The following is a 71,909-nucleotide window of genomic DNA, read 5'->3' as shown; positions in this document are numbered from 1 at the left end:
AGCTGGCAAGAGCAATGCATGGTTCGGTAGAAGATATGCTTTGTGGTCCAAACAGTCATCCACCATCCATCTAGCAAATGTGAAAATCCTTTAGGAAGCTTTCTGCGGACAGCATCGCCGTATATTTCTTTCAGTTTACAAACCATACAGCTCTCAAGATCAGCATAATTCCTGTTAACTCCTTCGGATGTTAGAGCTGTGGTTTCTTCCTCTGAGAATTGAAGAATTCCAGTGCTATTTGCCAAAATATTTTCCATAACTATTGGTGAAGTAATGCATTTGTTTCCAATATGTATGCTCAGAACTCTTTGAAGCAAGAATCTGAAAGATCTTTTTGCAGCTTCTTTCAGCATGTATGGATGTTGTCCATTGAACGTGATCAGGTTGTAATAAGATCCAGCAGTCATATCAGGATCACTGATAAGTATATCATTCTTTCTGAAATAATCTACAGCCTTTTTGCACTTCTCACCTGGTACCTCTTCTCCAGCTGACCTAAAGAGTTAAAGAAAAACTCAGCATGCTAACGGTTCAGGCACTAAATCGCAGAGCCCAGTTTCTAATCAATTGCAACTCCAAGCTGTATTGAGATGAGATAAAACCAGAACACTAACAAACACATTTTTCAAAATTTGTTCAAACTGAGTTGCACAAACATGGAAATTCAGTTCCATTTCTGCTCTGCATTCAGTTAAATAAATCCAACAGAATACCACAGGGCACTGGAAAGTTGCATGCAGGTTCAGAAATTGAAGCAGTACATGTTAATTTCACCACTATCCTACCATGAATATTGCAATCAGAAACTATACTCTGAATATTGCAATCAGAAGTTATCTTACTTCGAATATTGCAATAGAATCTACCTCAGCATATCAATTTACATAACTTTTGACTAAGTTCAGGATATGCATATAGCATGAGATGCAAATTTTCCAGCACATGACTATAGGAGCGGATAGTAAACAATTCAGTAGTTGTAGAATCTGCATTCATATATGGATCTGCAGCTACCGTCAGTATTCATGATGCAACTATGGCATGCGCCTTATCAATCTTCGGTAGCTCTTCAAACAGAAGCATATAAATCTTCAGAACTGCGATTGCACGAGTAGAACCTGGTAAGAGCGATGTATGGTTCGGTAGAAGATATGCTTTGTCGTCCAAAGAGTCATCCACCATCGCATCTAGCAAATGTGAAAGCCCTTTAGGAAGCTTTCTGCGGACATCATCGCCGTATATTTCTTTCAGTATACAAACCATACAGCTCTCAAGATCAGCATAATTCCTGTTAACTCCTTCGGATGTTAGAGCTGTGGATTCTTCCTCTGAGAATTGAAGAATTCCAGTGCTATTTGCCAAAATATTTTCCATAACTATCGGTGAAGTAATGCATTTGTTTCCAATATATATGCTCAGAACTCTTTGAAGCAAGGATCTGAAAGATCTTTTTGCAGCTTCTTTCAGCATGTATGGATGTTGTTCATTGAACGTGATCAGGTTGTAATAAGATCCAGCAGTCATATCAGGAACACTGATAAGTATATCATTCTTTCTGAAATAATCTACAGCCTTTTTGCACTTCTCGCCTGGTACCTCTTCTCTAGCTGACCTAAAGAGTTAAAGAAAAACTCAGCATGCTAACGGTTCAGGAACTAAATCGTAGAGCCCAGTTTCTAATCAATTGCAACTCTAAGCTATATTGAGATGAGATAAAACCAGAACACTGACAAACACATTTTTCAAAATTCATTCAAACTGAGTTGCACGAACATGGAAATTCAGTTCCATTTCTGCTTTGCATTCAGTTAAATAAATCCAACAGAATACCACAAGGCACTGGAAAGTTGCATGCAGGTTCAGAAATTGAAGCAGTACATGTTAATTTCACCACTATCCTACCCTGAATATTGCAATCAGAAACTATACTCTGAATATTGCAATCAGAAGTTACCTTACTTCGAATATTGCAATAGAATCTACCTCAGCATATCAATTTACATAACTTTTAACTAAGTTCAGGATATGCATATAACATGAGATGCAAATTTTTCAGCACATGACTATAGGAGCGGATAGTAAACAATTCAGTAGTTGTAGAATCTGCATTCATATATGGATCTGCAGCTGCCGTCAGTATTGATGATGCAACTATGGCATGCGCCTTATCAATCTTCGGTAGCTCTTCAAGCAGAAACATATAAATCTTAAGAACTGTGGTTGCACGAGTAGAAGCTGGTAAGAGCGATGTATGGTTCGGTAGAAGATATGCTTTTCGTCCAAAGAGTCATCCACCATCCCATCTACCAAATATGAAAGCCCTTTAGGAAGCTTTCTGTGGACAGCATCGCCATATATTTCTTTCATTATACAAACCATACACCTCTCAAGATCAGCATAATTCCTTTTAACTCCTTCGGATGTTAGAGTTGTGGTTTCTTCCTCTGAGAATTGAAGAATTCCAGTGCTACTTGCCAAAATATTTTCCATAACTATTGGTGAAGCAATGCATTTGTTTCCAATATGTATGCTCAGAACTCTTTGAAGCAAGGATCTGTAAGATCTTTGTGCAGCTTCTTTCAGCATGTATGGATGTTGTCCATTGAACGTGATCAGGTTGTAATAAAATCCAGTAGTCATATCACGAACACTGATAAGTATATCATTCTTTCTGAAATAATCTACAACATTTTTGCACTTCTCGCCTGGTACCTCTTCTCCAGCAGACCTAAAGAGTTAAAGGAAAACTCGGCATGCTAACGGTTCAGGCACTAAATCACAGAGCCCAGTTTCTAATCAATTGCAACTCCAAGCTGTATTGAGATGAGATAAAACCAGAACACTAACAAACACATTTTTCAAAATTCGTTCAAACTGAGTTGCACAAACATGGAAATTCAGTTCCATTTCTGCTCTGCATTCAGTTAAATAAATCCAACAGAATACCACAGGGCACTGGAAAGTTGCATGCAGGTTCAGAAATTGAAGCAGTACATGTTAATTTCACCACTATCCTACCCTGAATATTGCAATCAGAAACTATACTCTGAATATTGCAATCAGAAGTTACCTTACTTCGAATGTTGCAATAGAATCTACCTCAGCATATCAATTTACATAACTTTTGACTAAGTTCAGGATATGCATATAGCATGAGATGCAAATTTTCAGCACATGACTATAGCAGCGGATAGTAAACAATTCAGTAGTTGTAGGATCTGCATTCATATATGGATCTGCAGCTACCGTCAGTATTGATGATGCAACTATGGCATGCGCCTTATCAATCTTCGGTAGCTCTTCAAACAGAAGCATATAAATCTTCAGAACTGCGATTGCACGAGTAGAACCTGGTAAGAGCGATGTATGGTTCGGTAGAAGATATGCTTTGTCGTCCAAAGAGTCATCCACCATCCCATCTAGCAAATGTGAAAGCCCTTTAGGAAGCTTTCTGCGGACAACAACGCCGTATATTTCTTTCAGTATACAAACCATACAGCTCTCAAGATCATCATAATTCCTGTTAACTCCTTCGGATGTTAGAGCTGTGGTTTCTTCCTCTGAGAATTGAAGAATTCCAGTGCTATTTGCCAAAATATTTTCCATAACTATTGGTGAAGTAATGCATTTGTTTCCAATACGTATGCTCAGAACTCTTTGAAGCAAGGATCTGAAAGATCTTTTTGCAGCTTCTTTCAGCATGTATGTATGTTGTTCATTGAACGTGATCAGGTTGTAATAAGATCCAGCAGTCATATCAGGAACACTGATAAGTATATCATTCTTTCTAAAATAATCTACAGCCTTTTTGCACTTCTCGCCTGGTACCTCTTCTCCAGCTGACCTAAAGAGTTAAAGAAAAACTCAGCATGCTAACGGTTCAGGAACTAAATCGCAGAGCCCAGTTTCTAATCAATTGCAACTCTAAGCTGTATTGAGATGAGATAAAACCAGAACACTGACAAACACATTTTTCAAAATTCATTCAAACTGAGTTGCACGAACATGGAAATTCAGTTCCATTTCTGCTTTGCATTCAGTTAAATAAATCCAACAGAATACCACAAGGCACTGGAAAGTTGCATGCAGGTTCATAAATTGAAGCAGTACATGTTAATTTCACCACTATCCTACCCTGAATATTGCAATCAGAAACTATACTCTGAATATTGCAATCAGAAGTTACCTCACTTCGAATATTGCAATAGAATCTACCTCAGTATATCAATTTACATAACTTTTGACTAAGTTCAGGATATGCATATAACATGAGATGCAAATTTTTCAGCACATGACTATAGGAGCGGATAGTAAACAATTCAGTAGTTGTAGAATCTGCATTCATATATGGATCTGCAGCTGCCGTCAGTATTGATGATGCAACTATGGCATGCGCCTTATCAATCTTCGGTAGCTCTTCAAGCAGAAACATATAAATCTTAAGAACTGTGGTTGCACGAGTAGAAGCTGGTAAGAGCGATGTATGGTTCGGTAGAAGATATGCTTTTCGTCCAAAGAGTCATCCACCATCCCATCTACCAAATATGAAAGCCCTTTAGGAAGCTTTCTGTGGACAGCATCGCCATATATTTCTTTCATTATACAAACCATACACCTCTCAAGATCAGCATAATTCCTTTTAACTCCTTCGGATGTTAGAGTTGTGGTTTCTTCCTCTGAGAATTGAAGAATTCCAGTGCTACTTGCCAAAATATTTTCCATAACTATTGGTGAAGCAATGCATTTGTTTCCAATATGTATGCTCAGAACTCTTTGAAGCAAGGATCTGTAAGATCTTTTTGCAGCTTCTTTCAGCATGTATGGATGTTGTCCATTGAACGTGATCAGGTTGTAATAAAATCCAGTAGTCATATCACGAACACTGATAAGTATATCATTCTTTCTGAAATAATCTACAGCATTTTTGCACTTCTCGCCTGGTACCTCTTCTCCAGCAGACCTAAAGAGTTAAAGGAAAACTCGGCATGCTAACGGTTCAGGCACTAAATCACAGAGCCCAGTTTCTAATCAATTGCAACTCCAAGCTGTATTGAGATGAGATAAAACCAGAACACTAACAAACACATTTTTCAAAATTCGTTCAAACTGAGTTGCACAAATATGGAAATTCAGTTCCATTTCTGCTCTGCATTCAGTTAAATAAATCCAACAGAATACCACAGGGCACTGGAAAGTTGCATGCAGGTTCAGAAATTGAAGCAGTACATGTTAATTTCACCACTATCCTACCCTGAATATTGCAATCAGAAACTATACTCTGAATATTGCAATCAGAAGTTACCTTACTTCGAATGTTGCAATAGAATCTACCTCAGCATATCAATTTACATAACTTTTGACTAAGTTCAGGATATGCATATAGCATGAGATGCAAATTTTCAGCACATGACTATAGGAGCGGATAGTAAACAATTCAGTAGTTGTAGGATCTGCATTCATATATGGATCTGCAGCTACCGTCAGTATTGATGATGCAACTATGGCATGCGCCTTATCAATCTTCGGTAGCTCTTCAAACAGAAGCATATAAATCTTCAGAACTGCGATTGCACGAGTAGAACCTGGTAAGAGCGATGTATGGTTCGGTAGAAGATATGCTTTGTCGTCCAAAGAGTCATCCACCATCCCATCTAGCAAATGTGAAAGCCCTTTAGGAAGCTTTCTGCGGACAGCAACGCCGTATATTTCTTTCAGTATACAAACCATACAGCTCTCAAGATCATCATAATTCCTGTTAACTCCTTCGGATGTTAGAGCTGTGGTTTCTTCCTCTGAGAATTGAAGAATTCCAGTGCTATTTGCCAAAATATTTTCCATAACTATTGGTGAAGTAATGCATTTGTTTCCAATACGTATGCTCAGAACTATTTGAAGCAAGGATCTGAAAGATCTTTTTGCAGCTTCTTTCAGCATGTATGTATGTTGTTCATTGAACGTGATCAGGTTGTAATAAGATCCAGCAGTCATATCAGGAACACTGATAAGTATATCATTCTTTCTGAAATAATCTACAGCCTTTTTGCACTTCTCGCCTGGTACCTCTTCTCCAGCTGACCTAAAGAGTTAAAGAAAAACTCAGCATGCTAACGGTTCAGGAACTAAATCGCAGAGCCCAGTTTCTAATCAATTGCAACTCTAAGCTGTATTGAGATGAGATAAAACCAGAACACTGACAAACACATTTTTCAAAATTCATTCAAACTGAGTTGCACGAACATGGAAATTCAGTTCCATTTCTGCTTTGCATTCAGTTAAATAAATCCAACAGAATACCACAAGGCACTGGAAAGTTGCATGCAGGTTCATAAATTGAAGCAGTACATGTTAATTTCACCACTATCCTACCCTGAATATTGCAATCAGAAACTATACTCTGAATATTGCAATCAGAAGTTACCTTACTTCGAATATTGCAATAGAATCTACCTCAGCATATCAATTTACATAACTTTTGACTAAGTTCAGGATATGCATATAACATGAGATGCAAATTTTTCAGCACATGAGTATAGGAGCGGATAGTAAACAATTCAGTAGTTGTAGAATCTGCATTCATATATGGATCTGCAGCTGCCGTCAGTATTGATGATGCAACTATGGCATGCGCCTTATCAATCTTCGGTAGCTCTTCAAGCAGAAACATATAAATCTTAAGAACTGTGGTTGCACGAGTAGAAGCTGGTAAGAGCGATGTATGGTTCGGTAGAAGATATGCTTTTCGTCCAAAGAGTCATCCACCATCCCATCTACCAAATATGAAAGCCCTTTAGGAAGCTTTCTGTGGACACAATCGCCGTATATTTCTGTCAGTATACAAACCATACAGCTCTCAAGATCAGCATAATTCCTGTTAACTCCTTCAGATGTTAGAGCTGTGGTTTCTTCCTCTGAGAATTGAAGAATTCCAGTGCTATTTGCTAAAATATTTTCCATAACTATTGGTGAAGTAATGCATTTGTTTCCAATGTGTATGCTCAGAACTCTTTGAAGCAAGGATCTGAAAGATCTTTTTGCAGCTTCTTTCAGCATGTATGGATGTTGTCCATTGAACGTGATCAGATTGTAATAAGATCCAGCAGTCATATCAGGAACACTGATAAGTATATCATTCTTTCTGAAATAATCTACAGCCTTTTTGCACTTCTCGCCTGGTACCTCTTCTCCAGCTGACCTAAAGAGTTAAAGAAAAACTCAGCATGCTAACAGTTTAGGCACTAAATCACAGAGCCGAGTTTCTAATCAATTGCAAATCCAAGCTGTATTGTGATGAGATAAAACCAGAACACTAACCAACACATTTTTCAAAATTCGTTCAAACTGAGTTGCACAAACATGGAAATTCAGTTCCATTTCTGCTCTGCATTCAGTTAAATAAATCCAACAGAATACCACATGGCACTGGAAAGTTGCATGCAGGTTCAGAAATTAAAGCAGTACATGTTAATTTCACCACTATCCTACCCTGAATATTGCAATCAGAAACTATACTCTGAATATTGCAATCAGAAGTTACCTTACTTCGAATATTGCAATAGAATCTACCTCAGCATATCAATTTACATAACTTTTGACTAAGTTCAGGACATGCATATAGCATGAGATGCAAATTTTTCAGCACATGACTATAGGAGCGGACAGTAAACAATTCAGTAGTCGTAGAATCTGCATTCAGGGTAAGAACGTCAACACTCACATCAACTTTAGAACAGAACAGAGAGCCTGTAATTAACTGATTTTTGGTGCTGCTAAAGCTTCAGAGGACAATGAGTTTGCACGGCATCTTAGGAGTCAAGAGGCCTTACCTTATATTTTCATCAGCCGCTGGGGCACCAGTCTCATGATCAGCCGCTGCGTCACCAGTCTCTTGATTAGCCGCTGCGCCTGCCGTGGAGATGGAGCAGGACGGTGAGTATCGCCACGGCGTGGTGCGCGGCATCTCGAAGATGAGTCCCGGCAAGCGCGACAAAGATATTGCCCCGGTGAGGCTCGCGCAGGTCTGGGCCCATGCATGGCAGCCGGCGGTGAGTTTGTCCTGGCGCAGTCGCGCAGACGAAGTTGCTTGCGTGAGAGACCGGGTACTTGGCGCGCCGATCGATTCCAGCACCGGTGGCGCGGTAGAGCTTCGAAGGAGGCGTGGGGGGCGCTGAAGCCAACGTCGGAGGCAGCGGCGCGGCGCGGATTCGGTGGTAGATTGCAGGAGGCGCCGATGCCGGCGTTGGAGGTGGTGGTGCGGTGGGGTTTCTGAAGTAGCGTGGAGGAGGGGCTGAGGCCGACGTCGGCTGCGGCACGGCAGGGTTTCTGGGGTCGTTTGGCGCAGGTGCCGACGCCGGCGTTGGAGGCGGTGGCGCGATGCGGTTTCGGAAGTAGCGCGGAGAAGTCGCTGAAGCCGACGTTGGTTGCAGCGTGACGGGGCCATACAGGAGGGGTTGGTGGCGAGGAGATCGAGAAGGTGGTGGCGGAGTCGAAGCGGCTGGTGGGGTGACGAGGTGCTGAGGAGGAGGTGGTGTAGGCGGCGCAGGAAGCGCGGCGAGCGCACGCCACGACAGGAAGTGCAGCAACTTTGGCGCCGCCTTCATTTTTCCGCGGCGGCAGCTCCCGCAGGTTCCTTCCACCCGCGCCACGCCCCCACCCCCGCTCGCTCTCTCGATCATCAATACCGTGCCATTTAGACTTTCACGTGGAGGAGGAAGCAAAGCACAGGTATCCTAGCTCTCTGTACAATTTGGTCCGACGGAAGTCCAAATTAGACAGGCCTAGTGGCCCACGATAGTGAGAGTTTATAGCCCACTAATTATCAGCGCGCAGGCCGTTTTTCATAGACTTCATCACGTGGACTCCGGAAATATTAGGAGCTGCGCGCGGGTGCAAGCGGAATTGTAGCAGAAGCCGTGCCGCCAGTCACTGTAGGTAGACCTAGAGCTAATGTTTTCTTCTTTCTCGGGATATCCACTGGGTTTGAAAAGAGGGCTGCCGGATAGAAAATCGGTCACTGCCGGACGTAGAAGGTGGTCAGTAGGAGGGGGGAGGCACGGCGACGGTGGGTTGAGCGGGCGGCGCGCGAGGTGCAGCTTCATGCAACCAAATGCAATTACGGCGCAATCAAACATACCTATCATCCTGTTAGAATCCGGTTTTTTCAAATTTTATTTAAATTCACATTTCTTCCTAATATTTATTTTCCTTTTTATGGTATGGTGCTATAAAATAGTAGTACTTGATGTTTCTTTTTTCTATTCTCTTCTTTTCTTGACATTCTATTTCATTTGGTTTTCTCATTATTTTCTATCTAATATTTTTTCCTTTTTTTATTTCTCATTGCGTTCTTACTTTCATCAATTCATTCTTTATCTATCCTTTTATTTCATTTCTACTCTATATTTCATTCTTCTATTACTTCATATACTTAAATTTATCAATTTATTTTTTCGGTGAGTTCCTATATTTTCTTACTCTTTTCATTTAGTTCTTTCTTTCTATTTTCTTACTCTTTTTTCCTATTTTCTTTTCTTTCTTTCTTTCTTTCTTTGTTTATTTCCTTCTTTCTTTTTCATTCCTTTCATTTTCTATAGATTCCTTAACATAAAGTCATATTAATTTTTTACCATTGCCCCTCGCAGACTTATACACATACTACATGAAAATGAATGCTACATATGAAATCATGAAATATGAATACTATGGCTAGAATTTTCTTTTGAATCTTTACCTATTTCTAAAAAGAAAATACAGAAGAAATTCTTCATGTGTTATGCCTTCTTCAGATTTGTGGAGCAGCATATGTAGGAACAACTTGCATGAACACGTGAATCGATCATGATGTGCCAGGTTTAGTGGGTCAAAATATGATTAGAGTGCAATTCAAATTTCTTACAAATCGTAAATCCATTTATACGACGATATTACTCAGAATTATTGCAACAAAACAAGACTATATATGAATATATATTGAATTTTCGTTTTCTATTTATTTTCTTCTTATGTTTATTTTATCTTGATCATTTTTCTCTTTCCTATTTCTTTCTTTCCATTTTTATTCTTTCTTATTTTTTCCAATCCTTTTTATCTATGTGTCGGAGGAAATCTCCAGCCGGGTGGCGGAATGCACCCGTCTAATCCTAGTTTAGGAAGAGTTTGGGGGGAGTCTTAGGAACGCTTGATCAAAGGATGGATGTACACGGAAAGAACACGGGGATTTAGAGTGGTTCGGGCCACCGGAGCGTAAAACTCTACGTCCACTTGTGTGCTGTATTGCTTGCCCAGGACTTGGGAGTTCCTGAGTGAACTTAAGCTTTTTGGGAGTCTAAAAAAGTCCTTGTGTTCTACGGGTGCACTCTCCCTTTTATAGGCTAAGGGGAGTGCGTACACTGAACGGAGTGCCGACGGGTGGACCCAGCAACACATTAAATAATATGCATACTGGAGCCTTCTCTGCCATAGATACGGTGATCTTCCGCTCCAGCTCCTTCCTGTAGTCCTTGATCGAGAAGTTGATGTGCGTATCTACAGCCAGGATATAGTCATGTGCCGTCTTACCGGCACAGTGCCTGCTGTCAGTGTTACGCACAATGGAAGACGTGCTGGCACTGTTGTGTCAGTACCTTCTAACAGGCGAAGGGGCTATGTTGACCCGTCGCGCCGTCGCCTCGGTGCACACTGTGGCAGCGCACGCCTCAACTCTCCTACAGCAGACCATCATTACCACTTGCTCACGCGCGCGGCGTTGTGATGTGACTACACGCCGCGCGCTTGCGCGCAGAGCACAGTGATGCGACGCACTGCCTTGGAAACAAGCGGGCTTATCGTGGTGTCAGCATACCTGCCTAGTGTGTCAGTGGGCAGGCCATGCCTTGTCTTGGGCGCGCGCAACCCACCTACCCGCATTTAATGCGGTAGTTGGGCTGGCGTCCCTCGGAAGGCCTTCTGCCACGGGCACGTGGCAGGGTTGGCCTAGCTGTCGCCACCTTGGCGGCACCGGACCCCTTCCCGGGGGGAAAGGAGGTCCGGGCCCCCGAGGCCAGTCCGGGCGGGCAGGCCCATAGGGGTCTGGCTCCCACACGTGGCGGCCATTCCTGAGCACCCATCCTTGTAGGTACGCAGAGGCACCGGACCTATAAGAACACGGTTGGGGGGGGGGAGGTCCGGAGACCATGATCCCAGCTGTCAGGCCCGGGCCGTACGCCGCGTCACCCAAAGACCAAGGGTGATGTCAGGGATAACCTTGCGTCCATCAGGTTGGTCACGCTGTCAGACGACTCTCTGGCTGGCAAGGCTCGCGATGATCGTGGATAGGCGGCCGAGCATGTGGTGGAGTGCGTCCACCACGATGCGCTTGGTGCACACGCCAGAGGTGGACACCCTATCAGGAGGTATCCCTGTCCGTATATACCGACACTATCTATCTATCTACTCTCTCGCTCCCTTTCTTTTCCGATTATAAATCTCATGTGCACAATCTTTATTTGAATTAATAATTTATATCAACCATGTTTATGTCTTATATAATTAGATGTTAACAGACCTATACTTTACTATAGTATCAAACTATTTGTTCGCATTTAAGAGAGTCATACTTAATGTATACTAACTTATTTGTATCGTGGACTCACAAGTTAGGGTGTGAAATTATTTATTTTCTTTATATACTAACTTATTTAGTACGTGTATATATACTTATAAAAATAATTTTTTATGATGTAGATGCATTTATTTTTCATGTAAAATTATTTATCTGCGTGTAAATAATTTGTTCACAATGCCAATTGATTTATTCATTTTGTAAACAAAATTATCCGGTGATTTTGACTCATTTGTTCGTGATATTCATTTTCTATTATTTATCTTATACAATCAAATATTCGCTGTATTTAATATTTTATTCATAGTATATTATTATTTGTGCATGATATTTAACTTCTTGTTCGTAGAAAATAATCATTTATTCGTGTTGTTAAAATATTTATTCCCAGTAGCCGAAACTAATTATTCAGTATTAAAAAATACTCTTTTAATGTATCATGCAAAAATAGGTAAGTGTCATATTGTTTTGAAGATCTTATCATAAGAAAGATAATGATGCAACCTAAATTTAATTTGGATGCTCGATTTAATACTTATTGCTGGTTTTAGTTTCAAATTTGCATGCATGTGGGTGATGTTATCAGTGTTGTTCTCTTTTAATCTTTCTCCTGTTTAGTTGAAATTATCAGACCGCGCTTGAAAGTGCATTTGGATTCCTAAGTGGATTTTGGTGTTGATGACATACAAAATTAAGGAGCTAATAAGTTTATCGAGTTTTGGACAGGTTAAAATTCAATGAAATGAAAAAGAGCAAGAAAAGACACCAAATTTGTTTAAAGGATGGTGTTGGACTTAAAAGAAGATCCTTACTTATTTTATAGTTTGAATTTGAGTTTAGGAAACATCGTACTATTAAGAGGCATGTGAATGGATGGCATTAAGGTGTCTGAGTGCTCATTTGAGATGTTAATCATCAAGAAGAGATATAAAATCACACACTTGTGCACCTAGTTTTCTGTCTGTTTCAGTGTATGTCGGAAGTTCCGACCCTAGATCGGAAGTTCCGACACTTGTCGGAAGAAGCTGGAAGTTCCGGCCCTGTGTCGGAAGTTCCGACAATCACTTATCCAGTGCACAAAAAGCTAGTGTTTGGAGTTTGGGTATTTATACGCCCTCAGACGCCCCTTCACTTGCTGCTGACTCCACACGCAAGAACACCACGAAGAACACTCATTCCACTCCCCAAATTCTTTTTAAGCTAATCCTTTAGTTAATTTCAGGTAGGGCTTGGGTGAGAGCAAGATTGAGGTGTAAGACTTAACCATTTGAGTGTGAGGGCACCCAAGTTTATCTCAAAAGCACTTGAAGCATCTTCATCTATCAATTCACATTTGTTACTTTTGAAGCTTGCTTCTAGACAGTTTGGTGTCGCCCGTGGAGTGTCCTCTCGTGTATGTGCGCCGAAAGTTTGTATTACCCTATCCTTTATGGATTTTATAGTAAGTGACTCAATTCTCCTTTGTGGTTAATTGAGTGAGATAAAGGGTTAGTGGAAGATCCGGTTCTTTGTGAGCTTCTCAACGGAGACGTAGCTTCCTTAGTGGAAGTGAACTTCGGGAACAAATCTTTTGTGTCATGTGGTTATTGCATTTATTTAGTTCTTATTGACCTAGAGTTTATTTTATGCTGATCTACGTACTCGAGTTGTTGTGCTTGTAAAAACCACCTGTATAAGTCTCCTAGTATCATTGTACAACTTTTGATTCAGCCAGGTTCTGCAGCTTCAAGTTTTATTTTTAATTTCGTATTAGAACTTTAGTTTTGTCGGAAATTCCGGTCTAGTGGCAGAAGTTCCAACACATTTAATTCATACGAAGAATTTTTTAGATTTTTCAGGTACGTCTATTCATCCCCCTCTAGGCATCACCAAGATCCTTTCAATTGGTATCAGAGCCTAATCTCTTGATTTAGGCTTAACTGCTAAGGGATATCAAGATATCTACAGTTAAGGATGATGCCGACATCGCCGCAACTGTCACTACTCAAGTCGATGCCGGTACTGGATTAGATGGTGCTAGATATCCTTTCGGGCAAACAAGCCGTCCACCCTCCATGATGCTGACTCTAGTTCGAGTGATGAAAGCGAGGGTGAGACATCAGAAGTAAGAAGAAGAAGAAAAGAAAAGATGAAGGCCAAAATTGAGAAGAAGGCCAAGAAGTTGATGATGAAGCGAATCAAGGAAGAAAGCGAGAAGCGTCCCTTCTTCGGGTTAAATCAAGTTTCTCATAACGATGCTTGATCTCAATATCCTACTTCTCAATTTCAATCGGTTCACTTGGAAAAAACCTCATTTTTTTATGGGACACATTATCCCAAGTGGTCTTATGATATTAAAATGCATCTCTACGGGCTTCACCCCTCTATTTGGGAAGTTGTGGTTGTAGGTGTGACTCCTCCTACGAACGGTGGACCCACGGCCGAATAAGCTCAAGACTATTTCCGCAATGCGCAAGCTGTGAGGGCCATCATAAGTTCTCTTTGTACTCAAGAGTTCAACAAAATCCACAATGTTGAAATAGCCAAGAAAATTTGGGACGCACTAAAAGAAGTTCATGAGGGAACCGATGAAGTTAGAGAAGGCAAGATGGATTTGTTGCAAGGAGAGTTAGAGCACTTTGTTATGCATGATGATGAAACCGTGAGGCAAATGTATGATAGACTAATGGTCCTTGTATTGGATATTAGATCTCTTGGAAGCATGAAATGGGAAGATCACAAGGTGACAAAGAAGTTGCTTAGAGCCTTCACGCCAAGGAACCCCACTCTTGCAACAATGATTAGAAGAGATTCCAAATTTAAGGACAAGACACCTAATCAACTTCTTGGTGAAATCCTCCACCAAGAGTTGGTTGAGAGGGATGTGGCCAAGTCACTTAGTCACAAAGTGAACTAGAATGTAGCACTCAATGCTAGCTCAAGTGACAAGGTTGAATCAAGTTCTAAGGCTCTAAAGTTAAGAAAGGAAGATTCAAGTGATGTAAGATCCACCGATGAAGAGATGGCTTTGGTATTGAGAAACTTCAAGAAGTTCATGAAGAAGTACTATAAGAAAGGTAATGATGACAAGAAAAAGCCATCATGAAGAAAATGTTATTAGTGCAAACAAGTGGGTCACTACATTGCCGATTGTCCACAATTGAAGAACAAAGAAAAGGAAGAGAAGAGGTACAAGGAGAAGAGCAAGGACTATAAGAAAAAATATCAAGGGCATGCTCATGTTGGTCAAGAGTGAGAGTCTAGTCATGAAGACTCCGATCATGAAGGCATGGCAACTCTAGCCATACCAAAGAATTCAACAAAACTCTTCAACAACATCTCCGACGATGAAGATGACGCACCCTTTTGTATCATGGCAAGGGACTATGGTACAAGAATCATCCATCTCCTCCTCTCATCCTTCCACTATATCTAGTAGTTTGCAAAATAATTTTGATGATGAGGAACAGCAACACAAAGCATTCATGATAAAATAATTTGGAAAGAAAAGTTTCAAAGAAATTAAAAAACTTATGGAGAAATTGGAGAAAAAGGAGTGTCTCGATAGGCAAGAGGACTTGCTCATCCTTGAGAAGGAGAGAAACCTTGCTTTAGAGAAGGCTCTTGCCGAAGAAAAGGTGAAATTTGAAAAATTAGCTATCGATTTATCTCTAACTAATGATTCAAAAGAGAGGATGTCAAAAGAGACCACTTTGATAAATGAATCTCTAGCTTCCCTTAAAGCCACTCATAGTGAAATTCAAGAAAGCTTCTCATGCTTAACAACCAAGTACAAAAGTCTTGAAGTTAGCTACAATGCCCTTTGGGAAAGCACTAAAACCAATTCTAAAGCAACTCTTGACTCCAATATCTCCACAAGTGAAGGGTGCTCAATGCAAGGTGTTATAAAATTGATGTGCAAGCTTGCATTACTAACTTGACAAAGTTAGAAAAGTTGATCAAAGCCAAAGATGCTCAACTTGAGAGATTAAACAAGTTAGTAAGAAACGGATATGAAGGTGATACCAAGCCCGAGCCTAAGGTTGCGTACAAGGAAGGGAGACACTCTCACAAGAAGGATGGGCTTGGTCACTACAAGGGAGGTAAGGTAAACGGTCGGAAGGTAGTCAAAGATAAGGAATGTGTCATGTTCACCAAAGGATCAAATCTTGAGGCCTTGATGAATATTGCACATGGTGTGACCACCATTCCCTCCCAAGCCAAGAAGAAAATTGAAGAACCCATCAAGGAAAAGATCACTAAGCACGAGTCATCACCAAACTACACTACGGATTATACGGTGACAATGGACCACAATGGTAAAATAGTGGTCAAGTATATTAGGGCTTGCACTAAGATGGCAATCCTTAGAAATGTGTGGGTCCTTAAAGTGTATCCATCTAACCCTCAAGGAACCAAATCTTTTTGGGTACCTAAATTCAAAGCTTAACTTGTTCTGTAGGCCTACTCCTCGGGTGGTACCGTATGATTGCTGGATAGTGGATGCTCAAATCATATGACCGGGGAGAAGGATTTGTTCACATCCCTAGAGCTTCATGATATATCTAAAGAAAATATTGTCTTTGGAGACAATAGCAAAGGAGATGTGATTGGTTTGGGTAAAATTGCACTCTCAAATGATAACTCTATTTCAAATATTTATTTTGTTGAGACTTTGGGGTACTTGTTGTCGGTCTCGCAACTTTATGAGATGGGCTACAATTGTCTCTTTACTAATGAGGGTGTGAGCATCTTTAGAAGGAAGGATTCCTCTGTTGCTTTTACGGGTCGGTTAAAGGGCAAAGTATATCTTGTTGATTTTTCCAAGGAGATAGTTGAGCCCAAGACTTGTTTAGTGGCAAAATGTGATTTGGGTTGGCTTTGGCATCGCCGACTAGCCCATATCGGGATAAAGAACTTGGCCAAACTTCAAAAACGTGAGCACATCCTAGGACTAACAAATGTGGTCTTTGAGAAAGATAGGTTATGTAACGCATGTCAAGCCGGAAAGCAAGTTGGCGCTCCACACTGTGCCAAGAACATCATTACTACATCAAGACCCTTGAAGCTTCTACACATAGATTTGTTTGGACCCATTGCCTACATTAGTATTGGTGGTAACAAATATGGTCTTGTCATTGTTGATGATTTTTCTCGTTTCACTTGGGTATTCTTTTTGCAAGATAAAAGTGAAGCTCAAAGAATTGTCAAGAAATTCATTAGAAGAGTTCAAAATGAATATGAGTTCAAAATCAAGAATGTAAGAAGTGACAATGGTTCGGAATTCTGGAACACCAATATTGAAGAATATTTTGATGAAGAAAGAATCAAACATGAATTCTCCGCACCATACACACCTCAACAAAATGGCATTATTGAGAGGAAGAATTGGACGTTGATTGAAGCTGCAAGAATAATGCTTGATGAGTACAAGACTCCTTATATCTTTTGGACCGAAGCTATCAATACGGCGTGCCATGCCATCAACCGTCTCTACCTCCATAAATACTTGGGCAAGACACCATACTAGATAATCATCGGTAACAAACCCAAGGTGCACTACTTTAGAGTTTTTGAAAGTAAGTGTTTCATACTTAATAAGAAAACCGAAAGCTCAAAGTTTGCATCAAAGGTTGACGAAGGTTTTCTACTTGGTTATGGTACTAACGAACATACCTATCGTGTCTTCAACAAAACCACCGGTTGTATTGAGGTCACGGTGCATATAGCTTTTGATGAATCCAATAGCTCTCAAGTAGAGCAATTTGATAAAAATATTATAAATGAAGAGGAACCCCCGAGTCTATCAATCATGAGGATGGGCTTAGGAGAGATGAGGCCTCGTGAAGTTCAAGCTCAAACTCCAATTGAAGAAAGAATCAATGATCCATCATCGTCCACAAGAGTTGAACCTCCAAGCTCTCAACAATCTCAAGATCAAAGTCAAGTTCATGGTGACGATCAGGTGCATGGCATTGATCAAGGGGGAGAACAAGATGGAGAAGCTCAAGAAGATGCTCCACAAGCTAAAAATGATGATGATGGACCTATTCAACCTCAATCACAAGTGCCGCATCCAAGAGTTCATCAGAGTGTTCAACGAGATCATCCCATTAACAATATTCTTGGAAGTATTCAAAGAGGGGTAACTACTCGTTCACATTTAGCAACTTTTTGTGAACATTACTCGTTTGTCTCTTCTCTAGAACCTCTCAAGGTAGATGAAGCACTTGATGATCTGGATTGGGTCATTGCCATGCAAGAAGAGTTGAATAACTTCATAAGAAATGAAGTATGGAAGTTGGTTGAAAGACCAAAGCAAAATGTGATTGGCACCAAGTGGGTTTTCCGAAACAAACAAGATGAACATGGTGTCGTCACAAGAAATAAGGCAAGGTTAGTTGCACAAGGTTTCACACAAATTGAAGGTTTGAATTTTAGTGAAACCTATGCACCCGTATCTAAGCTTGAATCAATTCGTATACTATTAGCCTATGCCACTCACCATGATTTCAAGCTTTATCAAATGGACATGAAAAATGCATTCTTGAATGGCCCCCTATCCGAGTTGGTGTATGTAGAACAACCGCCGGGCTTTGAATATCCAAGATTTCCAAATCATATGTACAAGCTCCATAAGGTGCTCTATGGGTTTAAGCAAGCTCCTAGAGCATGGTATGAATGCCTTAAGAATTTTTTTCTCAAGAAAGACTTTGTAATGGGCAAAGCCGATTCTACTCTCTTTACTCACAAAGTTGATAAAGATATTTTTATTTGCCAAATATATGTTGATGACATCGTATTTGGTTCTACTGATAAGAAATTTTATGAGTAATTTAGTAGGATCATGACCAAGAGATTTGAGATGTCCATAATGGGTGAATTGAAGTTCTTCCTTGGGTTTCAAGTCAAGTAAATGAAGGAAGAGACTTTCATATGTCAAACCAAGTATGTAAAGGATATGCTTAAAAAGTTTGCCATGGCCGATGCAAAGCTCATCAAGACACCATGTCATTAAACGGTCATCTTGATCTCAATGAAGAAGGGAAGTCGGTTGATCAAAAGGTATATCGCTCCATGATTAGCTCTCTTCTTTACCTTTTGCATCTAGGCCGGATATTACGCTTAGTGTGTGCATGTGTGCAAGATTTCAAGCCAATCCTAAAGAATATCACTTAATTGATGTTAAGAGAATTTTGAGATATTTGGTACACACTCCTAACATTGGCTTATGGTATCCCAAAGGCTCAACTTTCAATGTACTTGGATATTCCAATTCGGATTATGCCGGTTGCAAGATAGATAGAAGGAGTACGATGGGGACTTGTCAATATCTCAGAAGGTCCCTAGTGTTGTGGAGCTCTAAGAAATAAATTTGGTTGCTTTATCCACCGTCGAAGCTGAATATGCTGCAGCGGGTGCTTGTTGTGCCAAACTCTTGTGGATGAAGCAAATGTTGAGTGACTTCGGTTGTGAGTTTAGCAAGATTCCGCTCTTATGTGACAATAAGAGTGCTATCAAGCTAGCAAACAATCCGGTGCAACACTCTCGAACAAAGCATATAGATATAAGACATCATTTCTTAAGGGATCATGAGCCTAAGGGAGATATTGCTTTACGTCCCGTGAGCACCGAACAGCAACTTGCCGATATCTTCACCATGCCTCTAGATGAGCAAAGGTTTTGTGTTTTGAGGAGTGAACTAAATATCTTGGACTCTCGTAACTTGGCTTGACTTGTTGCACATACTTGATTGTTGCTTAGATATGAAAATGAACTTATTTGTGTTGAGTTATTTCAAAATATTTGGATTTTGATCTTTGGATCAAAGCTTGACTCTTGTAATCATTGTTATGTAATGATTGTTTGTGGTTGATCACTAAGCTTCAAGTTTCTCATATGTCTACAAGACATATCTCTTAATATCTCCAAGTTTATTCTTCTCAAAATCTATCTTTTTGGAGCTGAAAAATATAGGTCGGAACTTCTGACGATTCCCGGAAGTATCATACCTTTTCCGACAAAGGGTCCTCGGGAGATCATTTTAATATTCATCGGAATGTCCGTCCCCCCATTGGAACTTTCGACAATCTCCATCTGAACTTTTTTCTTTCTTCCGACCGGGGGTCATCGGGTTCGAAAATTCTTATTCGTCGGAACTTCCGACCCCCATCGGAACTTCCGACAATTCATTTGAACCTATATATACCCGTTGGATAGCCCCCTCAAACCCTAACATATTCTCACACACCACCGACGCCAACACTTCTCCCCTCTCAAAATCTTACGGGGAAACCAAGATTCAACCGTGGGATTTCATTGTTTTGGAGTTCTTTGGATTCTCCACTCTTCGGAACATTCGATCCCCATCATCTCTCTTTCGATTCGTGCGGGAAATCTTCAAAGTATTTCATTCAAAATCCCTGTCACCCGATCTCTCAGTATAGAAGGAGTTAGAAGTTTCTTTCTTAGGGATAGCTTCCTGGTACATCATTGATCATATCGAGGAATCTTATCAAATTTGGTAGGCAAAATCTCTTGATTCTTGATCTTTTGGTTCTGCTCGGGCCCTGTCAAAAGTTCCGACGATGGGATGGAAGTTCCGACACTGTCGGAAGTTCTGACTGGTGTCTTAACTGTCCTATTTGATTGAGTCCGATCACATCTATCGAGTGTATCCTAATTTTTATCTTACATAGTCAGATGGCTCGTGAAAGGAGAGGGAAGCAGAGGACTTCTTCACCGGAGATTGAATCCTCTCCTTTTGATTCCAAAGCTACTCAAGAAGCTTTGCCTGTGGTTGATCATACTGGCAAGCGAAAGGCAGTGGCGAAGGCTCCTTTGCACTCTCGGGGTCGTGGAAGACCTAATCCACAGGGTACTTCCGCTCATGGTGCTCATCCATGCATGAAGCACACTTCTGCTCCAGGCACTCACATGTCAGATGCTGGAGAGTCGATAGAATATCTTGAGAGGATCATCCTTTGGATGCAGCCCCCAGTTAGGCTAACTGCTTCACAGTTTAATGGGACTCGTCCAGTGGATTACAAAAAGGGAAAGCATGATATCTATGCATTGAGATATGATGATCCATCTGAATATGCCAAAGAGCAGCAAGGAGATGTTCGATTTTGGATGAACTTTCATGCAGATTGGTATGCGTCAGTGATTCTTTGCAAGTCTCACCCCATCACCGATCCATCAACTGGGAGAATCTGTTTAAAATTGACTTGCCGATGGTGAGGGAAGTCCAAGATGCTTGTAGAAGGATGCATCTCACAGCAATCATGTCCTTTAATTGTGATTGGAATGAGGAGGTTATTGCTCAGTTCTACTCTACTCTCTATGTCAACCGCTCAACCAAGACCTTCCATTGGACTATTCAAGGCATGCCGTTCTATGTTGAATATGCTTACTTTGCTAGTATTCTTGGGTTTTCCAATGCTGATCTCACTAGAGAGAGGATCCATGAGGAGGAGAATGGGCTTGATGATGGAGAACTTCACTTCATGTATGACAGTGCATATGGTGATATTAAATTTGGGACAATACATGGTTTGACACCTTATTACAAGTTGCTCAACCAACTGTAACATCCCAGTTTTCATCACTATTGAAAGAAATGCAAAACAACCCTCTGGTTACTTCTCCACTAAAAGTAAGAGTGGGATATTTTCAAGACAACACTCTAGTTCCTTCTCCATTAAGTAAGAGTGGGATATTTTCAAGGCAACCCTCTAGTTCCTTCTCCATTAAGCAAGAGTGAGATATTTTCAAGGAATACTCTAGAATTAGTAATAAGTAAAATTTTGAAAAATGCTAGAATATTTTGAAATTCTCTAGAAAGGGGATACTTGTCCTAATACCATGGCTTCCCTTGACCTATAAATAGAACCCCCCCTTGCCATGCCATCCACCTATGAGCAAGGTAGATAAGTTGTGGTAAGGCTAGAAGGGCGAGTGCTGGACTAGCCACTTAAAGGTGTGCGTTCCTTTGTGACTTTGCCGCTCCAATAAGGTAAGTGTTAGTCTCCTGGTTAAACTTGAGTACTTAGTATATAGATTATGATTCATCTGTTGGTAGGCTCCACCTCGCCATAAATCAGGGTCGTCGCACACAGCGCCGGCCGAGATATCTTTCCGCCGCACCTCATTTATAAAGGAAGCCGACGCCCCTCCCTGCCGTCCCCACCCGCGCTCGCTTTCGCTCGCGCACGCGCGACATGCCGGCCCCACGACGGGACCGCGCACTGCCGTCGGCACCGCACCGTGCCGCCCACCTCCGTGTCCCCACCTCGCCCACGCCGCTGCAGCATCCTCGCCGGCTTTGCCGCCTCGACGCTCGCGCCTTCAGTGCTGCCACTGTTTGAGTTGACGGCGAGCTGCCGCAGCCCACGCCGTCGCCCGTCCCTGTGCGACGCCGCTGCTGCTCTCCTCACCTATAAAAGGAGCGAGGCCGTGATGAGCTCCATCATCAGCCCAAGCACACCGAGCCGCCTCACTTCGCTAGCTAAACCACTTCTCACGAGCCCAGTTCACTCACGAGACGAAACTCCAACAGTTGACCCTCTTCCTCGAGCTGTTCCACGCCAAGGTGAGATGGCAGGCAGCTCCCCGGTCGTTACCTCCGCAATACTAATAAAGGCCCAAAACACCCACCAGGCCGTGAGCACCTAATCCAAATCGTTCTATATAAACACCAACCAATACTGTAAATCTAATATCTCCTTCGTATCAACTCCTTTTCATATAACTCTTTTTTCTAAACTCTCCTCAAATCATATACTATCTATTCCTCCTATTTTCATCTCCATTTGAGCTTATTTTATAGCTTGCTTATGTTTATTTGCCGGTTGTGCCGTTTCCGCCGTAGATCACGGAGTGATCGAGGAGTACGAAGGCCAGTACAGCGGGCCGGAGCCAGAAGACCCGTACCGCGAGCAGGAAGCCGCCGCCGCCGACGCGTACGTAAGCGAAGGCAAGTTTCATCAATCCCTACGTGAGCGGTTGCATCCATGTGAGGACGACTAGTTGTAGCTCTGGTTTAGGATCGATTACATATACCGGTGCTTGAGTGATTGAGTGTGCTCATACATGCATGTGAGTAGTTATGCATATCCAGAGTTGAGACTAGGATATGAAGGGTTTTGGCTGAGGCTAGGGCAGCTGGGTATGCTGGAGCCGGCGCTACCGTGGTGGTAGACTGGCAGGTGAGCGCTACCGTGGAGGTAGGCTCGAGTTGACATGTTGAGGAATGGTTGCTGCCCTGGTAAACCATAAGGACCGAGTTGTTTTGACATCTCACCTAGCTTACTTTAGTACGACCACAGGTTCCGTTATGGGCCGGACTTAGCCTAATCCCACTGGTTAGCCTGACGGTCGCAGGGATGGTTCACGGGTATAGACCATTGGGGTCAGGGCCCGAGGGTTTGTGCGGCCGGGCTATGTCGATTGTCCGTTCGGGCAGTCGAGCTTGTGGGTACAGTGTACGACCTCTGCAGAGTGTAGAATCCATTCGAATGGTCCGTGTCCACGGAATGGACAGGCTACAGTGTGGTCCTGACAACTAGTGAGCTACCTACTGTGGGTTGTGTCGGGAAGAGTTGTATAACCTAAGTTGCATTACTAATGCATTGTGATTAATGTGCATCGTGCATGTCATTTCCCCTCCCGTAGGGTGAGGTGGAACTTGCTGAGTACTTTTGTACTCACCCGTTTATGACTTGTTGCAGAGGATCCTGATTTCGTGCCTGAGGAAGGCGAGTAGTTCGTGCCCTATACCCAAGTCTGGAGTGGTGCCGTTGGGGTAGAAGCCCCCATGTCAGATGAAGAGTTTACCCTTGCGTTCATCACCGCAACTGTTGTATTTTTAGTTTATATTATTATTGTAATCGAACGTATTAAATAAGGCTATGTATGACTGTGGCACCACTTGTGTAATGTATTTTCACCAGAGACTGTTTTCTGGTGTTTAAATACATGTTTAGCTCCGGTTGTTTAGAGCCGGGGCGTTTCACCAACTCTTGCGCTACACTCTGTGTCCCAAAAGTGGTGACTCGGACAACATTTCAAACATATCCAAGAACTTGCTTGCAAGAATGGCTCCCAACAAGAATAAGTTCAACGTATTTGACTTCATTTGGGAGAAAATTATCATCTGTTCTATTTCACCAAAGAAAAGTTGTCATTATGCTCACTATATCTTTGCCATGATTAAAGAAGTGACAAGCGTTAATATCTTGACCGACAAGGGCCATCAAGTGTACAAGCCTAAAAAAGGTCAACTTGAGCGCCTTCTCAAGCTTGGAGCACATGCGCCTCGCCGCTCCACTCAAGGACCCTCCGATGGTCTTTCGAGCTCTCATGGTCCTTCAAGCTCTCATGGACCTTCTCCTCGTGCCCCAAAGAAGAAAGACATTCTCAATTTGATTTCTCAAGAATTGTTTGCTTGCTTCAATGTGGGTCGTCACAATACGTAAGAAATCCATGACCACAAGAAGCATGTGGATGAGCAGCTTCTCAAGATTGAGGCAAGGCAAAAGGAAATCATGGCCAAATATGACATGCCTCACTCACCTCTTCGTGCTCCTATGGATTTTCCTCCTCCACCGGCCTTCTACAACCCTTGGGAAGAAATGGGTGGACCTTCCATGATGTTTGGTGCTCCTCAAGTTGATGAGGATGAATTTGAAAAAGACTTGGGTGGGCGTGAGGAGTCGGATGAGGACGAAGAAGATGACATTCCCGCTACCAACACACCGACCGATGAGGAAGAAGATGATGCAGAAGATGACACCGACGATGACGAGTAGTGGCTATGGAAGGGCCTCTCCTTTTTGGTGCTTGTTGCCAAAGTGGGAGTGAGCTCACCATAGGCTTTGTGACTGCTTTATCTATCTAAGCTTCGTCATCAAATATTGAAACTTTAAACTCTTGTGCTTGTGGACAAATGAGACTTGTACTTGTGTAATATGTGGTGTGCCAAGTGAGATTTTTAATGTTGTAAGACTTAATTGAGTTTTTCTATGCTAGTGTTATGTTAGAATCCTATTGCTTTTGTGATGCTCATGACTTTTGACTTGGTGTTTGTTCATTTCCATTTTATTGTTGTGGTACATCTTGTCATGTGCATCACGTTGATATTTATCACGCGTTGCACCCCACGAATGCAATTGTGTAGAAGAAATCTTTCTTAATATGTGCTAATAGCATTTGAGGCTATTCGGAGTTCAAATATATAATTGAATTCAAAATATTTTACTGAATTTACTGTGAGCCTTAATTGTGTTGTCATCTATCACCAAAAAGGGGGAGATTGAAAGTGCATTTGGCCCCCTAAGTGAATTTTAGTGTTGATGACATACAAAATTAAGGAGCTAATGAGTTTATCAAGTTTTGGATAGGTTAAATTCAATGAAATGAAAAGGAGCAAGAAAAGACGCCAAATTTGCTTAAAGCATGGCGTTGGACTTAAAAGAAGATCCTTACTTATTTTATAGTTTGAATTTGAGTTTAGGAAACATCGTACTATTAAGAGGGATGTAAATGGATAGCATGAAGGTGTCAAAATGCTCATTTGAGATGCTAACCATCAAGGAGAGACATAAAATCACACACTTGTACACCTAGTTTTCTGTCTATTTCAGTGTATGTCGGAAGTTCCGGAACTTGTCGGAAGAAGCTGGATTCTTCCGACAATGGGTCCTCAGCCAACTGTTTTAAAACTATTAGAAGTTCCGACCCTATGTCGGAAGTTCCGACAATCACTTATCCAGTGCACAAACGGCTAGTTTTTAGGGCTTGGGTATTTATACACCCTCAGACGCCCCTTCAGTTGCTGCTGACTCCACACGCAAGAACACCTCCAAGAACACTCATTCCACTCCCCAAATCCTTCTTTGAGCTAATTCTTTAGTTGATTTGAGTTAGAGCTTGGGTGAGAGCAAGATTGAGGTGTGAGACTTAACCATTTGAGTGTGAGAGTAGCCAAGTTCATCTCAAGAGCACTTGAAGTATCTTCATCCATCAATTCACGTTTGTTACTCTTGAAACTTGCTTCTAGACGGTTTGGTGTCGCCCGTGGAGCGTCCTCTCGTGTGTGTGCGCACCCCGGGAAGTTTGTATTATCCTATCCTTTGTGGATTTTATACTAAGTGACTTAATCCTCCTTTGTGGTTGATTGAGTGAGGTAAAGGGTTAGTGGAAGACCCAGCTCTTTATGAGCTCCTCAGTGGAGACGTAGCTTCCTTAGTGGAAGTGAACTTCGGATCAAATCTCTTGTGTCTTTTGGTTATTGCATTTATTTAGTTCTTATTGACATAGAGTTTGTTTTGTGCCGATCTACATACTTGAGTTGTTGTACTTGCAAAGATCACCTGCAGAAGTCACCTAGTATCATTGTGCAACTTTTGATTCAGCCAGGTTCTGCAGTTTCAAGTTTAATTTTGAATTTCGTATAAGAACTTTAGTTTTGTCAGAAGTTCCGGTCCAGTGACGGAAGTTCCGACCCGTCGGAACATTCTACACAGTGTCGGAAATTTTGATGTATTTAATTCCTGTGAAGAATTTTTCAAGTTTCTCAGGTACGCCTATTCACCCCCCTATAGGCATCACCAAGATCCTTTCAGTGCTACATGTAGAAACAATCCCATAATTAGGCTGATGACATCCCTTCTAATTTATCCTTCGGGTGATAGTTCCGCAATTGTCACCATACAGACTCACCCGTCCGTCATCAGGGCCCAGGCGTGCCATTTTTCTTTTTTTCTTTTTTAGAAAACTGGGTTTATATGTCATATAGAGTTCTGATTTTATTACATCCCACATCTTACACAGACATTCTTGAAAGAAATAAAAATTACACTCAAGTCCTTGCAAGACAATCCTGGTTGTCCTCGTCGCCGACGATCGGAGCAAGCTCGTTGACGCCGACTACCCCCGATGAAGGAACATCAGAAATTTTCATTGGCACCAAGAGTAGCACATAAGAAACTCAAATATGCTTTGTAGCCGCTGAACGCTCAGGCCGGACAATATGGCCAGACGTCATCGCATCGCCAGACAGCAAGGTATCTGATGCCACAACCATTAGCATCCCCCGCTCGTCGAGTGATGATTCACCCCGAAGGGGAGGCTATCAGACCCGGTCACACGGGACTGTGCACGTGGCGTATTTCTCCTAGGATACCGGATGGGACATGGCCCACGCCTTAAATCTATTGTAACTACTCGTAATGTAGTAGGACTACTCATACAGTAGTGAAACTTGTCGGATACGGTAGTAAACTACCCGAGAAGTATTCGGGTAGGACTCCTAGGCTTGTACCCGACTAGGACTTCCATGTAAACCTGTCCCCCCAGACTATATAAGGGCGGACAGGAACCCCCTCCAAGGGGACGATCACCATCATAGGCAATACAAACCACACAGGACGTAGGGTATTACTCTCTCAGCGGCCCGAACCTGTCTAAACCTTGTGTTCCTTGCATCTTCGAGTTTCTGATCTTGGTGACATCCTACCTACAAACTCACCACCTCAGGGGTATCCTCGGTGGGCGTGGTGGTAAAACACCGACAGCTGGACAGCTGGTGCGCCTGGTGGGGGTGTTCATCGAGCATCCATCGGAGAATTCGATGGCATCCTTCAACTTCACCAGCACTGTGCTCGACGAGGGCACAACTTTCATCTTCAACTCCTGGATCTGCGTCGCCAACGGTTTGGGTGGCTTCAACAGCCATCTAGCCAACTCCAGGGAGCCGGAGGCTTCTTCATCGACTCGGAGCAGCGATCTCGACGAGTTCGTCGACAACCTCGATGAGATGTTGCTTCCCGATCTGACCCTGCAAATTGAAAAGATGTCCGTTTTTTATGCGACTTCCAGTCATGATGCACCAGAACTAGTCGGATTGAACTCAAACCAATCTGAGGCGACCACACAATCTAAATCCCTCTCCGACTTGGAGGAGGATTTAGATTTGTTACTCAAGCTCAAGGACGTGGGAGCCACCGCTTGCCGAGGGGCCCTAATTTTTGACAACTACTCGAACTCGAACGAAGAGTACTCATTGTTTAGTACAACACCTTCAAACCAGTCCCGAGGAGGAGTCGGAGATGTGGAATCCACCGCTTGTTGGGTGGCCCCTGCTCTTGAAAACCACTCGCAACCCGATGGCCACACCGAATCGTTTTTGGGCAGCCATCTGGGTTTAACCATAACGTCAAGGCCGCAAGGCCGTTTCGTGTACTGGAAGGGTTTTGAGCCCTCCGAACTACTCGACTACGAGTCCTGTCTTGTGGCATTCATGCAGGAACTGCCCTTCTTGGAGGGCAAACCTCTCTCTCCCATCGCGGAAGAGGGAGAAAGTAGCATAGAGCTACTCGAGTATAGCCTTACGGCTAACAACTCGTCGGATCGTCAAGTTTGCATGGCTTCCCTTTGCAACGCGAAGGACGACAATGAGCGACTCGCGGATGTCTCAGCCGATGAGCCCACAGCTGACGCCCCCCAGGATGAAGACGAGGAGCACTGAAGGATCCGGCGGGTGAAGAACGCAAAGCACGCCCAGCGTAGGCGCAATACGAAGAATCGCACCCACAACCCAATGTACCAAAGGGATCTCAACAACGCTTTTGCAGCAGTCACGGATCGGGAATACCGTACGCCCATGGGCACCATCGTAGAAGCAGCCCTATTAGCCCAACAACTCCCATCCAACCCTCAGATACAAAGGCTTCAGTATCTGATCCAGCGCACGCTCGTGCAACTCGATGGGAAACATCCAGTGTCTTCCACTCGGAATCTACCATCGAGATCTGAGCGCCATAGCGAAACCGCGCTGATCAGCCGCAGCTCTAGAGGAGGCCCGGGAGCTGGAGGAATGAAAACTGCCAGCGAAACGAGGGCCACCCGTTCGCACGCGGTAACGATGAATAAGAACTACAACAATCTACTCGTAACCAGCATGGTGCAAGGCATCAAGGCCAAGATCCACTCGAGGCCAGCCTTCACGACGCTCCCACAATCGACCTTAGGCAGAAGATCAATGAAGGCCGCAACGTGCGGCGTGTTATCGAAGCAAGGAGAAGGGCCCATACCGGCACGTACCACAGTGATGACGACAGCGACCGCTTCCCTGCCTTCACCTCCAACATCACCGACAAATCCTATCCCAAGGAGTTCAAACCAATCGGGATCCCCAAGTACGATGGTAAGCAGGACCCACGCCAATGGATTCGATGCTACTCCGTAGCTATTGAAGTTTCAAGGGGATCCAACTGCACTAAAACTCTCTACTTCTCGGTGGCTCTGAAGTCTGTACCCCTCACCTAGCTTGAAAGCCTCAAACCAATCTCCATCGACTTGTGGGAAGACCTCAAACGGGCCTTCATCGACAATTTTCAAGGATCCATGATCAGAGCGGGCACTCGCCATGATCTATCCGAGGTGAAGCAAGAGATGAACGAGACCCTCAGGTCCTACACCCGGTGTTTCTTCGAGACGCGCGCCACCATCGCCAACATCACAGACGAGGACGTCATCCGCTACTTCCATAACAGCCTCTTCTCGAAGCACACGTACCACGACTTTGGACGCAATTGCCCAACTATTATCATGGAGTTGCATGATATGATGGCATGATGGGCTGATCAGTAGGATGAGGAGAACGATTGCTTTCCCAAGCGCAACCATGACAAGCAAAGAAATGGCAACGGCCACTTCGACAAGAGCCACCGGAACCACTCGGGGAACACCCGAAAGCGCAAACTAGACCAAGAAGACGTGGCTGTTGAGCGCAATTCGCATGGCAAGAAGTCAGGGAACAACGACACATAATTCGAGAAAGTCATGCACAAACAATGCCCGATACACCCGAAGTCGCGACACACGTTGTTCGAGTGCGTCAGCATCCGCAAGTCACTCAATGCACCACCCCTCCCTCAAGCAGGAAAGCGAAAGGACCAGGAGGACGATGAGGAGGGTGACAAGTCGGGGGCTCAAGACTTCCAGAATCTGAAGAACGTCATCAACGTCATCTTCGGCGGAGACGGCGGATTCCCCTCCAAGCACGCGTAGAAGTTGACCCTGCGCGAAATACTCTCTGTGGAGCCGGCCACGTCACCGCCTCTGAGATACAGCGAGGTCCCGATCTCCTTCTCCAGGGATGACCAATGGACCAGCTTCTCCAAGCTGTGAAATTCCCGCTCGTTCTAGATCCTGTCATGGCGGGCTCACAGCTAACCCGAGTACTCATCGACGATGAGAGCGGCCTCAACCTGCTTTTTGTGAGTACTCTGAAGAAGATGGGCTTGGACATCTCCTAGATGCTCACCTCTAGCCGAGCTCCTTTCTATGGCATCGTCCTGGGTAACGTGGCTACACCACTCGGGTCAGTGGTTTTGCCAGTCACCTTTGGGACCAAAGATAACTACCGCATCGAGTACATCAAGTTCAAGGTGGCGGACTTCGACTCGTCATCTCATGCCATCCTTGGCAGACCGGCACTAGCCAAATTCGTGGTCGTGCCCCACTATGTCTACCTACTACTTAAAATACCGGGCAAGACAGACGTACTCACACTCCACGGCGACCTCAAGAAGTCGTACGACTGCGACCAAGAAGCGATCGAGTACACCACAACATCACGCGTGCCAGAGCCATCTGCAAAAGTACTCGCGGCAACACACAAGCTGACCAACTCAGAGATGGAGATCTCCAACCAGTGATCTAGCTAGTCGAGGGTTAAACCCAACCCCAGAAATATTGGCATCAAGGCCATTTAGATGCAAGAAGGTGACCCGTCCAAGACTGTTTTGATCGAGGGCGGCTTATAGGAAAGCGCGCTCATCAGCTTCCTTAGGGCTAACCGTGACATATTAGCGTGGAAACCAGCGAAAATATCATGGGTACCCAAGTATTGCCTAAAAGTCGACCCTAAAGCCACTCCAAAGAAGCAACGACTAGGACACTTTGCCCCCGACAAGAGGGAGGCCATCAAGAAAGAGCTAGCAAAACTACTCACGGCTAGTTTTATTAAAAAAGTGTACCACCCCGAGTGGTTAGCTAACCCTGTACTAGTCTTGAAAAAGAATAATAATGAATAGAGAATGTGTTGTAACATTCAGATAATTAGAAACATAGACACTAGGTTTTAGTGTGAAATATGTATGCTTGCTATGGTATATGTGCGTAGTACAAAAGACTAGAGGTATAATTGTAATTTCTGTAAAATATAGGTCCTTGAGTGTTAATTGGGTGAAATGGGAGATAGCATTAAAACCTAGGATAAATATAATACTAGGTGTCAAATTTATATTACCATAGGAAAGAAAGTGTAAAAGATAGGTTAAATCCTAAGGAAAATAAGCCTTTAAGTAAAAACAGGGACCTATGTGTGATTAAAACAAAAATCATAGGGTCTTTTATGTAAAATAGTTGAAGTGTAAAAGTAGCTTTCATGTTTACTTAAGGGCTAACATGTAAGAATACAAGTCATCATGATATCCCATGAAAACTTGTAAACATATCCAAAATTTCATCAAATCCACTTTGGTAAGGACAAAAGAATTCAAATTCTACCTTTACTCAAAAAATTTAACATGTAAAGCTATAAAATTTGAGTTTCTGAACTTGAACCCTAAAGCAATATTGTAGAGTTTGAAAAACTCTCCAACTTTCATTTTGGGCGTTTTCTCATTTAACCTTCAGATCAGTGGAAAATTTTGCTTTACCGTAAGGCCCCTAGAATCCTTTAGTTTTGCACATAGGTCCTTCGGACCTTTTCCCTCTCCTCTTCTTCTTCTGAGCCCCCTCTACTCCCCTGCCTCCCCTGCTCTGCCGTCGGTGCAGCTGCCTCGGCCGCCGCTGTACAGGCCGCCGCTGCCCACCTCCTGCTTCCCCTCCCTCCACACGTCCCCCTCCCCTCGGCCCGGCCCTGTTTCCCTTCCTTGCTGCCCTTCTCCGCGCGCGCCACGAACTCCCAAGCTGCCGCCGGCCGCCACATCGTCGCCGCCGTGGATAGCTCAGTGCAGAACCCCAGGGCCTTAACTTCCGCGTGCATTAGCACCACAAGCACCCCAGCAAACCGTTCCTCTTGCGCTTTTGCTGTTTCCCCAACGCTAGACCCGAGCTCCACTGCCGCCCTTCCCCTGCTTCCGCTCCGGTGGTGCTTGCTCACCGTGGGCCATTCACCTCCGCCGTCCCCGCACCACGACGACCCTTTAACTCATCTCCTTGTGACCCCGTGAAGCTTTGCAACCTCTCAATTAGTCCCTTTAGGCGCCACACCGGCTTCCCAACCCGCGCCGGCGAACTCCACCCGCCGCCGCTCGGCCTCGCCATGGACAGCCGCCACCGAGCGCCCCTCGCCCCCATCAACCCCCTAGCAAGCTTCCCCGACCTCTGCTCGTGCTCACCGACCCCAATCACCCTCCAATTCCGGCCAGAACACCACTGTCGACGAGCGTCGCTCGCCGCCGCCTCCTGTTCGCCGTGGGGCACCCCTCTCCGGCCTTCCTCAACCCCAATTGACCCTGCACCGAGCTTCCTCACACCACCGGGAAGCTCCCCGACCACTTCCTCACCGCCCACGACCACCGGAGCATGGCCCCCGCCGTTCCCCTCCGCCGCCGGCCGCCTGCTCCTGTCGCGCCGCCATTACAGGCTGCCCCCACCCGATCCCGAGCAGTCACAGGTGCGCAAGGACCTCGTGGTGCTTCCCTACCCCCCATCCTCGCCGCCGGCGATCGCCGTCGCCGGGACTGGCCGGTCAAACCTCACGCCCCCTCTCTGACCGAGGCTGAGGACCATGGGTTAGAGGATGCAAAAGCCCAGGGGGCTGTTTGCAAAGCATGTGACTCAGAGAAATAGTGCCAGTTAGGACCTTTTTGTTATTTATGCTGTCAACTTGAAAATTCTATATCAATTCAAGGAAAAATCACAAAAATACAAACTAAAATTTTTTAGAATCCTCATTTTAAGATCTACAACTTTCCTTATAGGTTGACTTCCATTTTCTGAGTGGTTTGTGCTCTAAATTAAATACTAAGTTTAAGTAGTTGTAGGCTAAGAAAATGCATAATAAATGGCAGAAAAATATAAAAATGTGAAACAAATTGCATTAATCTTGTTTTGATATATATTACTTAGAAAAAAATAATTAACCAACTGTTTGTATAATAAATTCTTAATGTGTGAGTTTAATTATAAATAATACCATTTAACCTTGTATATTTAATATCTGTGATTTTATATGTTCAAAAATCATGAGAATATTTTGAGGTACTATTCTTGAGTAGTATAGCCTATCCCTAAATTTCCAACCTAGGGCCAAGTGCAAATCAACCCAAAACAATTAGAACATGCTATGATAAGTCCATAGTTTAATAATAACCTAGAGTTAGTATAAATGATTAGCAAAGCAAATAAATAAAGCTATTCAATATAGTTATTTTAGTATTTAAAACCAACTCAACATGTTACCCCATGCCATTAATTAAATAATTAGGGTAACCAACCATGTTACTTAATGTAACTAGGTAAAATAATTAATACCCGATAAATGACTGCCCAGTAGAGAAGTAAATAATATGTGCAACAAGTAAATTATATTTTCGTTGGATTGCAACTTTATCGTGAAATAAAATAAAATAATATGCCTCCCTTAACTTAAAACTTTGCATATAATGTAGACTCGACTACTCTCGCCGACGGTGACTACGAACTCATCCCGGAACAAGGAGTGGAATCAGCTGAAGACCCCGGCAACGCCGTCGAAGGTCTAACTGAAGCTCCGAACCAAAGTTCGAAAAACTTTGACACTATCGCCCCCAACCCCACCTAAGAAGGCAAGCCCCGGGCTTAACCCCTACTTTATCTACACTGCAACTTATATTATTTATATCTATCTATGCATTATGTTCATAGGAATTGTATGAGAAACCCTAGTTACATTTTCCTAGGAACCAATGTATTGAATACTAGCATTTGAGTCCGAATAGCCGCTCTGCTAATAGGACCAGCAGAAGTCGAGTGATTTCCTGTCACTCGCGCGATATAGGAGTTGTAATGTTTACATTCCTGTAATCACTATAAGGATGACGGACGGGAATTATGTGAGGTATCATGGTTGAGATGATACCCCGTCTGTGTTAATGAATTTGATAAGGTCGCAGTGTGTGGTAGCGGTGGTTAAGCGTTTGAAAGTACTAGCCACGTGCCGCGAAATATGGTAAGCGGTAAACCTAGTAACCAATCGGCCTGAGGAGTGGACATACCTCCCACCACTCGTATTTTGGTTTTTCCTGTTACTCGATTCGACGTGTGGGAATACGTGTTGCCGGGCAACTAGGAGTACAGCCGTGTAGTCGCTCTACAGGCGTACGTCCTGCACATTGGATGTGCGTATGGTCCTGCAGTCGCTTGTGGTGGATCTGATCCACGAGTCGGAATGAAAGGCAAACGGTTGCTTCGGAACAATCTCTGGATGTTCCAAGCATGTGAGTTAGGTTTACCTTGCAAGGCTGAAATTCGATTCAGGAATTGTCCGTTTTTCACGGAGATTGAGACTGCTTGATCCCTTTACCACATAGAGTAACAAGAGCAACTTTGTGATTATCAAAGATGATGTTTGGCAAAAGATTCTACCCTGCTTGAATAGCTATAGGTGCTTATCTAGAATGAATAATCACATACAACTTGAAAGCTAAAAGTTGACATTAAAGACCTACTCTTTGTTGCTTTTCAGCTAAAAACTTTACCCAAAACCCGAAAAGCCGTCATAAGTCTAGTTATATGGCTAAGTATACCATGAATGGGTAAGCCTTGCTGAGTATTAGAATACTCAGTCTTGCCTTGTGACTTTTATATTCAGGTAATCCCCCGGACGACCCTGCTCTGCCTATGCCATGGCGTTACCCGCTGCCCGATGGTTGGTCCGTGGAGTGGGACCCATCCCCGGCCAACGCAGACCCCTCCGAGTGATATCATGCCAGGGCTAGCATGATATCTGAACTGACAACGTGTACATTGCCCGTGCTTTAAACTCCGCTGCAAGACTTGAAACTTTAAGTGGTTTTGTAATAATTTCCATCAGTTGGTAACTAATGTTACTTTTAAAAATACTCATGTATTGTATCTGCCTGTGATGTGAAAATGTGATGGCGTTTGTATCTCTGGACTCACCTTCGTGCGAGGTACCTTGTTTGATCCTGCATTCGGTGGTTTATCGGGACGTTACCCGACAGGCCAAGGGATTATACCGTTTGAAGCGCGTTGGAGCTCTCAAGAGTGGACTCACGTACTTGAGCCGGTATAATTTGGGTTGGTTCTGCCACATGTGTGTGGATTATACTAATCTCAATAAACACTACCCGAATAACCCTTTCACGCTCCCACGCATCGACCAAGTCTTCGATTCTACGGCTGTCTGCGTCTTGCTCTCCTTTCTCGAATGCTACTCGGGCTACCACCAGATAGCTCTCATGGAAGAAGATCAGATCAAAACGGCGTTCATCACCCCCTTTGGAGCATACGCATACACTACAATGCCATTTGGGTTGAAGAACGGAGGAGCCATCTATCAACGGGTCATCCAACCGTGCCTTGCGGACTAGCTACACCTCAACGTTGAAGCTTACGTGGATGATGTGGTCATCAAGACCAGATCCTACAACGAGTTCATCACTGATCTCGAGCAGCTTGCGGAAGTTTCGATGGGCGTAACGGTAAAACACCGACGGAGTCAAACCACCGGAACAGGTGGTAGCTAAGACCCAACCCGGTTTCGAAATGAGCTGGTAGACAAACTTCGATACAGTAGCGCTGCAGAATCCACCGCCCATGTCACCACCAGCGCCGTCTTCATCAACACCACCATGGAGGGATACAATCTACCACCATGGAGGGATCCAATCCTCCATAGCGCATCACCATTGAATCCTTCAGCGACAATGAAGCCAACGCCGACGGCGGATCCACCATGGACGGAAATAGTACTGGTGGCTTGCATGCTAACCACCAGAAAACCTAATCCTACTAGATCTAGTAGATAGTAGAAATACAGGACCGTACCCGCTTGCACGCCCGATGCCCACCTCCCTTGGCGCCGGCGACGCCGTCGGAGGCGAGGAATCAGCGAGAAGCGGGCGCAGGATTGGAAATCGTTGGGGACTCTCCTTGTAGCGAGAGAGAAGATTGTGGAAGAAGTGTTGTTCGGCGCGCCATTTTTCTAGTTTGGCTAATTTCTTGTGGACCGGGCCATGCGAAATAGCCTGGGTTGTTGGGTGGGTCTTGTTGCCATCTGCAGCCCGCTCCCACAAGCATGGGCTAGAAAAACGCGGCCTGATTTTGCTGTGGTGATCCGTTAGATGTATGTGTCACTTGCCAATGCTTAGCTTGGAGATGAGATCATGAGATCACCGCACTAATACAATGGTGTATGGCTTGGAGAAGGGACAATTCCGAACGTCACGTCGGTTCTGCTGATCTTCTTTCTCCAACGTAGACATGAAAAAGCTTAGAAGCTAAAAACCGTCCGTGCAGTCCAGGACGTGCTGGTAGCACCTCGCATCATCCAGGTGAGCCATATCACTCACTTTGTGCTTGCGGAATTTAGCTTCGAGCAACCGACAGTGGCGGAAATGCAGGTGAGAAACTCCGGTGGTCGTCGTCGCTGCGATGCACGCATCGCCATGGGTTTCTTCTTCAGATATGTTCTGAAAGTTATTAACAGTGCAGGTACAGGAGGGTGAGGAGAGAGGGGGGGAAAATGCAACGGGATGTAGCTGAGCTTCCAGGCGTTGATCGATCATCTCCATGAGCATGAGCATGAAGGGAAAGTGAGAAAGAAAGAAAAATGGAAATTCCACAACCTAATCTGCTATATACCTAAGCTCCGGACAGATTAATCTGTTCCAAGCAAGTTTCAGTCAGTACCAGATCAGCATTAACATCGGGAGGTAGACGCGCGCACCAACCATGCGTCCTCGGCGTTGGTTCATTCAACGATATAATTACCAGATTTTGAAGTCCCGTCTCGTCGGTGTGCCTCAACTCTCAACGGGCTGTTCTTGCTGTTACGATGCTAGGACACACGGCCAACGCCAAGAAGAGCAGCAAGTTCGAGGACTCGGACAGTCGCATGTCGAGGCCCAGGTATAGTTCGGCACTATTTTTTCGAGCAATTTTTCACGCTCCGATCCGATTCTGCTCTGGTATCTTGGCTGTGAACTCACGAGCAACTCTACTTACAGGGCCGTGTCTGAGCTGCCGCAGCGTCCAGCGCAGCGTCTGAAGGCGGCGGCGCCGAGCGCGGAGGCAACCGGCGGCGCGCCGCGCCGCGCTCTAGGCGTCCGGGGCATGGCGCCGCGCAGCCCGTTGCACGAGGCAAGGATGTTCTTGTGATCAAATGGACGGTGCAAACACCATGTAGTACGTGTCGTTTGTCTTTTTTTTCATGAACGTGGATTTGCAGAAGAAGCCCGCAGGTGCTGGTTGCGGCGCCGGCGCGGGGCCACGGGTGGCGGAGCTGGAGGCAAAGCTGGAGAAGGCGCACGGCCAGCTTATGGGGATGCGGGACCAGCTCGCGGCGGCCGAGAAGGCCAGGAAGGACGCGCGCGCCGCGCTCGGCGACGCCAAGAAGCGCCTGGCCGCGAAGAAGAGGGATGACGACGCGGCCCCTTCGGCGCCGCCGGTCGAGCACGATGGCGGCAAGGTGCCGGCGCCAGAAGACGGGGCTGCTGGTGGCGCAGAGGGTGCGAACGGGGAGAAAGGCCACATGAGCTCGCCGGCCGCCGACGCCTTCGAGGCGGTCCTGCCGGGCGAGTCGGGGAACAACGAGGGCCCGGTCGTCGAGGAGGGCAACAAGACTAGCGATGAGGAGGAGGCCGTGAGCAACGCCGTTGCCGATGATGATGGCAAAAAGGGGAGCCCGGAGGTTGAGTTGCTGAGGGCGAAGCTTATGGCCAAGGACATGGAGGGCTACGAGCTGAGGGCGAAGCTGATGGTGATCGACACGGAGGTCGACGATCTGAAGAGGATGGTGACGGCCAAGGGCACGGAGCTCGAGGAGCTGAAGGCGAGGCTGATGCTGAACAATGAGCTGGTCGACAAGCTCACGGCGGATCTGATGGTCAAGGACGCGGAGATCGCCGCCCTCGAGGCCGACAACACCGACCTGAGCAAGATGGCCGAGGAGGCCGCCGAGGCCGCGAGGGCGACGTCCGCGAGGGCGCGGGAGGCCGAGCACGCGCTGCGGGAGGGCGCGGCGCGGGAGGCCCGGCTCGCCGAGCGGCTGCGGGCGTCGGAGCACGCCCGGGAGGCGCTGGAGGCCGAGGCGCAGCGCTCGCGTGTGCAGAGCGAGCAGTGGCGCAAGGCGGCCGAGGAGGCCGCCGCGGTGCTCGGCGGCCGCGCCGCGGGTGCCAGCAGCAACAGCACGGACAAGCGGCGCCACGGGCCGGCCTCGGCCGGCGGCGGCGAGAGCGAGGGCACGGCGGACAAGGACAGCGACGAAGAGGGACCCAGTGGCAAGCGGAAGGCCGGCGGCGCCATGCGGGCGCTCAGCGACCTGTGGAAGAAGAAGGCGCAGAAGTGATCGGAAGACGGATTTACTTGCTCCGTTGTCTTGTCCACTCCACTAGGGTAACTTCTAGCGCCGATTTACGGCGCAGGTGCAGGTTAATTCACCTTTTATGTTATGGGATTAAGGTAAGTTGGTAAACCCAAAATAAACTCGCGTCGTGTCTTTCGTGCAGCATGTCACTGGCTTACCGATTGTATATGCTCTAGTGCTAGCTGTGCTAAATTAGGCGAGGATGAACAGAGATTTGTTTCTGGTGACATTGCTCGTTGGTGTTTGTACTGTTGTTGAGTTTCAGTTGCTCGTCCATCGTCATGGATGGATACTGTAAGTGTGTAACGAACTAATGAAGAAAAATCAAATAGCATCTGTTTTGTTTGAACAAATTAAACCACATGTAAATTGGAACAAGATGCCACTTTCTCGCCTTGTAATTGCACGCTACTCCCTTCGTTCCAAACTATACGTGGTTCTAACTTTTCTAATATCTATTCAGAGACATATAAATCTATTCATGATGATGTTGGTATTATTTTGTCAATTCTAATATACGATGGGACGGAGGGTTGGGCTGCGTGACATTCTGATATGAAAGGCACATTTTCTATCAAAAGTGCTTATGCATTAGCAATCAGATGATGTGATCTCCTCAACCAATTTGATGCTTCTTCATCAATCAACCATCACAGATTCACAATATCCGTTCCTATTTTCGTCCCTAATTACATGAAACCGTTATGGAAGAAAATTTGGGAATTGAATGTCGTAACAAGGTGTTTATATGGACATGAGCCTATAACAATCATCCAATCCGAACATGTGTTAATTGCAAGAAAAAGAGTAGAACTGGACAGCTCATGTTTGATGTGCCACCGTCGTTTTGATGAAGATTGTGGCCATCTCTCCTTTAGATGCAAGTATGTTACGCAGGCTAGGAGAAGTGTTGATCTTGAAGAAATAAGGCATGCTTTTTAAAGGAAACGTTGATATGAAATCCGATCAACACACGGAATATGCTAGAATATATGGATTGTAATGAATCACCTTGCAGTACTCTTAGTGCAACTAGTCTAACCGATTTTTAGAACCGGCTTGGCCACTTCTATCACATGCCCCACGAAAATCTAGGACACCGGTCCAGGAGGGACCTTGTAGGGGGAAGAGATGAGTTTGGAGATGAAAATAAAGGTAATACAAATTTGATTGGATTGCTCTCAATCAGCCATGGTCCTTCATATATACACAGGGTGGGGAGATGGTGCCCTACTAGGAATCGAATCTGTTACAAATCCCATGTTAAAATACAATTCCTACTCGAATTACACAGACCAAAACAGTCCGACAAGTTTTTTGAGGTGTAGTCTTTTCTGAGACCATAACTCTCTCATCCAAATTTCAAATCGGACATTCTACATATGTATTTCTATCATCTCAATGAGTGCTACGCAATAGTAAATTCAAACCTTCATTTTGAAACTCTGACCAAAACTGGTCGTGCCAGTTCTATAAACCGATCAGGCTTGTTTCTCCAGCTATGCCAATTTTGATTCAATAAACCGGTTCTTATGTGTTCATGGAAGCATGGAACAAGGACCATCACTGCAATATGTGTTCATGGAATACGTCTGTATTGCACGAAAGCGAAACTTTGCACTTAGCTTGGATTTTTGGATGCACGTTCAAACTATAAAATGAGGTCCACCAGTGCGACGAATCCGCAGATACACAAACGCAACTATAAATAGACTAAAGGGAAACAAACACTACTCCATCTGTCCTAAAAAGAATGCAACTCTCGCTTCTCGAGGAGTCAACCAATTTCAAGTTTGACCAAATTTATAAAAAGATACTAATATTTATGTCTCCAAATAGATTTAATATGAAAATATATTACATGATAATTTAATAGTACTTATTTTGTAATATAAATATTAATACTATTTTGCATAATTTTGTCCAAACTTAGAATTGTCTAACTCCTCGAGAAGCGAGAGTTGCTTTTTTTAAGGACGGAGGGAGAAGAACACTACAACAAAGATGGAAAACAAAACCCCTGCTGCCCTTGCTATATTTGGGTAGATAACCTGTGCCTTTGCTTTATTTTGTTTGGGTGTAGCTCTTACCAAATTTGCCCAAATCCAGGGTAGTACTCTCCTCATGCATCGGACATTCATTAGGTCAGTTCAGCAAACAGTGAAAAAGCCACATACCATATATAGAAACACACTCATAACATTCAGTCTGTTTGGATCTTGGACTAAACTTTAAATTTAGTTCCCAGCAAGCATATTGGATGTTTGGATATCAATTAGGAGTATTAAATAGGAGTATTAAATATAGGATAATTACAAAACCAATTGCATAAATGGAGGCTAATTCACGAGACGAATCCATTAAACCTAATTAGCCCATAATTTGGCAATGTTGTGCTACAGTAAATATATGCTAATGATGGACTAATTAGACTTAATAGATTCGTCTCATAAATTAGTCTCCATTTATGCAATTAGTTTTATAGTTAGCTCATGTTTAGTTCTTTTAATTAGCATCGATATATTCTTTGTGAGTAGGAATAAAAATTAGTCCCTTGTACCAAAAAGCCCCTCACACAGCATAGCATCAAGCCCAGAGGCAGTACGAAAGCTCCGTGTAGCTAGTACCATGGACACTTGGCATCGGCAGCAACCAAAGCAAAAGGCATGCATGCAAGGGGAAGAATCCAACAGAGCACACACCTGTCTCCGGTATCCAACCCTACCCACCTACCTGGCTAGCTCTACCTAGCTCTGCCGGCCACGGCCACCCCTCTCTCTTTCCTGGTCCACGAAGCAATCATCAATCAGTAGTGTACTGGCTCCTGGCGGCCTCCAGTGATCTCGAGGAGCATAGAGGCCCCCAAAGCTGTTCGTTGGAGCCGATAGCTGGCTGGCAGGGCATCTGCCTCCTCGCGACAGGTGGTGCGCGCAGTGCCTAGATCAGATGCGGAAGGGGTCCAGGCGGTTGTCGCCGAGGCGCGAGCTGTAGGCAGCCTTCTTGTAGTCGCCCCATGTGAAGTCCCTGTACAGGCCCTGCTCGCCGTGCCCCAGCAGCTCCGGCAGGGGCGCGATCCGCTGCGCCGGCGCCGGCCCCGCGAAGTAGATCATGGACACTCGCGGCTTCAGGCTGTTGGCCACCACCCGGTGCCGCGCACTTTTCAGCCTCCCATTCGTCAGGACCTGGCGCACGTCGTACAACACATCCAACATCGATTGCCGCATCTATCATGTGTGTGCGCGCGCGCGCGTGCTATGTATATGTGTGTGTACCTCCAGGGAGTCGCCGACGATGACGACGAAGGCGTCGCGGTCGGGCGGCACGGGCACCCACCGCCCGTCGCGGAGGGCGAGCTGCAGCCCGGCGGTGCCGTTGGAGCGGAGGACGGACACCAGCTGCGGGTCCGTGTGCTCGCCGAAGCCCGTCACGCTGCACGAGTCCGGGAGGCGCTGCAGCAGCGGGCACGGCGGGTAGTGGTTCACCCGAAACACCTGGTCGCTCGCCGCGTCCGCCACCATCCTGCTCAGCGCGTCCCGCGGCGCGACGCCGAGCCCCTCCGCCACCGCCTCCAGCACCGACGCCCCCACCCCGCGCACGGCGCCCACGTACTCGTTCACCGCGTCCCTGCAGGCATCGTGAATTCGTTACTACGAGTAGAACGCACGCTCGCGCGCGGACAATGGCTGCGCTGGCCGATGATGAATTCAATACCAAAATTTGCTAATTACCGCAGCGAGGACGACGGGACAGGGGAGGCCTTGGAGACGGCGGAGCCCTGGTCGATGGCGAGGAGGAGGTACTCGAGCCACCCCATGTCGCCATTGCGCCCGATGCGCTTGCTGCCGTACCCCAGCGGGTCGGCGGGGCCGGACGCGTCCTTCTCCGCCTGCGGCCTGGCGAAGAACGCGACGGCCTCGGCCTCCAGCCTGTCCGCGACGCCCGCCGGCACGCCGTGGTTGACGACCTTGAAGAACCCGAAGCGCTCGCACGCGTCCACGACGGCCAGGGAGGCACCGGGGCTGCAGAGGTCGACGGCCGGCACGCCGGGGAAGGGGGAGCCGCCCCCGGGCTCCGGGGACCTCACCAGCGAGATTTGGTCGAGCGCCGGCGGCTTCGCGAGGACGACCATGGCGGCGCCGCCGAGGAAACAGAGCACCACCGTACGGCGATCAGAGGAGGAGTAACCGTAGCTCGCCCGAAGCTTGCACTGATGAGCGATCGATCACTGCTGGTCAGCTCGAGCTCGAGTAGTGCATGTGGTGGGAGGTGAAGGGCTTCTGTTCGTGGCTCGTATATATAGGGGAGCGCCGCGGTGGCGGGGCCCGAAGCGGCGATACGAAACGAGCGGGGGTGGAGCAAGCGACGTTGCCGGGAGCTGTTCATAGCCCTCGTCCCACTTTTTGGGCTCGGCGTCTGCATCGCTCCCGAGACTTTTCTGTTCCCCTTTCTCCTGTTAATTGGCTGAGTGGTGCGGCCGATCCGGGCTTGATCTGTGGAGGAAGGAGACGTGTCCCGGCGTGATCCGCCGGCGGAATGGGGTCAGCCGGACCGGAGGGCGAGGTGAGATATATGGCTAATCAGAATGGAGGTTTCGCTGCGAGTTTTATGGCATTAATTATCATGATATATCAGTATTTTGGCACTGATTTAATAAAAGAAGAGAATGAACCAGTTTTATCCCCACGACACTCTGCTAACTCGTTTCCAAAATGTTGGAAATGGCGTGAAATGACCACTGTGATCGCCGTTGTTTCATGAGGGATCCCATGCACTACTAGATCAATTAGTATTTAATTACACTTATTAGCTTTGGAAACATTGAAATGAAACTCTCCATTGAGGCATAGTGTTTCATTCATCCCCCCAAACTAATATGGTATTCTTGGAAATAGGAATATAAAACCTCCCATTGTGATTAGCCTAAGTGTCCGGCCGGGCCGGGTGCTCTTCATCTCGGATAATGTTTCTGTTGACGGATTCCTGCCGAGGTAGTACAATGACGAAGCCATCATGAGAGGGCTTTTGAACGAGGCGAGGCTGTGGGTTTGGGCGCTCTAACTCTAATGATTGGTGCCATTAACACATGCAACCCTTGCTGCACTCTAAGAGTTAATTTTATTCTCAGTTTCCTCTTAAGCTCCTCTTCTTAATTTCCTTCACGAACCAAATAAGGAACTAGGATAAAAATCAAATTCACATCTTAATTCTGTCCATCAACCCCCATGGCTGATTCACCTTCTCCTTTCTAAATGGTTGCCGCTGCTCTAGTGTTAGCGAGAGCAAAAAGCAACATGGAGGTTCTGAATGTTTAGCATCTCTTTCTATTCTCTTTTAGAGCATTTCTTATTTAATTATATATATATATTTATGTTATATATTTTGGTCTAGATGTTAGTTTATATATGCTGTGAAAACAGCATATGCACCAACATTTTATTTCCAACCCGAGAGTGTCCACTGCACTTCCTCCTTGCTCGATCATTGTAGCCAAAGCGCCTCAACTGTACATCGATGTTGTGGAGGGGCAATGGAGCTTACGAGAAATCACCGCTCAAGCTGAAAATGATTTACTATGAACGTATGAGTAGTACTGTGGCAGGTGGGCACCCAGTTGTGGTGCCGGCCAACCAGGGCTCGAATCATGGGTAAAAAGACTACTCGCCTAGATACTGTCTTGAGAGTTACACGTGCTATAGGATCCCGGGCACCGGCTTTCGAAGCCTTTTCTCAACCCTACAAACCGAGGAGGTCTTCCCCGAGAGGTCAAGTTTTTCTTTTTAAAACTCGAGGTGATTTACTCAATATGCTATTTCTAGTTCCCATGTATATTAGAAGTCCTGATCTGCATGAGATGAAAGCGACTTCTTCCAAGTTCAGTCGCTGTTTCATCAACTTGAAAGTTGAAGCTCTAAAACACAAGTTTCTTTTTTTTTTCCATGGGATGGAAAAGTGTCGAACAATGAACCAGTGAAAGTGGCCAGGAGCTGCCGGGTCGGGAGAGTGCGTAGCTGAAGACTGTTGACGAGTCATCATGCTACTAAAAGTAGAGCTTGAAAAAGGACCAATGCTAGCGCCCTGTCAGAATCATATGTGGCAGTACCAATAATAATGTCTGAGGTGACCTTTGCTTCATCAATTATAGAAACAACCAAAATGACGAATGTGTCGGCCAAGCGCGCGTCAACCGGGTAAGGTCGCCTACATCTTTCAAACCCTTTTAGAACACCAACACTTTTAGAACACCAACAAGATATGCACGGCATGTTTCTGTCCGTTTACGTCTGTTAAGTATATGCTATAGTACATTTTAGTGAAACTACAATGGCTTGGAAGAGTACATTTGATTTGTCTAGTCATTTTGAAAAGTAAAAACATTTGGAATCATGAATTTAGGACTTTGGACAGACACGATCCACAGAGCATGTGTGGAACTCTGGTTTTGCTGGTGTTTTGCACGTGAACGCCGATCTGCCCGCAAGGCCGTTTGGGGGGGGGGGGGGGGGTAGGCGTTGACAAATTAAAAGGTCCTCCCGCGTTCCGGCAGATTCCGACGCGTGCTTGCTTTTGCGCCGCCACGCGCCGGTCCCTCCTTCCTCTCCCTCGCGGCCTTGCCTTCCCATGCCGACTCGGCGAACGGCACGCGGGTGAGCCGCCGCTGGACACGTACGCCGCCGAGGCCGCACAGCAGCTTCTCCGATTCCAGCACGCGCGGCACGCTCGCAGCGGAGCAAATAAAAAAAGGAAGGTGGGCGACGACGCGGTCGAGCAGCGCGCACCGCACGGCGGATAAGAGATAAGCTTCTCGACAACCCTGATAGAAGCGAGAGCGCTGTTGCGGGTGCGGCAGCGCCGGTGGTCGGCAGCCCGATGGATCGCCATCAGCGGGTGCTTTTTTTGTGGGGGCGGAGGATCGGAGGCGGCATCGGCATCGGCCGCCGCTGTCACGCGACGGGATCGCGAGGCACTGTGCGGGAGATCGGAGGCCCCGCGTGCGGGGGCGCCACCGGGCATCGGCCGGCGGCGACGACGTGGCCGCGCGGGATCCGTGCACAAATGGTATCCGGGCTACTGTGAGCAAAAGGGGTTCCTCAATAGCCTTCTCCGGCCGCCCCGGGCGTCTGGGCACTCTCGACGGCAAGCCGGTGAAGAAAGGCATCGATTCGGGTGTCGGAGCGGTGGGGGAGCAGGCAGCAAGCAGTCTACGATCAGGCTGTGAAGAATGGACGGCGGTGCTTTCTTTGTGCTCTGACTCCGACAATTCTACCCGCCATTGCTACAGCTTTTCTTGAAAAAAAAATAAACGAGAGAGCTAAGTTGCCACTGATAATACGTAACTAGCCTATCAACCCAGGTTCCTGCAAAGGCTAATTAAAATTAATATAAAATAAAATTTATAGCTAATAATTATAATTATCTATCTCACACCCTCTTTCATCTATTAAATATTCTAACACATATCTAAAATATATATTTATCATTATCTAGTTGCAATATATTTTATTTTGCATCACACCTCCATGTGTGTTTGATATATATTTAATTGAACTATTTGTTTGTAAATTGGTATTCTTATCTCTTACATCATGCATGAATATGTGGTAACACATATTATTGGTAGTATTTTTATATAAATAATAACATAAATAATATATTAATAATGATAGAAATATTAATTTAGAATATTATATTAGTTCACTTTAATATCTCTATCTCTCTACTATTTCTAAACCAAGCAATGATTTCTTAGTCCGTCAATCCGAATTCTAATTGGAATCGGACAAATCATTCGGAATCTTAATCGGAAACTGGACAAATCAATCAGAATCCCAATCCGAACCCAACGCTTGCCTTATACGGTCACGGCACGGTCTGTACATGGACTGAAAGAGTACAAAGTTGGTGGTCTTATATAGGTTCGGATAAAATTTATATTACCCGCAGTAACGCACAAACATTATGCTAGTTTTGTTATAATTATATAATTTAGATTCGGTTTTAAGGATTACTTTAATTTTTAATAATGATATAATTGGATAATTTATATGCAAATTTAGGGAGTTATTTGCATTATTTTTATAATGGTATAGATGGGTAATTTACATGAAGATTAGGATTTACTTTAAATTTTTTTTTATAATGGCAGAGGTGGGCATGCAGATACATATTTAGGGGTTTATTTTAGTCTATTGTCATAATGACAGATGTGGATAATTTATTAGAAAAAATAACACATTCTATTATTATGATTAGAGTTGCCATATTGATGGTAGGATGTTTCTCATTTTTATAAGAATTTCTAGAATTTTTCTATTTCTTAAGTATCTACATGGGATCGTAGGCTACTTCACCTGGAAACTTCAAAATAAACTAACTAGTAATACGTGTCAAAGCAAACATGTTTCACGTTAGGCCGAGAGCACGTGTGCATGCAATGGCTGCAGTCATTTAAGCGTCACGGTGGACCATTCAGAGAAAAATAAGAAGCCTTTGCGCGGGTGGCGATCGGTCCATTGGTTTCTGACAGACCTCTACTCGTCCGGGCCTGCTTCTTGTTGCTAGATGATCAGGATCTTACGCGGCACGAGTCCACAGAGCGTCTTGTGCCGGAAAGCGCCCGTGACATCCCATCCAGCATGGTGGCCGGCCGTCTCCATCAGCGCATGCACCTAGTCAACCATACAGACACGCTGCGTGCATATCCTGCGGCGTTCGCCAAACTTTAACGTTGTTTTCTGAATGCTATCACAGCGAAAAAGCACAGCGCCACTTCCACTGAACGGCACGATCATTCACTCTGAATTAGGCTTGCTAGTACTTGCTACAAAGAAAAACTTTCCTGTAGCTTTGGCTGCAGCGATACATCCCATTCTTCAGTCAGCAAAATTGTCATCGCCTTGCAACTTGAAATTTGTTAGTAACTACAGTTAGTAGTGGCAACTGGCGAGGATCCCTTCAAAATTTTGAAAAGTGCCCAATTTGTCCTCATTGAGATCTCAGAGCACATTCAGCCTCTTTCTTGAAAAAATCAGTGATCTTGCCCTCAGTGTGGATGCTAATGATGATTTTGCCCTCATTTTTTAGATTTTGTAATTTTACCCCTCCTTTTTGAAAATGAAAAAAAATAAAATCTCCGTTTGCCCCTACTTCCAACTCTGTTAGTTGGAGAGGCATTAAAAAAATAAAAAGAAATAAGAGACCTCCTTAAGGCAATGGGAAAAGACCGAACTACCCTCACTTTGCTCCTCTCGCAAAACCTATATTTTAATACTAGGTCGGGCCAGGGGCGGAACAGCGGAAGGGCCCTGTACAGGCCGGCGGCGGGGGCGAGGTCCCGCGCGGAGGCACCCTGGGCAACGGCGGGCGGGGCCCGCACGCCCACGAGAGGTGCCCCAGCCGCGAGCGCGAGGCCGATCCAGGAGCAGACGGTGGCTGGCGGGACCCGCGCGGGCGCTTGGAGCGTGGTGACCCCAGACACCGGCGTGCGAGGCGCCCATGCAGCCTGCGCGGCCAGGCAGCGGCGAGCGTGAGGCGCCCCCTGCGCGGCCAGGCAGCTGCGGGCGTGAGGCTCTAGCGGGAAGCGGCAAGGATTCACTGCAGTACTGAGCTCAACATGGAAGAGGCTAGGTAATTACTCATCTTGACTGTTCTTGTCTGCCATAGATTGGGATAGAAATTGGTCTGAAGCACGAGTTAGGCTTTATCTTTAGGATGATTTAGCTAACTTTATATTCTGTGATACTATAATTTGTAGGCCAAACCACGAAGATTTGCAACTTACTGTTAAAGTGAGATCATTTTTTAGCTTGCTCGAGGGGGGTCCAAAGACATGGCTGTAGGGTAGAACATTGCCAACACAAATTAATCACACTCATGGACTGATGCAATTAGTTGATTTCATTGTTGCACATTACATGTGGGGTTCAAAGAAATATATAATATTGTGGCGTGAGTTGGATATTGAGTCTATTGAGATAAAATCTGATGAGCATCTGCTTGAGTGGTTTCAAGTAAATCTAAAGAAGGGAGTAGTCCACATCATTGCCCAGATAAATGATTTCGATAGCCCAATCCAGTTTTCACTAACGAAACATAGGTGTCATCCTTCTTTAAGGAATAGAGTACCCACAAATGAGAGAGCCACACGTGAGACAACCACAAATGTGAGAGCCAAATCCACATCTAAAAAGAAGAGAACCACATATGAGAGTGTAGGAGTTGATGAGGAGGGTATGTACTCAGACACAGATTCACTTGTGGCACCGAGTGATAGTAGCTATGACATTGATTTGACTGCATCTTCAGACTCTGGTGATGATTGCTCTGACCCTGAGTTTGACCCTGATAGTGAAATAGTTGATGGCGATGATGAGTTTGATCCTCCCCCCTTTTCATATGATGCTGATGATCCATGTATTGGTCAATGTGGTGTTCCTAGATGTGGATCAATGCAAATCAGCGGTTACCCATCAAGCTATGTTGAATGATCATGCTTTTGAGATACTCCCTCCGTCCCAAAAAACAAGTCATCCTAGGAATTCTAGGACAAATTAACAAGAAGGTAAAATGGCCATGTTTGCCCCTATTTATTATCCATATTTGGCACTAATTGATTCTTGCATGATGACTTATTTTTGAAATAAATTTTGAATCCTAGAATGACTTGTTTTTTAGGACGGAGGGAGTGAAAAAATATAAGAGTAGATTTAGAACCATTTGCAAGAGAGCTTATAAGGGCTGCCAATGGAAGTTTTTCGCATCTACAAGCAAGAAATACATTGACTGCAAAATGATACTTTTGTGGCTGTTTTTACTCAGTAATGGCTGTTTTTACTCAGCAAATGGTACTTTTTGTGGCTGTCTTTTGTTGCAGGTTAAGACTAGTGGACCAAAGCATACTTGTGGTTCAGTCAACAATTATGGTGAAACAATAGCCTCAAATAAATGGGTAGCTAATAGAGTGGTGGATTTATTGCGGGAACAGCCAGAAATAGGACCAAGAGAGCTGCAGGATAGGCTAAAGAAAAAGTGCTGCCCAGTTTTTTTTTGCTGAAACAGGGTAAAGTTAGAAAAGTACTTTGAATAGTAGGGGCAAAACTGCATGGGCAATCTTATCTTTTCATAGCATTTTTGACACCATTAATTGCTCTTCACAGAATAGGGGCAAACTGTTTCTTCATTTTGAAAAAAACAAGGGCAAATTCGCAAAGTTAGAAAAATAAGGGCAAAATCACCATTAGCCGTCAAAACAGAGGCACAACGCAAAACCCTTTTTTTTTATGGGAAGCACATTCAGCCATTTATGCAGCGTCTGACGCCTGAAGATCCATTCACAAAGATGGCATGCTTTTCACGAGTTTGGGACTTGAGAGCGCGCACTACTGCGGAAGGTTTTATGCACCTCTGGCATTGCAAGCACCGAGTCATCTTTCTGTCCGAAACATGCCTCCCTTTCACGCATATTTTAGTACAATTATTCATGCGGTTCTCTATCTACTCTTTACAATTCAGGGGGCGGTCAAATGGAGCACATACAATGGACGACCACATACTCGATTTGCAACCTGTGAAGGCCGGCGGATAACACTAGCACTATGTGAATCTTCAGAAGATAGCTCTCAAACTACTGAAAAGACACCACTGACAGTCTGACACATTGGACTGATCCAATCGGGTGGATCACAGGGACATTTAACCTAAAAAGATTGTGGCCGGTGACTGGGTTCGTAGCCTGCTCCATCATCATCCGATTGTTGATTAGACCTTCATGACCTACCGTGGGGTTATTAAGTGGTTAAAGAGGCTGCTAATAAGGAATATCTTTAGTTAGGATATTGCCTTTTTAGTAAAATTTGAGTGAGATGGGAAATGGGAGTTAAGGGACCCAATTACCAACCGTCACTTATCAGGGGGAGTGGGTTAAATTGTGGTTTAAGTGGAATATCGACATATTTGACCATTCTTCATAGCTTCTGATACAGTTTTTCCGCTCCTAAACCCACCAACCAAGTAAGAGATCAGATAACAATTCTCTCTAAAACTCCCCTCCGTAATTCCTGTCACAAACCAAACAAGTCCAACTTCCATGTAAATTTCCTCTGTCTACTCTCACCTCTGGCTACACCCTTAAGTCTAGTTGCATCCAACCCACGCGTCCTCACCTTACACCGACACAAACACAACACTAACACCAACCTCCATTCTCATTAGTAGTAGTATAGGCCAAACGAACCGGAAGGTTACCATTGAACTCCAGAAATTGATCGAACTGGTCGTAGAGAATATAATCTCTTTATTTTTTCAGTCACGGCCACAATTACCCGCAGATATACCCGAGCGTCCGTCCTAGATCAGGACTGCTGGTCAAGGATGAGGAGAGTCTTCAGATAATCGCGCGCGCGCGCGGCCAGTGCGCGTGCTTTCCAGCATCGCCCCCGTGCGGCTGGTCTCGCCGTGGGCGCGACGATGAAGACGTCAAAGCGGCCTTGGCTTCCTCCTCGATCGTTCCACCAATAGGCGCCGCAAGTGACGCAGATCACAGACGAAAACCGTAGTGATCCGTAACAGATGATGCCGATCCACATACACGAGTCCAAGTTGCCTCCACGCACGCAGGCCGCTACACACTGGATGGATGCACATGCACAGAGAAGGCTCGATGACGGTGGCGCCATGCACAGCACCTAGGCACCTACGAGCTCTATATAAGGCCTGCTCTGCGTCGTCGATCTTACACAAGAACACGACAGCGGCTAGCTCGAGTACAGTGGCCAAGTAGATCTCTGGGAGTGTTCCAGGGTTCAGAGATCGTGCAGGTTCTACACTTGAGCTGAACGTACAACTGGTCGAGCAAGCAAGAAACATGGCAGGCACCGGCGCGAGGGAAATTCTTTGCGTCCTGCTGCTGCTCGCCGCCGTCGTGCAGCACGCCCGGTCGGCCCGGCCGCTGCAGCAAGCTGAGGCGGCGCCGGCTGTGAAGGGGTCATCGTCAGGCCTCCTGCGCCCGGCCGTGGTTCACGCGGATGCCTTCGGCGACGGCGCGGCGGGAGAGGGAGGTGACGCCGCCGCCGGCATCGCCGTGCCGTACGAGGATAAGCGGCTGAGCCCGGGAGGGCCAGACCCCCAGCATCACTAATGGGTTTAAATTATGAAGCCCAAGAAGCATCTCCGTCTCGTACTAAGAGGAAGACTAATAATTTAGCCCGCTGCTAGCTAAATGCAAATGCCATATCATATAAAGCTAATAATATAGCCAGCTCATGTAATGGTTTGGCTATTAGACTGGCTGAGAGAAGCAAGCAAGTAGTTAATGTTTGCATATGCATACGATCTTTTATGATCTATATCTTTGTGGTCAATCTTTAAACAAGGAGTAAGAACAGGAATAAGGATGGCACTGGCGCAGAGGATCCTATAGAGCCAGAAAAAGCTAGTTGCATGTGCAGGAGCGAGCCTTTTTTCTCAATTCCCATGTTTCAGCCAGGCGACATGCAAAGCGCCCGCTAACCTCTCTCTTCATTCCTTCTTTTCTCCCTCAGCCAGTTAGAAATCTTATGACGTGTCCTGCTATACTGCCTGCTGAGTGGTCTCGTAATTGTTGCTCTAAGCTGGCAAAGCTTCGAGTCTTTAAACGAGCTAGCAGTTGATTGCAGACACCTGGATAATCAGATGCAGCCTGGAGTAGCGTCTAAATTTTTCTTTTCAGAATAATAATGAGAAAGAGGTCGATACCGGCCGGCTTCTACGTTAGGAGATGTACGCAGTTCTGGATGATTGTACCGAAGCAGTTACCTATACGATACAATACGAGTCTGCAGCACACGTTTACATTCACCGAATCATTGTTGTACGTGTGAGCATGGATTGAATTAATCGAGTTTCTTCTGCACAGCAGCGATTCGTTTCCGATCAATTAGAATCCGAAACGTGGACAGATACTACTTCGGGTCGGGCCGACATGTGGGCCGCGCAACTGCTCGTGGTGAAGATTTGACACGGGCCAGAAGGCCATGAGCATGGCCCATGAGCTTGACGGAGACGACGAGCATGAGTTGGTCCACCTGCCTGGCCGACGGTTTACTTGCAGTGCGGGTCCATTTCGAGAGCAATGTTAGCAGTGGCGGAAAGTAAGGGAGACCGATCGAACATTTGAGAAAATATATCAAGACTAACATTTTATATACGGAAAATATTTCGTATATGATCTATTTGCACTTTATACGACTTCGTAGCATACAAACCATATGCTAACGTATTGCAAATTTGCAATCTCTTTCTTTTCTAAAATACTGTCAAATGAAGATTATCACATAAGTGTTAGTTTTCCTATTATAATATATGTATTTAAGATAAAAAAATATAGGCATTTGAGAATAACAATCGCTTACTGTGTCTAATGATCTATATATCATGAATTAATCATGTGCATGTGCATTGCCTGCACGTTTACCAATGGCTAAATTGTGCTGGACGTGCTAGCTCGCAGCATTTGCTGCAGCCTGCAGGAAGCTATCATGTGCACACCTATTGTCTGAGACTCACACCTCACGCGTCCAACAACTAGATGTTACTGAACTAGTATTGGATTTGACTAGCATTGATGATCAGCTATGTTTTAGGCTTTTCACCAGTGTTAGGGGGGCCATGGCCCCTGCTCGCCCCTGGTTCCGCCGTTGAACGTTAGTGCTATGTATTTTTTTTCCAGCAAGGTGCAGAGCAGCATGTAGATTTACTACCCTGCGTACTAGAAATCGCGGATGCTATTGCTAACGCTAGGGATCATGCGCGCGGGTGCGATGCGACCCCTTGCACAAGGCCCAGCTACGGCCCACCACCGCTCGCCGTTGAGGTAGGGGAAGGGAAAGGGGAGGGGGAAGGGGGTGGAGCGGCTGTCGGCAAGATCGCCAGTGGCTAGGGTGGTGGTCGAGGTGGTGGGGTAAGGCTTTTAGGTTACCGGGCTTCCAATGGTCGGCGGCTAGAGGGGAGGGCCGGGGGGGGGGGGGGGGAGCAGTTCGGCCGCCGGCAGAGGTGAGCCGGCTGCCTAGTGGATGGTGACCAATGGCAGGAGCAAGAAGAAGACCGGTGTCAAAGATGAGAGCCGGGTTAGCACCGGCAGCAGCGGAGGCGGGGGAGCGCGGCCAGCCCACCAGCGGTGCAGTCGGGGAGCTTCTAGGACGCTCCCCTTGCAGTCACACAGCTCCCAATGTCATACTATGACGGAACTCAGAAAGAACTCTCAATATGGAAGTTATTTTTTTGAAAAATAGATGATCGAACTTCATAAGATGCGTGGATTTAGAAGTTTGAGGTGACATGTTATGTAAATATTGGTCAGCTTTCTTACTATGTTCTTTTACCCGATCAGAGACAATCTACTTTTTGTCTGTTCCCCCTCATGTTCACTTTATTGGTGTTGTGTTTGGGGTTTGTTCAATTATAGTATTGTATCTTTTTTTTTGTTTGTTGTCCAAACTTCATCACATAATTGGCAGAGGAGGAGGGGAGACCTAAACTAATGTTTAAGAGGAAAACATACAGAACAATGTAAGATACAGGTTAATTTAGTGTAATGGTTTGAGTTCTTTGGTATTTTTTAAATAATGACAGTGGGTAATTTGGTAGTAGATATTAGGGGATAGTTTGGGTTATTTTTTTAATAATAGCATGGATGGATAATTTAGAAGTATGATTTGGGTATATTGAGTTAATATTTTTCATAATGATGTCAGAGGGCAATATAGAAGCATGTATAATGTATTGGACATATTTTGGATTATTTTTCGACAAAACACAATTTAGTTTCTTATTTTTCCACTATATAAATGCACCTGTTTTCAATACTTAGTAAATAAGTTGACCACAAAACGGAAGGGAACCACACACCTTAGTTTATTTGCACTAGTCCAAGTTGATTATATTTATGATTGGAGAACGTTTGTTTTGGATGCCATTTGTTTTTTTTAAAGATGTATTAGTAGTTAGGGGTTTGAGCAACTTCTGGATTATTCATGTTATGCTAGAAAAAATAGCACTGCAGTTAAAAAAAGGATATATAACCCAAAGTTCCTATATATTAACTAAGCTAGTCAACCCAACTTAAAACTCATTTGACATTGGTGGTTGGTCAACCCATAGCGTACAAATTGAAATTAACAAATAATGGTAGTGGTAGTCAAGTTGAGAGGCTTTTGACGAAGCATGTGTCGGTACACGCGGTCTCGGCCAATGAAAACAGAATGGCGGCTCAACCAGACGCCGTCTCCTGATGGGTCTCGCTTCTCTGGCCACTGAGGCCAAAAGCAGCCAGCCAGCAGCCGCGTCCAACGAAACGCAGGCGATTTGCAATGGCAATGGCACCTGAGATGCGAAAGGCCATTTCGTGCTCGCTGATCCTCTTCGCTTATCCAATGAGATTGAGAACTTCAGCTGGAGCACTTTCAGTTAGTTGTGCGGTCCTCCTCGAGGTCTCTCTCTCTGACCGCGATGATTTGAGAGAGGCTTGAGGCTTCGGAGAGTGCTTTCTTCTGTGAAAGGAAGGTTCGTCCGAGGATCACGCTTGCTGAAAAGGAGCTCATTGCAACTAACCTTTCCGGACGGATTCGTAGCTTGGGATCGATCAAAAAGAGATCCTGCTTTCTGGTGTGCAAAGCTGCTAAAATACAAACCGAATCGACGTCGACTTATCAATTTATCATCAACTGAGATACCTACCTTCCGTTCGTGGCCGTCAGACGTGGAGAGCAAATGGAACAGAGCTGGATCATCGAGGTACCGAGGAGTCCTTCAGGATCTGCTCTTTTCTTTTTCGACCGGCGTGGTTTGGATCAACAGATTCTCTGAATAAACGAGAGCCTTGTTCCGCATGATTTTTTAGCAGTGTTCCTCTCCTCATGGTGTCTATAGAGCTCTGCGATCGGCCTGCGGTGCACCGAGCCTAATCGAGGCTGGCAGGCACACATGCAAGCATCATAGAGTTCGATCACGCAGGCGAGCCGAACCGCAAAAGGCCGGAAGCTTTTCGTGTGGCGAGCGGCAATGGTGTCCACTCGGACGAGCGCTTTCCGGCCGCCTTGCTGCGTGTGCCGTTTTGTCCTAACCGTAACATGCCCAACCGCCAGATCCCGTTCCAAAAGCCATCCCTTTGTCACGACGCGCGCCTCGGCGCCTGCAACCGAAAACGACCTATAAATATCGGGCGATCGCCGGCGCACCTGGCCACCACCACGAACAGATCGGCGGTGCAGCAGCGCGCGCTCTGGCTTGGCTTCCACGTACGCACGGGGACAATCTGACAGGTTCCTGAGCGGATCACCTCGAGCGATGGCCGCTCCTGCTCGCGTCGCCGGCATTGCGCTGCTGCTGGTGATCCTGGTCGCCGGCGCCGAGCTCGCCGCCGTGACCGAGGCCCGCGTGATGCGGCGCGACGGCGCTGCCGGCAGCGGTGTGGTCACCGGCGGGGACGGCGAACCGGCTGGAGTAGTCCGGCGGGCGCCCAGGTGGAACAGGGGTAGGGCGCTCGGCGGGGAGAAGAGGAGCGTGCCCGGCGGCCCGGACCCGCAGCACCACTACTAGGTAGCCGTTGGGAAGAGGGAAGAACTGACGCTCGCGACGTGGTGTGGTGGCGAGCGAATCCTGTCGTTCTGTTGGCACCTGGCACGCCCAGGCCGTCTCGTCTCTTCAGCTGCCGGTGACCGTGCCCGTGCGCACGTATTGTGATATGTTAGGCACCTCCTGCTTATCTGTGTGTTTTATTTTTGAACAGTTTTGTGTTCTGAACGAGCTGATGTTTCGGTGTTTTTGGTCAGTTGTGGTCTATTATTACTATTATTTTTTATCAGCCACGTGTACCAGCTACATATGCTCGATCATCTTGTTACCGCCCACAAATGTTGTTTGGATTATATTTTACAGTTTTGAACTTACATGTCATATGTTCGATTATTATGTGTCTCTTCTATGCCCTCAACGATTTATGCTTCGTTCAATAATTTGGAAACGTTTTACTCTTAATAAAATATGTGCTTAGGAACGTTCGTGAATTTTTTTTTGAAAATGTGTGCTGGACACTCTATTTTATATCTGATTTGTTCAAAAGTTATTTTTTTTTTGTAGTGAAGCACTACAGCTAAATAACTGAGTTGCACATAGAATGTGTTTTCTATTAATCTCTACTTATCAATAAAATAAGAAGTGTTTTTGTGGTTTCGTCAGTCATGCAAAAAATCACATAAAATCGGAAGAGAGATGTCATACTCCAAATTAAATGGAGTATAACATGCTCTATAAAATGAATGATATCCATAATAAGTTGTTGGTTACTATTGGCTGCTCAATAATACATATTGGGACACTGTCTACCGATCATTAGCCGACATTTTATATACATGGCATCATGTTCTCCCTACTGATGAGAATATGGGAGCCCGAGAAGGACGGCTTGTCCCCCGCATCGCCCCCAAGGGCTACTCGGGCGGAACCAGAACCGCCGCCCCATAGCCCGCCCCCTCCGCTCCCTGCCTCGCGCCGTCGTCGGAGAGCTCCACCGGAAGCCCATGCAGGCTCGAGGAAGCGGCGGCCGGGCATTTTACCCTCCATTCTTCCTCCTCTGCCATCCTATCTTGCTGATGAGCCATGGTGCTAAGGTGGTTTTCTTGTGGCTCGATCTCCTCCCCACTCGTCCGAATCCGGTGACCCTGCTAGCTAGAATAGCAGATCCGCACGCTGGTGGGTGGATCCGTTCAGACGGCTACCGGATTCGTGCGCTGGCGGGTTGGACTCGTCCGGATCTGCTCGGTGATGATCTGGGCATACAACCCGGGCTCGGTACGCTCATGGAGTTCAGCTTTGACATGGTGCCGGCCGTAACTCTCTGGAGACACGGCTGTGGAGCGACAATGGGCCGCCACCATGGTGTGCAGTCTTCGTTCCCGGTCCTGGGAGAAATCCCAACCCAGCTCTATACTAGCTGGCAACAACAACGCCTTAGCGGCGCCGCTTTCCTCCTTGGAGGCTTTGTCGCGATGCTGCCCCTACTTGCAAGTCCATGTTGACATCGGTGCTACGGGAAACTATTTGAGGAAATTCTTGTCCAGGATTACGCTGGCGTCGATATCAATGACACCTCTTGGTGTCACTTTCTCGCTGGACGCGATGTCGATATCTCCTCACACCCATGCGCTATGCGGAGATTTAGGTGAAAAGATTTAGCAATTAATAGACGGTCCGGACATCAAGTTTCTAAGCAGATGCGAAATGTGGTGGATTGGTGCTGCGTGAAGACATTACAAGGTTGAAGCGGGAACGAACAAGAAGATTGAAGCTTAGTCTTCTAGTCTTTCTTTATTTTATATTTTTTTTATTTGTGAAATCCCTCATTTGAGGTTTAAAGTCTAAGAACTCTTGTAATATTTTTAGCTGTAGTCATTCGCTCATAAATGATCAAGTTGGAAATAATCTAAAAATGTTCGACCTACCACGTAACTTCGGCAGTCGGCACTGCTACAGACAACCAGGCGTCCGATTCACAAATTCCCTCACCAACAAGGCAACCCATTTTGCCAGCCCGACCCGCAATGCTGCACGGATCATGAATCATGATGGCTCTTCAGTCAACAAGAAGGCCGGGAGCATCACATGTGGCCGCGCGCCGCCTCCTCTTGTCCACAATGTTCTGCCATAGCTGTCGCCATATCCTTGGATTAGATCCCGGGTCCAGCCATTGGCGAGTCTTGCCTCTGCATTTGTGGCCATAATTCAATAGCAGCAAGATTCACGTACAAGCGCAGTTCCATGGCTGTGAGTGTACGCTCGAATGGTTCTGCTACTCATCTCATGGCTCTCCCTCAGCTCGACTCGAACCTAGCCCTCTTCCTCCTCTTGGTGGCTTCATGTTTCGTCATCGTCAGACTACGCCTTCATCGGCCGGGCCACAACAATGGTGGCCGAGTACTGCCGCCTTCGCCTCCGGGACTGCCCATCATCGGCAACATGCACCAGCTCGGCCGGGGGCACCACCACCGGAAGCTGCAGGCGCTCGCGCGGCGGCACGGCGATATCTTCCTCCTCCAGCTAGGTGCCGTGCCCACCCTCGTGGTTTCCTCGGCATCCACGGCTGAGGAGGTGCTCAGGAACCATGACCACGTCTTCTGCGGCCGTCCGCAGCAGCACACGTCCCGCGGCATCCTCTATGACTGCAGGGACGTCGCCTTCAGCCCCTACGGCGAGCGGTGGCGCCAGCTCCGCCGCATCGCCGTCGTGCACCTCCTCAGCGTGAAGCGGGTCGACTCCTTGCGTCTGCTCCGGGAGGAGGAGGTCGCGTCATTGATGGCCCGGATTCACGCAGCGAGTTCCCCGGAGGACGTCGGGGGGAAACTCCGAGCGGTCAACCTGAGCGAGCTCATCGTGAACTTATCCTACACTGTCACCTCAAGGGCGGCGTTCGGGAACAAGCTCGGTGGCATGGACCCGGGGACTTTCCGTGCGATGATGAAGGAGGTCACTGATCTGCTCGAAACGATCGCGGTGAGCGACATGTTCCCGCGGCTCTGGTGGCTGGACTGGGCGGTGGGGCTCGACGCAAGGATAAAGAGGACGGCGGGCAAGCTCGACGACGTTCTGGAAAGAGCGCTCCAGGAGCACGAGAAGAGGTCCGAAAGTGAAGATGAGGCTGGTGATCTCCTTGACGACTTGCTTTCGGTGGTTTTCGGTGGTCAAGGAGGGCGGTGAGGGGTTCAACCTGGACAGGATTGATGTCAAGGGGCTCATCTTGGTAAGTCCTCAGGATCAAGGCCTAATTAATTTCTACGAACAATTAAGGTAGCGTTGCTGTGTGTACTGATATACATTTCTTGTTGCAGGACCTTTTTATAGCAGGTATCGATACAACTTCCAAGGCCATAGAGTGGGCAATGGCCTATCTCATCAAGAACCCAAGAGAAATGGCCAAAGTGCAAGCCGAGGTGAGGCAAATTGCAGCGGCACAAGGAGTCCTAGAGGAGCAGCTGTGGAAGATGGGCAGACTGCAGGCGACCCTCAAAGAAGCCATGCGGCTACATCCACCAGTGCCGCTGCTTATCCCACATGAAACGATCCAGGACATCAAATTCCACGGCTACGACATCCCTGCCAAGACTCGGGTCTTCATCAACGCATGGGCGATTGGGAGGGACAAGGAATCTTGGGAGAACGCCGAGGAGTTCATGCCAGAGAGGTTCATGCACAATGCCATCGACTATAATGGCAGAGACTTCCGGTTCATACCATTCAGTGCTGGGAGGAGGGGATGCCCCGGCATTGAATTTGCAACGCGCCTTGCGGAGCTTGCGTTGGCCAATTTGCTCTATCATTTTGATTGGGAGCTGCCGGAGGGTCATGATGTCAAGTCATTTGAGGTCGTTGAGTCTAGTGGCCTGTCTCCTGCTCTTAAGTCTGCCTTGACCCTTGTGGCGAAGCCCCTTCAAGTAGGAACCTGGCAAACTTCCATAGGTACATTGTCACAAAAATGAGGGGAGAGGCCACTTGAGTACTTTTCTAGCTATATACATCGACATGCTTTATAGTTTTTATATATGCATGATCTATTGATCTAGCACGTGGAGCCATCAATTGATTCGCTTTAAAAGTAGATTAGAACACAAATAAAGCGAATAAAGTACGTCCATCTAAGGAAATGATCAGCATGTTACTCCCTCCATCCTAAATTATTAGTCGTTTTAGCTCTTCTAAATATATAGTTTTTCTATGCATCTACATATAGATCTAGAAAAGCTAAAATGACTAATAATTTAGGAAGGATGGAGTAATACTCAAGAAACTAAAAAATGCTACAAATCTCAAGAATCTACTAAGGCATGTTTGGTTTGATCCTAATGTTGTCACACCTAAGCTTAGTCAAGTCACAGTTTGTTTGGTTGACTAGTGCAATTATGTATGTCACGTCTGATTTTGGAAACAAAGCCGAATGCATAGTGTATGTGTGTCAGAAACCGTTCTCATACATATGTTGATATAGAAAGTGTAATATATCAAAGACAATAGTCAAAAGCGTAAACAAAAGGGAATAACAGCATTATTACACTCCGAATATTACAAACGTTCCACCGTTAACCTAAATGAAGTCTTCGGCAACGTCTTCTTCCACAGGCAGTTGACCGGTGAACGCACGCCTAGAACTCTTCGAAGACGTCGTGGTTCTCCACTTCAATATTCTCTTCTGAGCAGAGGTTAGTGATGTAGCACTGGCCTGATCTTCCGATAGGAATGATAAATTCGATTGGTGGACTCACGACATTGGCGATCCGAGTTTCTAATAAGTCACGATTCAAACCCCTGCAACCTACACCGCTGCTCCGTTGGTTATCAGCCAAGCACAACTTGATTGACCTCGCCAAGAAGGCTAATCTCTACAAGCAAATCGAAGAACACAAGTAAGAAAGTATAAACATGCAATCTGAAATTGCAGATGAGTATGAAGCGAAGAAGTACGGCGTTCAAGCTCTGATCACAAAAGGACTCATCGCCACAGTGGTGAAGAACAAGAACGGGGAGCCTGATTTACAGCTAAAGGACTTGACGTTATAGTTACAATAAAAGAAGTCTATTTCTCAACAAAAAACTAAAATTAAACAAAACACAAACCCTAATGTGGCGGTTGCTAATGAATATATGAGGTTTAGGTCATCGATGACACCCCTAGATGCGCCTCTATGAGCTCCAACATGATACACAGGCCAACAGCCTAAAAGACGGCAATGCAGCACCCTGATAGATTTTGGATGTTCACTTATTTCGATGATTCCTGTTGACTCAGATAGAATTTTGATGTGGGACTGGCACTATTTGAAGCTCTATGAAATTATTTTTCCATCCATATAAAGAACGTCCAAAACGGACTTCGTATGCGACCTGAGCGTTGTTTTTAGTGCGTGCTACTCCTGGACTCCGAGGTGGACTCGAACTTGAGTTGTTTTGGGTCTCCACCTTGGCGACTCGAAGTGAATTAGTCTTGGGCCTCCTTATTTACTTGGACACTCTTGATGGACTCCTTTTACATGTGATGCGCCAATCATGATGCGTCAATCATGGTCATATGCATGGGTGTCATGTCCTCATCGGTAAATTAAGGGTGTGAACACTTATGGTTGGTACTCAGCAGGTGGGGAAAAGAATGCAAGGCCAGCAAGAGAGGCTAAAAAGGCTTATAGCGGTTAGCATTTTAATTGGTCTAGTGAGCACATATTTATCAAAGTATAAGTTTATACCAACTCACTTAAGCATAAAGTAAACAACATTATTTCCAAAGCCAAAGAACCACAATTTGATTCATTCTTTAAGTTCAATTAATGTGAGGGTCCAAGCCACTCATAACTGTGAGCACGGTTGATATATCAGTTTTTACTCTACAGAGGTTGTACACTTTCACCATAATTCGTATCTCCCTTGATGCCCGAGATAGCTAGCCTTTTAAACACTTCAAAAGTGAGTGGTAGGGATCCATTATGAAGCCTTTATAAAGACACGCAGAAAAACTCATAGCCCACTAGAGTTTCAGTAGCAGAGTGGACCATAATCCCCCTAATGGTAATACCTTAGCAAAGGCTACTACCCCAAGAGGACCGGACTATACCCCAACACCGACCCGCTCCTTGTCCTTTCGGTAAGGCTATTAGTTAACCACATGCCAAATTGATCGGCTAAGTCAGAGCCATGTGACAATTGTGGTTGTACTATTTTTTTAGATGGTTCTCCATGTTCCATTTAAATAAAGTGTTCTTGCAATTAAACAGAATATAACAACATATAAAGTCATGCTTAATATTCCAAAGATTATAACATAATCATCCTAAGATAAAGCATCTAAGCATTTCTACCCAACATATTAAATTAAAACCCGATAATCAAGTTTTCGGAGGTGAAAGACTAGGTAAGTCCTTAGGTAAATCCTTAGTAGGCATCCCATCAAGTTAATCCAATACAACTAAAAGTAAAGTGAATTATCATCCTAGTTATGGGGACAAAGCAGAATATGTAGGGGAGAAGTACACTTGCCTTCCTCGACAAACTGTTGTGTTTCTTCCTCGAACTGCAACGCTTGTCCTTCCTCGAACGGCGCATTGTCTATGCGATCACACAAGCAAAACATACAACAAATAAGAAACAAAACAACAAACGGTGCAAACAGAGCAAGATAAGGTGATAAAGCTATAGAGGATAATGCAAGGATTGCGTGAGCGCAAGAATCGATGAAAACGGATGAGCAACGCTAAAGATATGGCTAAAACATGATTCTAGGGATTCATTTGTGAAAGATTTGAACTTCTAGGGCTAGATTGAAAGAAACCATGGGCTAGAACCTAATTAAACTTAAAACACAGGGGTTAGACTGAAACAAAGAAGCTAGGGACTGCAGGTTCTAATATAGAAAAGCTCAGGGGCTAAAATAGAAGAAAAATGATCTTTTGTAAGCATTTTTGAAGTAGACAGGACTGCGGGTTGATTTCGCTAAAACTGAGGGACTCCTTTGCAAAAAGGCTAAGAGTTGACCGATTTAGGGGGATTGACTCTGGTCAGCTGGGATCTGATCCGTTGGATCTTGATCCAATGGTGGTAGGGGCTGGACGACTCAGCGTGGCGGCGCTGGGGCGCCGGCGGCGAGGCTTGCGGCAGCGGAGCTCGCCGGACTTGCTCGAAATCGAGCATCCGGGGGTGGTTTTGGCCGCGGTTTGGCCTGGGAGCGAGAGTGGGTGAAGGGGAACTCGATGGTGGGGTCCGGATGGCGAGATGGTGGCCGGAGAGTGACGCACGGCGGCGAGAAGCGGCTCGGGAACTCCGGCGAGCAATTGCCAGCGCGAGAGGTGGAGAGAGGGGAGAGAAGCGATGGGCTACCATGCTCACCTCAAGGCGGAGCTCTTGCGGTGGCTTGTGGCGAGCAGAGAGCAGCGAGGTGGCGGATCGACGGCGGACCGCGAGCTCGGGACAGCGGCGGCAAAAGCGAGAGGGAGAGAGAGGGGCACGAGCGAGAGAGGGAAGTGGCACGGGCACGGCGGGGCTCAACGCCTTTTATAGGCCGAGGGAGGGAGAGGAAAGGGTGGCAGGAGAGGGGGTAGAGCTCGGTGGCCGGCCATGATGGCCATAATGGTGGTGGCTGTTTGCAGCAAAGGGAAGAAAGGAAGACGAGGGGTGCGGCGGCACTTCAAGGCATTGAAGAGGACGGCGGGCGCAGAGAGGAGGGAGATGAGCGGGCGCGAGAGATGGGCGGCCGGCGGCGGTGCGTGCGGGTGGGGAAGGCAAGCGACTGGAGGTGGAAGGAAGCCCCGATAGGTGGGCCCCGCCTATCGGTGAGTCAGAGAGAGAGAGTAGGAGAGAGGAAGTGGAGGGAGGTGGATCAGGCCGGAGTGGGCAGGTTGGGCCGGCTGGGCTGATTGGAACACGCGGGAAAAGAAAGGGAGAAAAGAAGAGAGAGCTTGGGCCTGTTGGGGAGAAGAGAGGGAGAGAAAAATAAAGAAAGGAGCTGGGCCGGGCTGAGCTTAGGTGGGCCGAGTAAAGAGTGGGAGAGGGAGAGAAGGAGAGATGGGCCAGGCCTATTGGAGAGGAGAGATTTTTTTTTTCAAAACTAGGTATTACAATGGATTTCTTTTCAATTAATAAGGTGTCATACGGATAATAAAATTAGTGACATGATGTTAGAGTTATAAAGAGAGAAAAAGGAAGAAGTTTCACCCACTATTTTCAAAACTAGAAATTGCTTCAGCATTGGCGGCGGGACGAGCGGTTTTATTTTATCCGATCGCTCCCAATCCTATGCATCGTAATTAATTGTTATGGGCCATCTATGAAACATAAAAGATACTATGCATTGTATAGAGTTATTTTATTTATCAACTCAAAGGTGCTCTAGATGATGCAACACTCTTAGAAACAACAAATTTAACTTTCTATTGTGATTGGCCTAATGGATTTTGTATTTCCAACCGGAGTAGGTGGCTTACCTTCTCTTATAGCAGTTGTCCGTGTTACTAATAGCTAACGTAATACGTTAGATAATATCTCCAAATAATTGGGTACAAATCATCATGCTTTACAAAATTAACGAGGATACATAAGTTATTGTTGTGGTAGGGTATCTGGGGCTGCATCAATATGCATATTGGGAGACTATCAGTAGATGGCTTTTATCTGTCGTCACGTTCTGCCAATCATATTTTTTCGAAAGGAGCATTAAATTCAAGTAGAGTCACGTCAAGGTGATACAATGATGCTTGAAAAAATTCTAACCTTTATCTAAAAGACACACGGCCTTAAAAAAAGAGAAAATAGGCACCATAATGACTATCAATCCGGATACTACACCATCACTTAGGTGTCTGGATAAAAAATTTCTTATGTGTTTGGGTAAAAAAATTCTTTATTATTAATGCCAATCGTTGAGATACCGCTGCAACTAAATTCTATGCAGCAGGCTTCTGGAGGATAGCCTATGTGCGAAGCCAATACGAAAGTGTGAAGATAATCTGAAAAAAAAGATATTTATCTTTTTCTCAAAAATTATATTTTTCTGCCCATCCACGGAAACTAACATGTAGCTGCTGCTTCAAGTAACACTAGAGGTTTAAAACGGCACTAATTCCCGTCAGCTAAATCCCAAACATACGTGCCAACCACGTGACTTAGCTTCGCAGTGTTGGAGATCATCAGGCATCTGATCACGAACGAGGAAATCGCTCACCAACAATGCAACCACCCAATCCAGATGACCCAAATAAACTATCTTCCAGCGCCTTGTGGGCCGAACATTATTTTGCCAACCCGACCTGCGCCGTGCCATACACGAATCGTGACTGCTAATAGGTGAACAAGAAGGCCAGGAGCATGTGGCCGCGTCTCCTCCTCTATCTTGTTGGCAATGGCTGCACCCATGGTGCCTCTGTGGCTCACCGTCCCTCGCTGTCGCCATCATTGGATTATATCCTGATTCGGACATTGTCATTTTTGGACCCTGAGCTCCTATACATTCAAGCCATGAACCGGTAGTAGCGTGGCACTGTTAGAAGCGCCATTCCCTAGTTGCGGCTGCACGCTCGAAAAGTTCTGCTACTCATGGCTCCGCCTCAGCTCGATTCCAACCTAGCCCTCTTCCTCCTCTTCGTGGCTTCATGTTTCGTCATTGTCAGACGCCTTCGGCCTTGCCGCAACAATGGTGGCCGAGTATTGCCGCCTTCGCCTCCGGGGCTGCCCATCATTGGCAACCTGCACCAGCTCGGCCGGGGGCACCACCACCGGAAGCTGCAGGCGCTCGCGCAGCGGCACGGCATATCTTTCTCCTCTGGCTAGGCTCTGTGCCTGCTCTGGTGGTTTCCTCGGCCTCCATGGCCGAGGAGGTGCTCAAGAACCAGGACCACGTCTTCTGCGGCCGTCCGCAGCCGCACACGGCCCGCGGCCTCCTCTATGACTGCCGGGATGTCGGCTTCAGCCCCTACGGCTAGCGGTGGCGCCAGCTTCGCCGCATCGCCGTCGTGCACCTCCTCAGCGTGAAGCGGGTCGACTCCTTCCGTGCGCTCCGGGAGGAGGAGGTCGCATCGTTGGTGGCTCGGATCCGCGCCACGGGGGCTTCGGATGATGAGAGGGGCAGACTCCGAGCGGTGAACATGAGCGAGCTCATCGTAAGCTTAACCTATACTGTCATCTCGAAGGCGGCGTTTGGGAACAAGCTCGGTGGCATGGATCCCGGGAGTTGCCGTGCAATGATGAAGGAGGTCGCCGATCTGCTCGAAACGGTCGCGGTGAGCGACATGTTCCCGCGACTCCGGTGGCGGGACTGGGCGACGGGGCTCGACGCAAAGATAGGGAGAACGGCACGCAAGCTTGACAACGTTCTCGCGAGAGCACTCCAGGAGCACGAGAAGAAGCCTGAAGATGAGGATGAGGCTGCTGACCTTCTTAACGATTTGCTTTTGGTGATCAAGGAGGGTGGCGAGGGGCTTAACCTGGATAGGATTGATGTCAAGGGGCTCATCTTGGTAAGTTCTCAGGATCATGGATCAAGGTCTAATCTGTACGAACACGCTAGAGTTGCTGTGTGTACTGATATAAGCTAAGTGTCTTGTTGCAGGACCTTTTTATAGGAGGAATCGATACAACTTCCAAGGCGATAGAGTGGGCAATGGCGTATCTAATCAAGAACCCAAGAGAAATGGCCAACGTGCAAGAAGAAGTGAGGCAAGTTGCAGGGCCACAAGGAGTCCTAGAGGAGCATCTTGGGAGGATGAGCAGACCGCAGGCAGCCCTGAAAGAAGCCATGCGGTAACATCCACCGGTGCCGCTGCTTATCCCCCGTGAAACAATTCAGGACACCAAACTCCACGGCTACAACATCCCTGCCAAGACTCGGGTAATCATCAACGCATGGGCAATTGGGAGGGACAAGGAATCTTGGGAGAACGCTGAGGAGTTCCTGCCAGAGAGGTTCATGCACAATGCCATCGACTACAATAGCAAAGACTTCCGGTTCATACCATTTAGCACTGGGAGGAGGGGATGCCCCGGCATCGCATTCGCAACGCGCCTCGCGGAGCTTGCGCTGGCCAATTTGCTATATCATTTTGATTGGGAGCTGCCGGAGGGCCAGGATGTCGAGTCATTTGAGGTGATGGAGTCTAGTGGCCTGTCTCCTTCTCTTAAGTCTGCCTTGACCCTTGTGGCGAAACCCCTGCAAGCAACCTTGCAAACTTCCATATGTGCTTTGTCAGAAAAATGGGGAGATGCTACTTGAGTTCTTGTCTAGCTATATATAGACCGACATACTCTACATATATGTATGATCTATTGATCTACAATGTGGCAGTATCAATCTATCCATGTTAAAGTTAGAATGGAACACCAACAAATCAAGTAAAGTACAACCATCGAAGGAAATGATCATATGCCAGATAAAAAAAAAAACTGACATGCATAATGTCAAGAAACTAATAAAAGCGACAAATAGCAGACTGAATATGCTACCTTTTCTTTTTGAGCTGGACTGGACATGGTACCAGATTAAGTGTGTCTACATATCCCCTTCTCAGGTGGCTTGAAGCCTTGAAGCACTAAAATAAAGCAATTAACTGAACTCTTAGTTTACAAACTGAACCCGATCAAAATCATAATCATGATGAGGTATCCCAATACACTTAACATCACAGAACTGTTCCCACTATGGATTCTCCACCAACTTTGAAAGAAAATTAAGAATATGTAAGCTTCAATTGTGAGTAGAAAATACAAGCACAAAGAACTTTTCAGTTCATATCTCTGGTTTTAAATTTTAACGTACACACAGATAGCTTAAAATGAATGAGGTTAAGGTAAAGCAGTGCTGCATAGCTTTTTCTTAGATAAGGGGAAACCGGCCTCAATTACCACACTGTGATAACTCGCAGCCAGCATAGCTTTGATTTTTGATTTAGTTTCGCCTGAAAGATTTCTGTGTTCGCAGATTAGGATACCTTTGAAAAATGATTCACACAAAAAGCAAAAAAAAAAAAGAACTGACTTATTAAGCACACTCTGACTTCGGCACCTCTAGAAGGTTCCCTCGTCGGAAAGGCTTCAACTGAACCCAGATGGCCAAATAAATATCTTGCCGCGCCACACATGAGTCAATCATTTTGCTAGCACAACCTCATCCTCTTGTTGAAACCGCAGAACATCGTATCTCCATCATTGGATTGGACGCCCGATAGGACATCGTCATGCATGCATTATTCTGAGGACTGACTCGCCATTTGTGGAACCCTGAACTTGTACATATTGTGGCCATGAATCGATAGCAGCATGGTGTTTCTCCACAGGCACAATAAATATCGCAATGTGCCTGATTGCAAGTGGACCAGAGTATCATGAACTCATGATGTACAGTCCACATGCGACTTAGCAGTTTGGTGCAATAAGTAAGAGAGGTTCCTGGTTGCGAGTGTGTGTGCCACAGTGTCACTCGCTCGCAAAGCTCTCTGGTAGCTAGTCATGTCTTCCATTCAGCTCGACTCTAACCTGGTCCTCTACCTCCTCTTCGTGCTTTCATGCTTTGCGGTCGTTAGAAGCCTCTGGTCAGGCCGCAAAGATGGCGGCGGCCCAGTATTGCCACCTTCGCATCCGGCACCTGCCCGTCATCGGCAACATGCACCAGCTCGGCCGGGGATTCCTCCACCGGAAGCTGCAGGAGCTCGCGCGGCACCATGGCTCCCTGTTTCTCCTCCGGCTAGGCACCGTGCCAACCCTCGAGGTGAGTTCGGCAGCTATGGCCGGGGAGGTGCTCAAGCACCAGGACCACGTGTTCTGCGGCCGGCCGCAGCAGTACACCGCCCGCGGCCCCATGTACGGCTGCAGGGACGTCGGCTTTAGCCCCTACGGTGAGCGGTGGCGCCAGCTCCGCCGCATCGCCGTCGTGCACCTCCTCAGCGTGAAGCGGGTCGACTCCTTCCGTGTGCTCCGGGAGGAGGAGGCCGCGTCGTTGGTGGCTCGGATCCGCACGGCGAGCGCCCCGGAGAACGCCGGGGCCAAGCGCCGAGCAGTCAATGTAAGCGACCTCATAGTCAGCTTAACATACACTGTCGTCTCAAGGGCAGCGTTTGGGAACAAGCTCGGCGGCATGGAGCCTCAGGTTTTCCGTGAGACGACGAAGGAGGTCTTTGGTCTGCTCGGGACGATCGCGGTGGAGCGACATGTTCCCACGACTCTGGTGGGTGGACTGGTTGATGGGGCTCGACGCAAGGACAAAGAGAACGGCAAGCAAGCTTGATGATGTTCTCGAGAAGGCGCTCCAGGAGCACGAGAATAGCTCTGAGAACAACGATGGCGAGGCTGGTGACCTCCTTGATGATTGCTTTCTGTGGTCAAGGAGGACGGTGAGGGGCTTAAGCTGGACAGGATTGATATCAAGGGACTCATCTTCGTAAGTGTTGGGTATTAAGGGCTAATTTGTCCCAACAGACTAGCGACGTTGTTTATACTGATTTTTTATATAAATTTGTGCAGGACTTGTTTGTAGCAGGAATCGATACAACTTCCAAGGCCATAGAGTGGGCAGTGGCCGAGCTAATCAAGAACCCAAGAGAAATGGCCAAGGTGCAAGAGGAGGTCAGGCAAGTTGCAGGGACACAAGGAGTTCTAGAGGAGCAACTTGGGAGGATGAGCAGACTGCAGGCAGCCCTGAAAGAAGCCATGCGGCTACATCCACCGGTGCCACTGCTTATCCCCCGTGAAACGATCCAGGACACCAAACTCCAGAGCTACGACATCTCAGCAAAGACTAGGGTCATCATCAATGCATGGGCGATCGGGAGGGACAGTGAGTCATGGGAGAACGCTGAGGAGTTCCTGCCAGACAGGTTCATGCACAACACCATCGACTACAATGCCAAAGACTTTCGGTTCATACCATTCAGCGCTGGAAGGAGGGGATGCCCTGGCATTGCATTCGCGACACGCCTCGCCGAGCTTGCACTGGCCAATTTGATGTACCATTTCGACTGGGAGTTGCCAGAGGGCCAGGATGTCGAGTCATTTGAGGTTGTGGAGTCTAGTGGCTTGTCACCTGCTCTTAAGTTTGGCCTGATCCTTGTCGCGAAACCTCCGCAAGCATGAAGCTTTCAGACTGCAGGCAGCAGTAGGTACTTTTGTAAGAAAAAAAATAAGGAGAGGCCACCTGTGTAATCTAGCTATGTATACTTACTAGCAATTATGCATGTGCGTTGCTACGGGAAGCCATATAAATATATTGATTAGTATATAAATATATATATTATACACCATATGTATTTTATAATAACATAGTACGTGTCAGTTGAGAACTTCAGTAGTCTTTTTCTATTTTACTCGCTAAATACTAATTCTAAACGATTTCGGACCCCTTAACTCAATATACGATCATCCGGATTCCGATTAGTACTCTGGTTGACGGATCAATAAATCATTGCTTTCTTTAGTAATAGTAGAGATTTACTCTTTCTATATGTACGATATATTGATCTAGAAGGTTGAACGAGGAATTTATCTACATTAAAACTAATTAGAACACCAACGAGTGTGTTCTGAACAAAGTACAGTCATTGAACAATATGTAAAGCATATGACTGATAATATACTCAGAATGTCTAAATGCGAAAACATGGTACCTGATTAAGTAAACTGGTGTGCATCCCCTTCTCAGGTGATTTGAAACACTAAGAATCTCAAGCAATTAAATGAACTCTCTGTAGTAAACTGAGGCCGATCAAAATCGTCTTATATCCATGGTGAGGTATTCCACCACAACTACCATCCCAGAACTGTTCCCACTAACTATGGACCGTGTATTATTTATCAACCATGAGAAAAGTCACGAACCTAAGCTTCAATAGTGATTAGAAATCTCAAACACCACGAAATTTTCAGTTGGCATTTGTGATTTTAAATTTTAATGTGAACACAGAGAAGTCCAAATGACTAAGCAAGGCAATGCTACATAGCTTTGATATATTTTTCGCCCAAAAGATTTCCATGGTCACGGATAAGGTAATCTTTGTAAAACGATTCACAAAAACAATTATCTACTACCCAAATTTCCGATTCATGTGAGAATATGGAGTGTAGTGGACATATAAAATCATCCTACACAATTATCTTTCCTCAATTTTACTAGCACAAGGTGGCAGTTTTTTTTTTGGCTCAAAATCTGTCAGGTTTATTAAAATCTCTCGCCAGATGCGCATTGGTCCAAATTTTAATAGTCAAAACAGTACATACAAATTTTTTAATATCTTAGATATTATTAGTGCTTCCTCTAATAACAAACATAAGTTCGTTAAGTTAAGACAATGAATCAATCTCAGATAGATACTTTGACTAGCAATATCTTTAAGAACATACTATCTCAAATAGAATTTGTTATTCATAATATGAAAAGTACTTTTCATAACGAATTTAGTAATACCAATCTTGTATTATCAGTCTCTATAAAAATTTTATACATGGATTGTGAAAGGTTAAACAAGTTTATACTTAGACAGATTATACTTTTTCTCAGAGGAAGTAAGATTTTTAATCTCTCCTCGTGTTTCTACCATGTAAAAAGAATCAACTGTAAACACACTTTGAACTTTGACTTGAGATTGCCTCATCAGGTGTGAGATCCACGAGAAATTCCTCACCGCAAGGCTGAAACCCATCGCAGATCTTGCAGTGCGCCAGTGCCACACATGGGGCAGCCCAACCTGGGCAATGCCACGCCAAATGTGATTCTTCAGTGAACAAATAAGCAGTACCACGGAGTAGTATGCAGAAGAATGTGGCCACGCCTCCTCTTGTTGAAAATTGCAGCACAGCACACATTGTATTATGCGGCTCCCTGCACCCACTGTTTCCGTCCTTGGACTGGGTGCGTGTCCGGACACTGGCATTCATTTTTCTGAGGTCTGTCTCCCCATTTTTGGAGCCTTGAACTTCTATATATTGTGGCCACGAATCGATAGCAGCATGATGTTTGTCCACACGTGCCTTAGTTGTTAAAAAAAAAACTTGACGGGAAGAGGCTGCCTCCCCGCTTTGAATTAAGGAATAGGACTCGAACCCGGGTCTCGTAGCTAGGAGCAAGCTCCAATAGCCAGCCTGCCTTAATTGTTCAGTATAAGACTATCTTCAACAATGACATCCAAAATACAAGATCCATTCCACATTTGCAAAGGGTTCAATACCCATTTTTGGTGGCTTGAAGCATTA

The 71,909-nt window shown here is 45.9% G+C and overlaps 3 protein-coding genes, 1 long non-coding RNA gene and 3 pseudogenes across 4 annotated transcripts; 6 read left to right on the top strand and 1 right to left on the bottom strand.

Annotated features, from left to right (window-relative positions):
* Positions 1–29,898: 29,898 nt before the first annotated feature.
* On the top strand, positions 29,899–30,300 carry LOC112885250. Its single transcript, XM_025950897.1, has one exon. It carries the CDS (start codon positions 29,899–29,901, stop codon positions 30,298–30,300), a length of 402 nt encoding a protein of 133 aa, XP_025806682.1.
* Positions 30,301–37,112: 6,812 nt separating this feature from the next.
* LOC112886537 (interactor of constitutive active ROPs 1-like) lies at positions 37,113–38,410 on the top strand. The gene has a single exon (XM_025952464.1). The coding sequence runs from the start codon at positions 37,137–37,139 to the stop codon at positions 38,163–38,165; it is 1,029 nt and encodes a 342-aa protein (XP_025808249.1). The 5' UTR covers positions 37,113–37,136; the 3' UTR covers positions 38,166–38,410.
* Positions 38,411–40,831: 2,421 nt separating this feature from the next.
* Positions 40,832–42,381, bottom strand: LOC112886538 (gibberellin 2-beta-dioxygenase 3-like). Its single transcript, XM_025952465.1, has 3 exons — positions 41,912–42,381; positions 41,456–41,807; positions 40,832–41,365 (listed from the first exon to the last, which is right to left on the bottom strand). The coding sequence occupies exons 1-3, from the start codon at positions 42,310–42,312 to the stop codon at positions 41,126–41,128; spliced, it is 993 nt and encodes a 330-aa protein (XP_025808250.1). The 5' UTR covers positions 42,313–42,381; the 3' UTR covers positions 40,832–41,125.
* Positions 42,382–47,456: 5,075 nt separating this feature from the next.
* Positions 47,457–50,131, top strand: LOC112886729. The gene is made up of 3 exons (XR_003227418.1): positions 47,457–47,807; positions 49,054–49,570; positions 49,692–50,131. It is a non-coding gene; the product is annotated as an uncharacterized LOC112886729 (long non-coding RNA).
* Positions 50,132–57,898: 7,767 nt separating this feature from the next.
* Positions 57,899–59,747, top strand: LOC112886324 (annotated as a pseudogene).
* Positions 59,748–65,223: 5,476 nt separating this feature from the next.
* On the top strand, positions 65,224–66,960 carry LOC112886696 (annotated as a pseudogene).
* A 1,090-nt stretch (positions 66,961–68,050) lies between these two features.
* On the top strand, positions 68,051–69,866 carry LOC112884270 (annotated as a pseudogene).
* The last annotated feature ends 2,043 nt before the right edge of the window (positions 69,867–71,909 follow it).

This window comes from Panicum hallii, chromosome 3 (assembly GCF_002211085.1).
Source record: "Panicum hallii strain FIL2 chromosome 3, PHallii_v3.1, whole genome shotgun sequence".
NCBI lineage: Eukaryota > Viridiplantae > Streptophyta > Magnoliopsida > Poales > Poaceae > Panicum > Panicum hallii.
Note: the sequence above shows the minus strand (reverse complement) of the source record. Positions and strands in the feature narration are given on the sequence as shown.

What these genes read in the sequence shown, in the direction of transcription:
- LOC112885250 (XM_025950897.1), top strand. Translation starts at nt 29,899, where the DNA reads ATGCTCACCTCTAGCCGAGCTCCTTTCTATGGCATCGTCCTGGGTAAC.
- LOC112886537 (XM_025952464.1), top strand. Translation starts at nt 37,137, where the DNA reads ATGGGGATGCGGGACCAGCTCGCGGCGGCCGAGAAGGCCAGGAAGGAC.
- LOC112886538 (XM_025952465.1), bottom strand. Translation starts at nt 42,312, where the DNA reads ATGGTCGTCCTCGCGAAGCCGCCGGCGCTCGACCAAATCTCGCTGGTG. An exon ending in GTCCCGTCGTCCTCGCTGCG is followed by an intron (nt 41,808 to 41,911) that starts GTAATTAGCAAA and finishes CGATGCCTGCAG; the next exon opens with GGACGCGGTGAACGAGTACG. An exon ending in TCGTCGGCGACTCCCTGGAG is followed by an intron (nt 41,366 to 41,455) that starts GTACACACACAT and finishes GACGTGCGCCAG; the next exon opens with GTCCTGACGAATGGGAGGCT.